This window comes from Phacochoerus africanus, chromosome 4, assembly GCF_016906955.1.
Source record: "Phacochoerus africanus isolate WHEZ1 chromosome 4, ROS_Pafr_v1, whole genome shotgun sequence".
Lineage (NCBI taxonomy): Eukaryota > Metazoa > Chordata > Mammalia > Artiodactyla > Suidae > Phacochoerus > Phacochoerus africanus.
Genome location: NC_062547.1, coordinates 73,024,190 through 73,096,278, shown reverse-complemented (window position 1 = coordinate 73,096,278; position 72,089 = coordinate 73,024,190). Strand labels below are relative to the sequence as shown.

General features: G+C 45.9%; 1 protein-coding gene across 1 annotated transcript; it reads left to right on the top strand.

The window, feature by feature from the left end:
* Window positions 1-23,398: 23,398 nt before the first annotated feature.
* On the top strand, window positions 23,399-51,107 carry ACSBG2 (acyl-CoA synthetase bubblegum family member 2). The gene is made up of 12 exons (XM_047774443.1): window positions 23,399-23,560; window positions 28,827-28,915; window positions 29,610-29,730; window positions 32,767-32,853; window positions 35,513-35,662; window positions 40,338-40,514; window positions 43,327-43,508; window positions 43,641-43,874; window positions 46,995-47,212; window positions 49,343-49,482; window positions 49,587-49,833; window positions 51,018-51,107. The coding sequence occupies exons 1-12, from the start codon at window positions 23,414-23,416 to the stop codon at window positions 51,089-51,091; spliced, it is 1,866 nt and encodes a 621-aa protein (XP_047630399.1). The 5' UTR covers window positions 23,399-23,413; the 3' UTR covers window positions 51,092-51,107.
* The last annotated feature ends 20,982 nt before the right edge of the window (window positions 51,108-72,089 follow it).

Here is a 72,089-nt window from a genome sequence, read left to right as displayed (position 1 = left end):
GTGCTTGGTATAAGCCAGGCAATTTCCCCATCATTTGCCAATATTAACTCATTTCATCATCAATTAGTCCCATTTTAATATGTGAGGGAGCTGAGTGTATTAGTTATCTCTGGTTGTGTAACAAACTGTCCCTGAATTTAGCAGCTTAAAACAACAAATATTCATTATCTCAGATAGTTTCTGGATGCAGCTTTGCTGAGTGCAGTTTTAGCTCAAGGTCTCTCATGAGTTTGAGGGCAAGCTGCTGGCTGGGGCTGCAGTCTTATTGGAAGGCTCAACGAGGAGAAGACTCTCTTTCTCTTTCTCTCTTTCTTTTGTTTTTGGCCAGGGATCGAACCTGAGCCACAGAGGTGACCCAGACCACTGCAGTGACAACACCAGATCTTAACCCACTGTATCACAAATGAACTCCTCTTTCTTTTTTCTTCCTTCCTTCCCTTCCTCCTTCCCTTTCTTCCTTTTTTTCTTTCCTTCCTCTCTCCCTTTTTTCCCTTTCTTTCTAAAATTGTGTAAAAACATTTAATGTGAGATGTACCCTGTTAACAAAATGTTAAGCATACAACACAGTATTGTTAACTACGGGAACAATGGTTTCAGGAGATCTCTAGGATTTATTCATCTTGAAACACTGAACCTTTACACCCATCAAACAACAACTCCTCCCAGGGAAGAACTCACCTCTACACTCGCTCACGTGGTTGTCAGGAAGCCTCAGCTCTTCCTGGCCTGTTTGGAGACTTCCATTCTTTGCCCGGTGGGCTTTTCAACAAGCTGCGTTTTGACATGGGGTGGGGACCTGGCAGCTGGCCTTCCCCAGGCACTCAAGACAGAAGCTGCTGTCTTTTTAGAACCTAATCTCAGTAGTGATGACATCTCATCAATTCTGATATACATTTTTTTAGAAGGGGGTTGGTAAGTCCAGCCCGCACTTGGGCGACAGGGTTACATAATGATGTGACTACAAGGAAGTGGATCGCTGGGGGCCTTCTGGTTGGGGGGCATCTTAGAGGCTGCCCACCACTTTGGGGGTTACAGATGGGTGCAGCCAAACGCACAGAGCCAGCTAGTAAACTGCAGAGCTGGGATATGAACCCAGGTGGTCTGGCTCTGACAGCCCATGGGCTTGACCTTGAAGTTCTATGATGTTTCCTCCATGCTCTTTTGCAGCATCCTTGTGTTTGTCGAGAATATGCCTGGAAAAACAAAAAATATAAATCTAAAATACACACACATAACGGAGGCTTAGCTCTTCACTGTAGATCCTTTTACATTATTGAGGCTGTCTGTCTGTCTTTCTGTGTATTTATGAAGTGCAAGTAATACTTTTCCAATCAATTATTTTTTGGGGTCAAAGAACCCAAGGCATAATAAAATGAAAGGATGTTTTCCGCTAAAATATAAAATAAGAATCAAACAAAAACAAAGTTAACCACGTGTTTATAGGAAAAGAATTAGCCAGTGAAACCACAAGGCCACTAAAAACAAGATGAGACCAAGGATGGCAGGAAAATACATCCTCCTGGGAGCTTTCCAAATCTCCTGGGGAGGATTTACCCTCTGCGGTTGTTAAAAACTTCCCCCCTCCCCTCCCAGACAGACTTCTTCCTAATTGACTGTTTTTATTTCATTAATGACTGCTAATGAACTGGCACTGTTAGAACATTACAGGCCATTTGAGCATTGGTGGGTGGTTTTAAGAGCCACAGATTTGGCGCAGACCTGAGTGCGAGCATATCATCCTTTCAAGGGAAGCATAAAAGGGCAATTTCCATAATGACAGGGCTTCTGAATGGTGGATTCTGTGTGCAAAGCACCTGTGTGCCGTGAGGATCTTTATTTTTCTCCTGGCTTTCTCACAATCACTGCCACATTTCACCAAGACATGGAGTTACTTCCACAGCAAACTGCCATGACCTCGAACAACCTTCAAAAGGGCACATCAAACATGTTTTGTTTTTTTTTTAATCCCCTATTTTTAGCCAACTGTATCACCCACTTCTAGGCAACTGGGAAGCAGAGCAAGAGCATGGCTGTACTTCTGTTCCATACTGACGGCCAGCAAATAGAAAAAGGAAAGGAAAGGGAAAGAAAGAGAAAAAGACGGAGATGAAAGATGAGAGGAATGAGAATGAAAGTTTAAAAAAACAAAAACAGGAGTTCTCCTGTGGCGTGGCAGGTTAAGGATCCAGCATTGTCACTGCAGTGGCTCTGGCCACTGCTGTGGCTCAGGTTCAATCACTGGCCCAGGGAACTTCCACATGCCATGGGCATGGCCAAACAATAAATAAACAAAAAAACCAACCAAACAAAAAAACAACCAGGAAGAGAAATGCTGATTTAGTGACAAAAGCCATCATGAATTCTCACTGCCCACTTTACAAAAGTGAAGCTAAGACTCAAACCTTCTTAGCTTGACTGCACGATTTGAAATGATAACATGCGTTGACTAGTCAGAACTCCATGAAAATCAGCGACTTTTAGGAAATTATATGAGGATCTGCCTAGCTTTTTTTTTTTTTTTTCTTTTTGGCTGTGGCGTGCAGCGGCTTGATATGAGATCTCCTTTCCCAGACCAGAGACTGAACCTGGGCTGCAGTGGCGAAAAGCACCGAGTCCTAACCACTGGGCCACCAGGGAACTCTCACATCTGCCTAATGTTTTGGCAAGACAACCCGATGCGGGGGGGGGGGGGGGGGGGGCATTTAGCAGCTCCTTGTCCTCTTCACAAAGGACACTGATTATCCACATTATGTGGGGAATTTCACCTTGTGAATGCTTTCCCATTCATCATTAATTGCAGGAAATCACAAATAGGAAAAGAATATGGAATAACATAAGCTATGCAAATGGGCAGTTCCCCAGTGGCCTGGTGGTTAAGGATCCAGCATTGTCACTAATGTGGCTCAGGTCACTGCTGTGGCGTGGGTTTAGTCCCTGGCCCAGGAACTTCTGCCTGCTGCTCCCCCTGCGTTTTCGAGTGGACGCCCCTGTGTTTTTTCCCAAACCACAAATATCCACTTTTCAGGCTCAGGGCAGTCTAGCCTGCCTAGGTGAAGCTAGGAAACACGAGTTCCCTCCCGTGGCTGCTGTGAACCCACAGACCCATTTTCAGGACTTTGAACACATGCACTGAGCTTTCAACACAGATGGACTAAAATTTCCGAAGTTTTTAAATTGATGGTGGATTCTGGTTTTATCCTAGATTTTCAGTTTCTGAAGGAGTCAAGTAGAGGGTGAAAAAGATGCTCTTCCAATCCAGGATGTATTTATTTTATGCTCTTATGAGGACAGGTCATAAAATTAATGTAAAGTTACAGATGAAAATATTCAGGGAACAAGGCCATAATAGCAAGTCAGAAGATAGTGTCTAGGAGTTCCCGTAGTGGCGCAGTGGTTACTGAATCCGACTAGGAACCATGAGGTTGTGGGTTTGATCCTCAGTGGGTTAAGGATCCGGCATTGCCATGAGCTGTGGTGTAGGTCGCAGATGTGGCTCGGATCCCGCATTGCTGTGGCTCTGGCATAGACTGGTAGCTACAGTTCCGATCAGACCCCTAGCCTGGGAACCTCCATATGCCGCAGGAGCGGCCCAAGAAAAGGCAAAAAGACAAAAAAAAAAAGATAATGTCTAGTGGAAGGGATAAATTAGGTTGAAATTAACATATACATAATACAATATATAAAACAGATAACCAACAAGGCCCTACTGTATAGCACAGGGAATTCTACTCAATACTATTTAATAACCTATGTGGGAAAAGAATCTGAAAAGGAATGGATATGTGTGTGTGTGCGGGTATATATATATATATATATATATATATATATATAATGGATTCGCTTTGCTGTATACCTGAAACTAACACATTGTAAGCCAACCATACTTCAATAATTTTTTTTTTTAAAAAAGGAGATAAAGTCTAAGACCTGACGAAACAGTCAGGGTGTTGATGATGGCTGCCTTCTAGGAGAGGGATATTTGTGGAATTTGAGGAGGCAGAGGTGGAACAGGACATTGTTGTTTTTTTGTTTGTTTGTTTTTGTCTTTTGAGGACCACACCTGCGGCATATGGAAGTTCCCAGGCTAGGGGACAAATCCGAGCTGCAGCTGCTGGCCTGCACCACAGAGACAGCAATGCTGGATCCAAGCCAAGTCTGAGCCCTACACCACAGCTTGTGGCAATGCCAAATCCTTAACCCCCTGAGCAAGGCCAGGGATGGAATTTGCCATGTGTCACCTTACATAGTTACAATTTTTTTCTTGTGAGAATTTGCATCCTCATGAATACTAGTCGGATTCATTTCCACTGCGCCACAATGGGAATTAAGGTATGTGAATGACCTTAATTGAAAAGTAAAAAGCCAACCCCCCCCCAAAAAAAAACCCCAGCAGGCATTCCCTGCTGACTCAGCAGGTTAAGGATTCAGCACTATCACACTGTGGCTCTGGTTACAGCTGTGGTGCAGGTTTGATCCCTGCCCAGGAAAACTTCCACATGCCATGGACATGACCAAAAAGAAAAAAATTTAAATTTAAAGCTCAGCAGATTAATAGCAGGGAGCTCCATCTCTATTGCCCATTGTAGGGACCCAGGTGCTGTGCTGTCTTCCCTGTGGGCTGGGTGGGAAGAGGTGGGAGCTTCCACCAGGGGGCACTGTGAGAAAACTTACAGTTTTCCTCTGGAAAAATGAAAAATGAGAATTACCCTGGGAAGTCTACAGTAAGAATCGCCCAACTACCAACCCTTGTATCAAATCCAGCCCTCTACCTGAATTTGTGGGTTTGTTGTTGTTGTTGTTGTTTTTTGCAATTTAAAAAATTTTTATTTTCAGGAGTTCCCGTCGTGGCTCAGTGGTTAACGAATCCGACTAGGAACCATGAGGTTGCAGGTTTGATCCCTGGCCTTGCTCGGTGGGTTAAGGATCCGGCGTTGCCGTGAGCTGTGGTGTAGGTTGCAGACGCGGTTTGGATCCCGCATTGCTGTGGCTCTGGCGTAGGCCAGCGGCTACAGCTCCAATTAGACCCCTAGCCTGCAAGGGAACGGCCCTAGAAAAGAAAAATATATATATTTTCATTGAGATATAATTGACATTAGTTTCAGGTGGACAACATAATGATTCCATTTTTTTTTTTTTAAAGGGTTGCACCTGCAGCATATGCGAGTTCCTGGGCTAGGAGTCAATGACAGCTGCAGCTGCCAGCTTATACCATAGCCACAGCAACGCCAGATCCGAGCCACATCCATGACCTATGCTGCAGCTTGCAGCAACACTGGATCCTTAACCCACTGAGCGAGGCCAGAGATCAAACTTGCATCCTCACCGCTACTATGTCGGGTTCTTAACCTGCTGAGTTCACAAGGGAAACCCCACGATTCCATATTTGTATATACTATGAAACGATCACAATAAATCTAGTTCACATCTGTCACCTTACATAGTTACAATTTTTTTCCTGTGAGAACTTTTAAGATCCACTCTCTTAGCAGCTTTCAAATATGCAAGACAGTGTTATTAATTCGTCATCATGATGTATATTACATCCCCAGAACTTATTTATTGCATAACTAGAAGTTTGTACATATTGACTATCTTTACTCATTTTCCTCATCCTCCACCCCACCCTCACCTCTGACAACATCAATCTATTCTCTGTATCTGTGAGTTCTGAGTTATTTGGTTTGTGTATATGTGTGTGTGTGTGTGTGGGGGGGTGTTGCCAAATCCATGGCATGCAGAAGTTCCCAGGCAAGGGATCAAACCCACACCACAGCAGTGACAGTGCAGGATCCTTAACTGCTAGGCCACCAGGGAATTCCTTTTAAAAGGAGATTCCACATGCATTAGTTGTCACTTCCCACTCCCACCTCACCCCAGCCCTTGACAACCTCTATTCTCCTTTCTGTCTCTATGAATTTATCTATTTTAGATTCTCCATATAAGTGGAGTCATACAGTGTATGACTTGTGCATGCCTCTTTCACCCAGCAAAATGTTTTTGAGGTTTATCCATGTTGCAGTATGTATCAGATCTTCATTCCTTTTAATGGTTGTGTAATATTCCCTTGGATGGATATACCATATTTTGTTTATCCATTCATCCACTGACAGACATTTGGTTTGGGGGCCACTGTGAATTGTGCTGTTATAAACATTCAAATACAAATTCTATTGTGGACATATGTTTTCATTTCTCGGGGTATACCACAGAGTAGGACTGCTGGGTCAGAATGATACCTCTATGCCTAGTCTTCTTGGGAACTGCAAGACTGTCTTCCAAAGTGGCTATACCAATTTTAATTCCTACTAGAAATGTATGAGAGAAACACTGGGATATGAGAGTGTTTCAATATTTGACTGGGTCATTGGAAAAAGTCATTTAAAGCAGGGATTCACTCATTTTTTAGTTTTCCCTCATCCTATAAATCTTCTGTGCACTCTCTTTTTTTTTATTATTCCTTTTATGGCTGCACCTGCAGCCTATGGAAGTTCCTGGGCTAGGGGTAGAATTGGAGCTGCAGCTGGCAGCCTACACCACAGCCATGCCAGATCTGAGCTGCATCAGATCTTTACCCATTTTCCTCATCCTCAACCACACTCTCTGTGGCAATGCCAGATCCTTAACCCACTGTTCAAGGCCAGGGATCAAACCCACATTCTCATGGACACTATGTCAGGTTCTTAACCCCCTGAGCCACAACGGGAAGTCCTTCTGTACCCTTTTGATGTATAGCTCCTAAGTCCTTCTCTTTAAAGATATATCTGCCCTCTAGAGATGTTTAGGTATCTTTTGCATAAACCAACATCTACTTTTCTGATTTCAGTTTCTTTAAAATGCAGTGAGTCACTTCGTAGGACTCTTCCTAGCCAGAAACTCCAAGCAGACATCTAAAGAGTTCTTGTTTGCTTGATCTTGAAGTTCATGGTGATTGTGGGTACTGGTGATCTGGCCACTGGGATAAAGGGATGCCAAGAAAAAATTGGATTTTCAGCAAAGGCTTGGAAACTGTCATGAGGAAGCCAGTATCGGGAGCTCTACAGCTGGTGTCTGAAGATACAGATTATCATCAAGAAAAGTGAATCTGCTTTCATAAATAGCAAAAGGGAGGTATTGAAATTCCTCATGTGACCAATCCACTAAATACGTGTATAAGCTTTCTCAACTTTTCAATAGTCAAATTACTATCCCATCTTGAATGTTCCTATCATGAAGTGCTTTTTTTTTTTTTTTTTTTGCTTTTTAGGTCTGCACCTGTGGCATATGGAAGTTCCCAGGCTTGGGGTCAAATCGGAGCAGTAGCTGCCGGCCTACATCACAGCAACTCGGGATCTGAGCCTTGTCTGCTACCTACATCACAGCTCAAGGCAATGCTGGATCCCCAACCCACTGAGCGAGGCCCGGGATTGAACCCAAGTCCTCATGGATACTAGTCAGGTTCATTTCCACTGCACCACAATGGGAACTCTTATAGTAAAGTACTTTTAATCACAAAAGTGTGGTAAGAACATAAAAATACTTGACACCCTCAGTATAGAACTGGCCTATTAGTCTAGCCTAGAACACGCTGGAGATGTCCTGCATCTGAGTTGTCCAGTATGGTGGCCACTAGCCATTGAGCCTTTGGAATATTGTGTGATTGAGAAACTAAGGTTTAAATTTAAGCTACTTTTTTTTCCTGGCCGTGCCTGCAGCATGTGGAAGTTCCTGGGCCAGGGATCAAATCCATGCCAGAGCAGTGACCCAAACCACTGCAATGATAATGCCGGATCCTTGATCTGCTGAGTCACCAGGGAACTACTGATTTATTTTTATTTTTATTTTCTTTTTATTTATTTATTTATTTTTAGGGCTGTACCTGCAGCATATGGAAGTTCCCAGGCTAGGGGCCGAATCAGAGCTACAGCTGCTGGCCTATGTCACAGCCACAGCAACGCCAGATCCAAGCCAAGTCTGCGACCTACACCACAGCTCACGGCAACGCCAGATCCTTAACCCACTGAGCGAGGCCAGGGATTGAACCCAAAACCTCATGGTTCCTAGTCGGATTCATTTCCTCTGCACCATGATGGGAACTCTTATTTTTATTTTTAATTGTGGTAAAACATGACAGTGAATCTACCATCTTAACCATTTTAAAGTATACAGCTCCAACTGTAATTCATTAAAATTTAAACCTATATCATACTAACTGAAGTCAAAAAGAGAAACACAAATACCATATGATGTCACTTACATGTGGGATCTAAAATATGACATGAGCTCCCATTGTGGCTCCGTGGGTTAAGGACCTACACTGTGAGAATGTGCGTTAGATCCCTGGCCTCGTTCAGTGGGTTAAGGATCTAGCATTGCCATAAGTTGTGGCATACGCCACAGCTATGGCTCCGATTTGACCCCTAGTGTGGGAACTTCGACATGCTGCAGGCATGGCTGTAAAAAGAAAAAAAGAAAAAAGAAAAAAACCCAACACAAATGAACTTATCTACAGAAGAGAAACAGGCTCACAGACACAGAGAACAGACACGGGGGAGGGAAAGGTAGGGGAGGGAGGGACTGGGAGTTTGGAATTAGCAGTTGCCAACTATTATATACAGGATGGATAAACAATAGGTCCTACAACTATATCCAATACCCTGTGATAAGCGGTAATGGAAAAGAATATGAATATATATATATATAGATATATAGATATAGATATAGATATCATAACTGAATCACTTTGCTGTACAGCAGAAACTACAACGATACTGTGAATCAACTATACTGCAATAAAAAATAAGAGAAAAAAATTAAATCTAAATATCTACATAGGGGAGCTCCTGTGGTGGTGCAACAGCATCAGCGGCATCTTGGGAGGGCTGGGACACAGGACTGCTACCCGGCCTGGCACAGTGGGTTAAAGACCCAGTGTTGCCACAGCTGTGGCTTAGGTTTCGACTGTGGCTTGGATCTGATCCCTGGCCCGGGAACTCCATATGCCTCGGGGTGGGCAGAAACAAGAAATACATGTAGGCAGTGGTTACCATATTGGACAAGGTAGATTTCCATTTTTTTCCCCCAAATTGATCATCTTGCTTATTAATTCATCAATCTTTTAAAAACCAGCTGTACTTTAGGACTTAGAAACAATGATCACTTTGCCCTTGGATTGCATTGATGGGTATAATAGTGAATGAAATCGTGTAACAAACACAATTAGTGTCAAGAGGTTTGGGAATAAACATCTCACCCGCAGTAAGCAGGCAGCTCATCCCTGTGGCAGCAGTTGCACATACACTTCAGAGGAACCCTATGAGGCTTCTGCATGAACCGGGGCCCTCTGCCTGCTTTGTGGGGGCCGGGGGGCAGAACCTGACTTAGTTGGGAGTTGATTAATTGGCAAAAATTGGAGGTTGGCTAAGCATGCCCCCTGTTCTCATCCTGTTAGGCAAGAAGCCTCTTGAGGGGAAGCGAGTCAGATCTTGAAGCCAGCCTGAAGGGCTTGGGGTCCCACTGACTCCCCCGGCCCGGGAAACCCCCACTGCCAGGTGCGTCACCCTTTCCTGATGTCCAGTGCAGGCACCTGGGGTCTTTTACAGAGTTGCCCTCGGCAGCCTCAGTTCCTTCTGCCCTTGGATTTGGGGGAGGGAGAGACTTCCATGGTCAGATGGGTTGGGGTAGATGAATTTTGCCACATCAGGGCTTCTCTTTCTGTAGCTGCTGCCTGCATGCAATCCTGTGTTCTGTTGTCCGAATTTTCTGGATGTAAATGTGCTCGATGGCCTGGAATAAAGCCTGTCCCTCTGCTTGGGGGAGGGGCTCCTCAACCCCCTGGAGAGCTGGTCACTGCTGATCGACGAGCCTCTGGGAGAGTGGCCACTGGGGAGGACTTGTGGGGAAAGAGCCCCTGCTGCTGTCTTACCTGGGGCTGCTAAGATAAAGGTAAGACAAGGTCAAATAAGAGATTTGAGGGAGAGACAGTTGGTGCTTTTGCTGAGAGTTGGGCTCACTGGGAAGCAGAGAAGAGGCATGAAGCTCAAGAAAGGTTTATTTAGGGAGCAGTCTGAGGACGGACACTGGTGGGAACAGAGGAAGCAGGACTGGGCTTGACAGAGAAGGTCACCTGTCCCCAGGGAAGCTCTGGAGCTGGACCTCTCAGAGTTGCCATGAGTTGGGGTGAAGGGCGGGGACCTGATGCCCTGAGAAGGGAGTGGGAACCAAGATGCAAGGGTGCTATTCAGTGGAGGCGGACCCCAAGGGACAGGCAGCTGAGACCTGCTTCAGGCAGCATTTCCGGAAGCTGGCTGCATGCCCTGCATCCCTGACCGAGATCAGCGCGAGCATCACTGGGCCTGCTGTGTCCTCGCTGAGCATCAGAGGAGATAAGTTTTTCTGAGTGGAGTGGACTTATTTTTCTGTGGTAGGAGACTTGTGAGTGCGTGTGTGTGTGTGTGTGTGTCTGTGACTGTGTATCTGTGTGCATGCACATACGCGTGAGCATCTGTGTGTGCAATCATGTGTCGAGGATGCCTGTGAATGTGAGGTTGTCGTGCAATTGTGTGTGAGCATATGTGTTTATAACCGTATTCTTTGGGTTTGTATGTGTATGAGGACCTATGTGTGAAAGTGTGTATGTAATTGTGTGTCTGTAAGATGGTGTGTGACTGTGAGTGTATATATGCAACTTTAGAAGGTGTGACTGAGGGGTGAGAGGGTGTGGCTATAGGAGCAAGTGTGCATGAGTGTGAGTGCAGATGAGTAAACATGCATGTGAGCATGTGCGTCTGATTGTGTGTCCACAGGAAGGTGTGTCTGAGTGTGTGTGTCTGAGTGAGAGTGTGCCTGGAACTCTATTTGTCCAGGACTAGCAAGGCGGCACCACAGTCATCAGGGACCCAGCTCCTTCCCCTTGTTGCTCTGCCTCCCTCACTGTCTGGCTTCCCTCTTGTCCAAGGTGGCTGCTCCAGATCCCAACATTCCACGAGGGAAAGGTGGTGCCATCACCTTTCCATTAAGGCCATGGCCCCAGCGTGACCCCCATCGCGTATGTCCACATCCCAGAAGTCAGGATTTAGCCCAGAAGGCCACATGTCACAACAAGGGGGCCAGGGGAACAGTCTTGAGGTGAAGGGTCTGGAGAAGAAGGGGCAGAATAGCTCCAGGTGGACACTGGCTCTCCAGCCACACCTGCCTCAGGTCCTGAAGGATGACGATGGCCAGCCATGGACGGGAACTACCAAAAGGTTCTTTTCTCTTGGCAGAGCAGAACATTTAACCAAATGTTACAATACATAATATAACCAGCTGAACACCTGCTGTGTGCCCTGCCAGGCACTGTTAGACACTGGGGAAGCAGCAGTGAGAAAAACAGGCCAAGAGGAGGGGCAAGGAGACTCAAGATGCATAATGCAGGGCAGTGTGGCAGAAAGGACTGAGGTGGAGGCTAACACCTGCCTGGCTTTTAGACCTCAGCTCAAGGAATTTCTCCCGACCTCCCTGGCTAGGTCAGCTCCCCCAACCAACCCTCTCCATGGACATGAGTAAGCTGGCATTTGTCTGCATGGCTCCAGGTTGCCCCGCTGTCTCCCTCAACAGACCTCACCTGGTTTTGCACATTTTCATGTTCCCAGCATCTAGCAAGGCAATGCTAGATCCATAAAAATTTCACAAACATGTGCAGCAGTGCAACCCGCAAACAAATGAATACAAGGAAAGAGAACAGCTACCCTCCTGCCCCAGAAGCAGTTGCAATTTCCTCCAGGAGTGGGGGTGGGGTGGGGAGGCAGGGACAGCCAGTGATGTCACAAGAGGTGGCTAGGAGGAAGGTTCTGGAAGGCTGGATGGGGTAGAGGGCCGTCAGGAAGGGAAACTGCCCACCTTCCTGCCTCTTGTCACCACTACCATCCTGGCTGGACCCAGACGGTGACAGGGGCTGGGAAGGGGCAGCCCACGTTCAGGTTTCCAGGAGGAGCGACTTGTCATCTTTGTGAAAAAAGAAAACACCACAACTGCCCAGATGTCTCAGCAACCAATGCCTTGCTGTGATGGCCAGAACCATACCTGGTGAAAAGCGGCAGGTGCCAGTGGTATGGGAGAGGGGCACGTGAGGGTCCTCTGAGAGTCAGGGTCTGACAGTCATACCTGACTTTCAATATATCAGTATGTCAATAAGACTTTCAGGCACATTTCACTAGGAGGTAAGACTCACCACAAACACACATACATGTTGGCCTTGACCTAGACCCTCAGTATCTTTTTCTACTGCATTTTCTTTTTCTTTCTTTCTTTCTTTCTTTCTTTTTTTTGTCTTTTTAGCTATTTCTTGGGCTGCTCCTTCAGCATATGGAGGTTCCCAGGCTAGGGGTCGAATCGGAGCTGTAGCCACCGGCCTACGCCAGAGCCACAGCAACTTGGGATCCGAGCCACATCTGCAACCTACACCACAGCTCACGGCAATGCCGGACTGTCAACCCACTGAGCAAGGGCAGGGATTGAACCTGCAACCTCATGGTTCCTAGTCGGATTCATTAACCACTGCGCCACGACGGGAACTCCTCTACTGCATTTTCTAACTGGTTGCTACTGGTGTGCAAGAAAGCTATTGGTTTTTGCATACTGATCTTCTATTTTGTCACCTTACAGAACTGTTATTTCTAAAAGCTTTCTGGCTGATTAACTAGTCTAGGGAGTCAATCACATTATTTGCACAATGGCAACGTTGTCTGTTTCCCACTTCTTCCTCTCACTTCTTTTTTCTTATTGCATTGGCTAAGGACTTCCAGATCAATGCTGACAAGGAGCAGTGACAGCTGATATCTTCGTCTTATTTCCAACTTCATGGAAACTCTTCTGGTGCTTTTGTTGTATTGTTAAGTATCATATTTATAGGTCTGGTAGACAGTCTTTATCAAGTTAAAGAAATGTCTTCCGGGAGTTCCCGTTGTGGCGCAGTGGTTAATGAATCCGACTAGGAACCATGAGGTTGTGGGTTCGATCCCTGGCCTTGCTCAGTGGGTTAAGGATCTGGCGTTGCTGTGAGCTGTGGTGCAGGTCACAGATGTGGCTCAGATCTGGTGTTGCTGTGGCTCTGGCGTAGGCTGGTGGCTACAGCTCCAATTGGACCCCTAGCCTGGGAACCTTCATATGCCACGGAGCGGCCCTAGAAAAGGCAAAAAGACAAAAAAAAATACAAAAAAAAGAAATGTCTTCTGTTTCTTATTTGATAAGGGATTTTCATTTTAAAATGGATATTTCATCAAACCCTAAAGGGATTTTCATTATTATTTTCCTTTTTAGGGCTGTGGGTATGGTATACAGAAATTCCCAGGCTCGGGGTCACATCAGAGCTGCAGCTGCCAGCCTATGCCAGAGCCACAGCAACACGGGATCCCAGCTGCATCTGTGCTACACAACAGCCCTCATGGCAATGCCTGATCCTTAACCCACTGAGCAAGGCCAGGGATCGAACCTGCGCCTTCACAGATACAAGTTAGGTTCATCACCACTGAACCACGATGGGAACGCCCTGGATTTTTTTTTTATAATGACTTTTATTTTTTTCCACTATAGCTGGTTTACAGTGTTCTGTCAATTTTCTACTGTACAGCAAGGTGACCCAGTCACACTGAAATACATTTAAATGGATATTTCATCAAATTATATCTTGAGGTGATTATGTAGTTTTTCACCTCTGTCCCTTAAATGCAGTAAGAATTTTGAATGTTGAGTAACATTTGCATTGCTATAATAAATCCTACATGGCCTTTTAAAATTGTGAACATATCTTGCATATAAAATGACAACCCATTTTAGTGTATAATGAATGTACAAATCATGTAAAATTTAATGACTAGCAATAAATGTCTGTGTATCCACTTCACTTTATGAACTAGAATATTACTAGTGACTTATAAGTCCTTTATGTCCTACCTTTTTCTCATGTTCCTCCCTCACGTGAATATGGTAACACTGTCCTAAACTGCCTGCAGAAATTTTCCTTAGTTTAACCACCTAAACAAGGACTCATTAACGTTGTCTCTTTGTGAACTTCATACAATAAAATCATACTGTCACCTGCTTCTTCATCAGCATCAAGGCTGGGAGATCCAGTCAAGTTTTTGCATCTGTCCCTCAATTTTCATTGCAGCATAGTATTCCATAATGGATGCATCCATCTTCCTGCTGTATATGTGGGCTGTTTCCAGTTGGGAGTCCTTATGAACATGGCCGCTGTCCACGTCTCCTGGGGGAGATGTGCAAGTGTTTCCCTTGGGTAGATCTGGAAGTGAAAATGCCGAGTCAGGGACATGCCGTTGTTCACTTTTAATCATTAACACTGCACTGCTTTCGCAAAAGGGTGTGCCATCTTTAGCTCTCCCCAGCAGTGGAGGAGAGCATCCCATTCTTCTCCCTCTCCAGCATTTGATGCCTGTCTGCACATCTACTGGGGGTGAAATACCTCACTATGGTTTTAATGTGCTTGTCCCTGATTACCAAGGAACCTGAACATCCTGTCCTGGGTTTAAGCCCGTTCACATTGCCTGTTCTGTGAGCTGTCTGGTCATAGTTTGCACTCATTTCCTATGGGGTTATCTTTTTAAAACAAAAGGCCTTTTCATATTCTGTGCATGAATTCTGCCTTGGGATATAAACATAACAAATGTTTTGTCTTGGCCAGTGACTTGACTCACTGCTTTCTGATGTCTTAATAAAATTCTTCATCTGATCCAGATTCTTTGCGTGCATGTGTGTGTGTGTGTTCTTTGTGTGCGCGTGTGTGTTTATTTGATATCTGTCAATGTATCTATCTACAAAGAAAACTAAAACTTCCCTAATTTTTCTAAGAAATCTTAGCTATAGGATTTTTTAGTGCATATATTATAGAAGCATGTTAAAGTTTCTTAGAAGATTCTATTTATTTAGCCATAGTCCTCATCTCCTTTCATGAACAATTTAAAGTTTTTTGGACCATAGATCTATCCCAAGAGATTGGACACAGTTCCCTGTGCTCTACAGCAGGACCTCATTGCTCATCCACTCTAAATGTAATAGTTTGCATCTACTAACCCCAAACTCCCAGTCCATCCCACCCCCTCTCCCTTCCCCCTTGGCAACCACAAGACTGTTTTTTATGTCTGAGAGTCTGTTTCTGTTTGTAGACAGGCTCATTTGTGCCATGTTTTAGATTCCGCATGTAAGTGATATCATACGGTGTTTGTCTTTCTCTTTCAGACTTCATTTTGTGTAAGAATCTCCCATGTTGCTGTAAGTGGCATAATTTTCTTTTTTATGGCCAAGTAGTAGTATATGTATGTATTTACCCATTCATCTGGGGCTTTTTGGCTTTTTTTTTTTTTTTTGCCATTTCTAGGGCCACTCCCTCGGCATATGGAGGTTCCCAGGCTAGGGGTCGAATCCACAGCAATGCAGGATCCAAGCCGTGTCTGCAACCTACACCACAGCTCACGGCAACGCTGGATCCTCAACCCACTGAGCAAGGCCAGGGATCGAACCTGCAACCTCACAGTTTCCAGTCGGATTCGTTAACCACTGCGCCACAACGGGAACTCCATCGATTGGTTTTTGTTGTTGTTGGTATTGAGTTGTATGAGTTGCTTACAGTTTGGAGATTAAGCCCTTGCCAGTTACATCGCTTCAACTATTTTCTCTCATTTCATAAACTGTCTTTTCATTTTGTTTATTGTTTCCTTTGCTGTGCAAAAAAGCTTGTAAGTTAGATTAGGTCCCATTGGTTTGTGTTTTTATTTCTGTTGCCTTGGGAAACTGACCTAAGAAAACATTTGTATGCTTTATGTCAGAGAATTTTTGCCTATGTTATTTTCTAGGAGTTTTATGGTGTTCTTGTCTTATGTTTAAGTCTTTAAGCCATTTTGAGCTTATTTTTGTGCATGGTGTGATGGTGTGTTCTAGCTTCATTGAGTTACATACGGCTGTCCAGTTTTCCCAGCACCATTTGCTAAAAAGACTTTCTTTTCCCCATTTTATATTCTTGCCTCCTTTGTCAAAGATTAACTGACCATAGGTTTCTGGGTTTATTTCTGGGCTATTACGTTCCATTGATCTGTATGTCTGTTTTTTTACCAACACCACACTGTCTTGATTAGTGTAGTTTTGTAATATTGTCTGGATTCTGGAAGTTATGCCTCCTGCTTGTTTTTTTTCCTCAGGATTGTTTGGCAATTCTGGGTTTTTTTATAATCAAGATTCTTTTAATGCACAGCTAGATTTGACCTTAGCTATGTAGAAGAAGCATACTACCCCAAATTTGTTTAGATATTCGTTCAGTTAATGTTGATGGAACGCCAGGTGCTATACTAGGTGTTAGAGATATAATGATCAAGGCTGTCATCGCTGTGGCTGTGGCCGTGGCTGTGGCCAGCAGCTACAGCTCTGATTCGACCCCTAGCCTGGGAACCCCCCTATAACACAGGTGCAGCCCTAAAAAGACAAAAGACAAGAAAAAAAGATTGTCACACACACTCATACACACACAATTACAAAGCTAGGTCGTGAAATGTAGGGGAAGGGTGTGGAATGAGAGGGTGTAGGGTCTGGTCCAGACTTGTATAACACAGGCTATTTCCCCGAAGAATGGACTCATAAACAGAGGTTGAGTTTGAGGAGGAAGCCGTAGATGAAGATTACTGAGATCAGTGTTTGGAGCAAAATGGACAACATGTGCAAAGGCCCTGAGGTATGAAGGAGCCTGGAGTGTTTAGGGGATGGAGAGAAGGTCTCAGCAGCAGGAGCTGAGGAGATGAGGGCATGCAGCACGAGGTGGGGCCATCTTTGTATTTATCACCATGTGCTCCTCGCTGCCTGGACACTGGCCATGCTGCATATTCCCCACCTGGCACACACCAAGCTGCTTCCCACCCCACGGCCTTTGCCTTTGCAGTTCCCTCTACCTGGAACCCCTCTCTGCAGTAGAACTCCACATCCTTTAGGTCCCATTTCAGATGTCACCTCCTCCAAAAGGCCCTCCTGACCACCCCAGTGCTACCACAGTACCCTGTTCCATCATCTCCATCCTAGTCATCACTAATGTGCTTTTTTCCTAATAATCAAAGGGAAACTCGCAGATCCCAAAATTCATTTTAGAGCGTGCAATTCAGTGGCATTCAGCACATCCACAACCATGTGCAAACACCACCATCTAGTTCCAAAATATTTTCAACACTCCAAGAGGAAATTGTATGCCCATAAGCAGTCACTTCCCATTCCCCTCCCCCAGCTCCCAGCCCCCAGCCAACCACAAACCCACTCTCTGTCTCTGTGGATTTGCCTGTTCTGGACATTTCCTATCAATGGGGTCACACACTGTGTGTCCTTTGGTATCTGGCTTCTTCCTCTCAGCCTGATGTTGTCGAGGCTCATCCTGTTACCATCCAAACTGATCTTTCTTTCCTGGCTGTTCCTCCCAACTAGAATGTCAGCTCCAGGAGGGGTTTCTGTCCATCTGGCTGCCCAGTGGCTAGAGCAAAGCCTGCAGCACAGCAGGTGCTCAGGAAGCAGAAGGGGAGGAGAGCGGCAGACCCCTGGGATGAAGCACCTCCTTCTCTGTCGCTGAGGGTGCAAGATGGGTTCTTGAAGCTGGAAGAGACCACCACAGCCCCCTGATGGCCACAGACGCCTGGGGACTTGGTGATCTGAGACTTCTGTCTCATCTTCCCATTAGCAGGGGTCAGCAGTCAAATTTGACGCCAGATAGCTGGCATTCTGCATTATGACCATCAAGGAGGAAATAACCTCTTGGTCCAGAAAACCCAAAACTTTTTTTCTTGAGCCATAAACATGTGTACTTACCCATTCATCTACACAGTCACCTTCTTTCTATGTTGTCCTGCATCTTGCTTTTCTGGTTTATGTCTTGGAGAAAGTTCCATTCAGGAACCATGAATCAACATTTTTTTTTCTTTTTTGGTCAACCTGTGGCATATGGAGTTCTTAGACCAGGGATCAGATCTGAGCCACAGTTTTGACCTAAGCTGAAGCTGTGGCAATGCCAAATCCTTAACTGACTGTGCTGGGCCAGGGCGCCAACCTTCGTCCCAGGGCTCCAGAGATGCTGCTGATCCCATTGTACCACAGTGGGAACTCCAACATTTCTGGTGTTTTTTAATTGAGACGAGATTCACATTAAGGTAAAATTAACCATTTTAAAGTAAACAGCTCAGTGGCACTTAGTACAATCCTATCTCTGTTTCGTTCCAAAACATTTTCATCAGCCCCAAAGGACAATGTACTCCTTAGTCAGTCCCCAGCCTCTGGCGACCACCAACCTACTCTCTGTCTCTAAGGACCTTTATATAAATGGAATCACACACCAGGTGGCCTTTGTATCTGGCTTCTCTCTTTGAGCATCGGGTCCTCAAGGTTTGTCCATGCTGTAGCAAGTGTCAGTGCTTCTCTCCTTTTGGGGGTTGAATAATGTTCTGTTCCATGAAAAGACATCTTGCTTATCCATTCATCCAGTTATGGGTGTTCGGACCATGTCCATTTTTGGCGGTTGGGAACTGTGCTGCTGTGAACATGGGTGTGCATTCCTGGGGTTTTCTTACACAGCTCTAGAACATTCCACCACATGGAGATTCTATAATGCATATTACCAGTCCTCTATTACCGGGTGTTTGGATTCCCCCCAGCCTTTCACGGTTCAAACAGTGCTGCACTGGCCATTCTTTGTATATAGTTTAAGTAACTGTCAGGTGAATGATTCTTTGAATTCTTTGGTGTTTCCAATTTACTTTGGTTTGTCCTCAAGTGGGAGTTCTGTTCCTGATTTTAATTTTTTCTGTGGAAACAGATACTTTTTGAAAGTCCTTTATGGTAACCCCAGATAGCTTGCCTGGTATGAGGTAGATCTTTTACTACATTTTTCAAATATTTTATCCAGGAGTTCCCTAGTGGCCTAGTCGTTAAGGACCTGCTGTTGTCACTGCTATGTCAAGGATTCGGTCCCTGGCACAGGAACTTCTGTGGGCATGGCCAAAAAAAATTCATTGTGAATTTCACTTTGGGGTAGCAGTATCTGATTTTGGTGTATAGTACACCTTTCCTTTTCCAGCCTGCCAAAGGAAACTTTTATTTATAAAACATTGATTGACTAGAAGAAATTTTTCTCTTTATGCTATCATCATCGAACATATTTAGAAAAGTGATGAAGACTTTTTTTTTTAGCTATGCCTGTGGCATGCGGAAGTTCTCAGGTGGGGATCGAACGCATGTCACAGCAGTGACAACACCAGATCCTTAACTGCTAGCCACCAGGAGCCCCCATTGAAAACTTTTTTTAACAATTAAAATGTAATTGACACATTATGGACAAGACTTAAGTATATATTGAAAATTTTGATTAAATTCACAAGTTCATCAAGCACCATTCTTTTTTTTTCTTTCTTTTTTTTTTTTCTTTTTAGGACTGAATCTGCAGCATAGGTAAATTCCCAGGCTAGGGGTCAAATCAGAGCTACAAGTGCCGGCCACAGCCACAGCCACAGCCACAGCAATGCCAGATTCAAGCCTCATCTGCAACCTACACCACAGCTCAGGGTACCAGACCCTTAACTCACTGAGCGAGGCCAGGGATCAAACCCACATCTTCATGGATACTAGTCGGGTTTGCTACTGATGAGCCATGACAGGAACTCTTAAGCACCATTCTTTTACATATTTATGTAACTATATTAGTCTCCCAGGGCTAATACAAGATACTGAGAAATGAGTGGCTTAATAGAAACTTGTTTTTGCTCAGTTGCGGGGGCTGGAAGTTCACAATCAAGGTGGCAGCAGGACTGGTTTCTGGTGAGAACTTTCTTCCAGATGGCAGCCTTATCACTGTGTCCTCACATGGGAGGAAGAGGGAGAGCTGGCAGTCTTTTCTCAGGACACCAATCCTATTTAAGCTTCCTCAAGTCTCCATCTCCAAATAAAATTACTTTGGGGGTCAGGGCTTCAACATACGACTATGGGGGAACATAGTTCAGCCCATGAAAATAACTACTGATTTGTTATGATGATGTGGAGAAGAACACTGTCTAACAGGTTTAAGCATTAACATGCTGAAAGTCAAACAAGGTCAAGGAGGGTGGTTATCAACCATCACACACAAAAGGCTTCAAATGGAGGTGTCCAGTTCATGAGTGTATAAGAACCATGGGCAGCCAGGAATCTGCACCTGTCCCCCACCAGCGGGATGACCAGGTGAACTTAGGTTTGACCACTGATAAATGTCCTTTAAATGGGCTGCATCAATTTGTACCGCAGTATATGCGAGCAAATGTTTCCCCACATCCTTGCTAATATAGGGTGTTTTACAACCTTTTTGGTCTTTACTTCATCTGACAAGAGAAAACTGCATCATATTTTCTATTGCATTTCTCTCTGGACTGAGATGGAGCGTGTTTTCCTGTTTTTAAAAGTCACTTAAAAATGTGTTTTCGAGAACTGTCTATTTAAGACTTCTGCCCATTTTGTCATTGGGTTACTGTTCTTTTTCTTAGTGATATATTGGAGTTCTTTACATGTTAAGAAATAAGGCCTTGGAGTTCCCGTCGTGGCGCAGTGGTTAACGAATCCGACTAGGAACCATGAGGTTGCGGGTTCGGTCCCTGCCCTTGCTCAGTGGGTTAACGATCCAGCGTTGCCGTGAGCTGTGGTGTAGGTTGCAGACGCGGCTCGGATCCCACATTGCTGTGGCTCTGGCGTGGGCCGGTGGCTGCAGCTCTGATTCGACCCCTAGCCTGGGAACCTCCATATGTCGTGGGAGCGGCCCAAGAAATAGCAACAACAACAACAAAAGACAAAAAAAAAAAAAAGAAAAGAAATCAGGCCTTTATTGATTAGATGTGTTGCCCACATTTTTTTCCATTTGCTGTAGGTTTTTTGTTTTTTGTTGTTTTTTTGTTGTTTTGTTTTGTATTGTTTTGTTTTTTATGGCTACGCCTGCAGTGTACGGAGGGCCCCAGGCTAGGAACTGAACCAGAGCTCCAGCTGCTGGCCTACACCACAGCCACAGCAACACAGGATCTGAGCCATGTCTTTGACCTACACCATAGCTCAAGTTAACGCCAGATCCTTCACCCACTAGGCGAGGCCAGGGATTGAACCTTTGTCATCATGGATACTAGTCAAGTTTGCTACCACTGAGCCACAACAGGAACTCCTGTTACTGATCTTCCATCTTTTTTTTTCTTGTCTTTTAGGGCTACAACCACAGTATATGGAGGTTCCCAGGCTAGGGGTACTATTGGAGCTGTACCACCGGCCTACACCACAGCCACAGCAACATGGGAACCGAGCTGCGTCTGCAACCTACACCACAGCTCACAGCAACACAGGATCTGAGCTGCATCTTAGACCTGCACCACAGCTCACGGCAACACCATATCCTTAACCCAATGAACAAGACCAGGACCGAACCCATGTCCTCACGGATGCTAGTAGGGTTTGCTAACTGCTGAGCCATGACGGGAACTCCATGTTGTTGCTCTTTTGATTCTGTTCATGGTATTCTTTCCTATGTGAAAAATTTTAAACTTTCTCTGTAGCAAAATTTACTGTTTGTCCTTTATGTCCTTTGAGTTTTCATGCTGTACTATCTGGCAACCAATCAGGGAAGAACTCTCCTGTGAGAGCTGCTTTCCTTCAGAAGACTTCAAGATGTTTTCCCATCCACAGGATCACATATAGACCTAGTTCCCATATCATAACTGTTTCAGAGACTCTTCTGGAAACTCATGGACTGAATACCCCCTGGACTTTACAACTGCTCCATGATATGGCATATAGGCCACTCTCCTCTCCTCCTAGGACCAGGGCAGGCATGACTAATCAATCCCAAGATCCTAGGCAGACACGACTAGGCAAACATGACAGTTAGCTTCAGACCTGCAATACCTTTGCCTGTCCTGTTAAATCCTTTGCTTTGTTTCTTGCAGCATTCTGAAGAATGGTCTCTGCAGACTTGGAAGGGCTGAAACCCTGACGACTCAAGAAGAGAAGGCCAAGGACCTTAAAGTAGACATGAGTCAAAGTCAAGAACAAGGTATGTTGTGTGAGAGAGAACGGTGCAATGACTCACCGTTGCTTTTCATGAAGGAGTCTGGGCCCAGAGTTGGGCACACCACTCCCTGCCCCAATTGCTGGCCCTGGCCAAGATGCCCGCACCTGGGGGGCCAAATATCAATAGGTGACAGGCAGCAGAGGTGGTGCAAGCAAGCAGTTGACAGCTGGGCCATGCAGTTCACAGCAGAGGTCTGCTAGCCAGGTGACAATGGGACAGTCCTTTGCTCTTTTGAAGCCTCACCTGTATATGGTACCAGTGGGGGGCATTGATAATAGATAACAGTAACTCCCTATTAAGATGGTGAGCTCGTGTGGGTAAAGCACACAAATACATAATACATAATACATATACTATGCTCTATGTTACATGGTATACATATTACATATTTACATGGCACAGGTTTAATTGTAAGTTTTTAGATATGTGGCAGACATATTATATAATGGTTTATAAAGTGCAGATGTAGTAATATATGTAGCAAAAATATAGTTACATATATAGTACAGATGTAATTATATACATACATAGTATAGATGTAATTATACATATGGTACTGATATAATTATATATATACTAGAGATGTAATTGTATTTATGTGGAGCAAATGTAATAATATACATATAGTATGGGTGTAATAATATATATAGTGAGAATATAATTATATATAGTAAAGATGTAATTATATACTAGACTGTAATTATACATATATCCAGTTATATATAGTACAGATGCAATTATATATGTATATATATAGTGCAGATGTAATAATATATTGATGCAGATATGTGTGTATACATACTATTTGTAAATAATATGGAATTCTAGTTAATGATTCAAATGCTAAATAAGTGACATCAAATGAGTCAAATGGTTAGAGTGAAATGGATGGATCCCTGCAGCTTACTTTGAAATGTATCAAAAAACAAGACAGCATGATAGATGGATAAACAGAGGGATGGCCGGATGGAGATGTGATAAGCAAAGAGAGCAAAATGCTGGCAGTTGTAGAATTTGGTGGTAAGAGGGTATTTGCTATACAATCAAATTTGTTGTACACTTGTGATTCTTCAAACTAAATTATTGAGGGAGTACGGAAGAAATAAATAGGAAAGAGGAAGCTTGAGCAGACCAGCAATGACCATGTGACTTCACTTGAGGTGTGGCATTAATTCAAGTTCAAAAAGACAGCCTCTCCTGTCTTTTTGTGTTACAAAATGAATAATTAAAAAAAAGTCTGCCACCCAACCCTGGTGACCGTTTGCAGTTACTCCTGGGCTGTGGACTACTCATCGAGATGGAGAAGTGCTTCTGAGGCTATCAAAACACGGGCCAGGCCATGAGACCCCCATGACCATCCCTGAATTTTTTCGGGAGTCAGTCAGCCGATTTGGGACTTACCCAGCCCTTGCATCGAAGAAGAATGAACAGTGGGAAGTTCTGAATTTCAACCAGTATTACGAGGCTTGTCGGAAGGCAGGGAAGGCCATGATGAAGGTAAGTGAGCTATTCGTTCTTTCATTTGTTCATCATGCACTAAATCGCTCATTCTATGTATACATACATATGGGACAAAATGCACAAGACATCCCAAGATACAAAGGTTAACTTGGTGAAAAATTTCCTTCCAACCTTTGACCCTTCTCTTATGGAGGCAGCCACCATTTGCAGTGTGTGTGTGTGTGTGTGTGTGTGTGTGTGTGTGTGTGTGTGTGTGTGTGTGTGTGTGTGTGTTCTGGGGAATAAATTACGTGTATGTAATTTGTTATATGCAGATTTTTACACACATGGTAGCATACTATACCCAAGGGTCTGCATCTTGTTTTTTCTCCCATTAGCACAGTAAATATATGTATTAGCCAGCTTCTGCTGCATAGCAATTTCCCCCTAAACTTAGTGACTCAAAATGACAAGCATTTATTATCTCTCTGTTTCTGTGGGTCAGGAATCCAGGAGTGATTTAATTGGATGTTTCAGGTTCAGGATCTCTCATGAGGTTATATTCAGCTGTTAGCCTGGGCTGCATCATCTGAAGGCTTGACTGGGGCGGGAGGGCCCACTGCTAAGCTTCTTTACATGGCTGACTCTTGGCAGGACTCTTGGCTGACTCTCAGTTCCTTCCTCTATGGCCTTCGCCATAGGACTGCTTGAGTGTCCTCACAACATGGCAGCCAGCTTCCCCCAGAATGAATGATCCAAGAAAGGGAGTGAACCAGATGGGAACCAAGGTATTTTTTTATAACCTAATCTCAGTAATGACACACTATCACTTCTTCCACATTCTACTGGTTACAAGGACCTCTATACAATATGGGTGGGAATTACACAAGAACACAAATGCCAAATGAGACTCATTGGGGACCATCTTGGAGGCTGGTTGCTGCATTCTGAGGTCCCCCCATGTTGATTTTTTTCATTTTTCACCACCCTGTGGCATATGAGTTCCCAGGCCAGGGATCCTATCCGTGCCGTAGTCGTGACCTAAGCCACAGCTGTGGAAATGCCGGGTCCTTAACCCACTGTGCTGGGCTGGGGATTGAACTGGCGACCCAGCACTCCCAAGATGCTGCCAATCCCATCACACCACAGCGGGAACTCCTCAATTTTATTATTTTTTTAAATCCATATTCTTTCCAACAACTGCAAATACATATGTAAGAGTGTTGCTTTAACCAGTCCCCTACTGGTGGGCATTAAGTTGTTTCCAGACTTTTGCTACCATACATGGTGCCCAGTGAACCTTCTTTGAACAATGAATTCCTACAAGAAGTGCCCTTTTATGTCCACTCACAGTGTATGAGAATCTGCTTATGTACACTCTTGCCAACACAATGTTGTCAAAAATATTCATCTGCAGAGTTCTCTGGTGGTTCAGCAGGTCAAGGATCCAGCATCGTCACTGCTGTGGCTTGGGTTGCTGTTGTGGCACAGGTTCAACCCCTGGCCTGGGAAGTTTCATGTGCTGTGGGATGGCCAAAAAATGTTCATCTGGGCCAATGTGATAGGCACGTCGGGTAGAATTCTTTTTTAAAAAATTATTGGTATAGTTGATTTATAGTGTTGTGCCACTTTCTGCTATACAGCATAGTGACTCAGTTGTACAGGTATGTACATTCTTTTTTCTCATATTATCTTCCATCATATTCCATCCCAAGAGATTGGACATAGTTCCCTGCGCTGTACATTAGGACCTCACTGCTCATCCATTCTAGATGTAATAGTTTGCATCTATTAACCCCAAACTCCCTGCCCATCCCACTTCCTCCCCCTCCCGCTTGGCAGGCAGAATTCTAAGATGACTCTTCCAAGATTCCCAAACTCTTGGTGGGCTTATGCTGTAAAATCTTCTCCCTGTGACTGTGGACAGGACTTGTGACCATGATGGGATTTCCTTCATGTGGTGGCAAAACTGAAGAGATTCTGCAGGTGTACCAAGGTCTCTAATCTGTTGACTCTGAGTTCATCAAAAAGGGCAGGCACACAGGGTGGGCCTGACCTAATCAGGTGAACCCTTAAACTAGAGATTCTCTTGCTCTCCTTGAAACAAACTGGCATGTTTGGAGAGGGTCATGTAGTGGGGATGGAAAACAGCCTCTAGGAGGTGAGAGCAGTCCTCAGTTGGCAGGCAGCAAGAGAACAGGATCTCTATCATTCAACTACAAGGAAATGAATTCTGCAAACAACCTGCAAGGGTGGGGAGGCCCCCAAGCTTCAGAGATCACAGTCCCCACTGATACCTTTGGTGGTAGCTTTGAGAGATCCTAGGCAGAGAACCCGGCAGCTACAGCTCCCAATCAACTCTTAGCCTGGAAACCTCCAGTTAGGCTGCTGCTCAAGTCCTGACCTGTGGACACTGGGGTAATGTGTGATGTTTGAAGCCGCCACATTTGTGGTGATGGGTCATGCAGCCAGATAATGGACATAACAGGCATCTCATATTGTAAAATGGCTATCTCCTGATGGTTTTGATTTACAGGAAATCTGATCACATTTTGACCTAGACCCAAGATCCTCTCTCCCCTCCACTGTTGCCCGTGAGTCTTCATCAAGAGACTGAGAGGTCAGGATTAGGAAGCATCTTCTGAGGCTGAGTTTCTTCTTGGCTGCCCCGTTCCAATACCATAGCACTGTGGTTAGCTGGTCCCAGAAGATGGTTTTCTTTAGTTATGCCCTTAGTTCTGGAGTTCGAGGACCTAAACCTAAACCTCAGGGACCCAATCAGAAATAAGACTGTTTATCTACACATTAATAGAGACATTCTGTCTACAGTGAAGACAGCCTTTGACTCACGAAGCAGAAATGCCTGGCATCATGTTTTGAAGCACCAGCAGGCAGATGCCCTCCAAAGGCTTAAGTTTTCCCTGAGAACAGCAGGTCATAGCCACTCTGGCTCCAAATGACTAGAAGTGCCAACAAAATTGGGAGTTTCCAGGACAAGAACGGGGGGGCTTCCCCCAAAACTGACTGCCCTCACATCTGGGTCTCCTGATTCATTTTTGAGCACATTCAGATCAAGGCTACACCTTCAGAAATGCAATTTATCAGCAAGATAGAGCATCACTCTTTGAGTATTGTTATGATGAAAAATAAAGATAAATTCACTACGATGGTTAATTAGGGGGAAAAAAAAAAAGCAACAGGAGTTCTCATCGTGGCTCAGCAGAAATGAATCTGACTAGGATCCATGAGGACACAGGTTTGATCCCTGGCCTCCTCAGTGGGTTAAGGATCTGGCGTTGCCATGAGCTGTGGTGTAGGTTGCAGATGCAGCTCGGATCCTGCATTGCTGTGGTTGTGGGCCAGCGGCTACAGCTCCCATTCAACCCCTAGCCTGAGAACCTCCATATGCCCCAGGTGCAGCCATAAAAAAACAAACAAACAAACAAAAAGAACATAAAATAACAAGTGTTGGTGAGGACATGGAGAGACTAGAGCCCCCATGCACCACCAGTAGGAATGTAAAAGGGGGCAGCCACCTTGGAAGACAGTCTGGTGGTTCCTCACAAAATTAAACTGCAGGCACTCCCATCATGGCTCTGTGGTTAATGAATCCGAATAGTATCCATGAAGACATGGGTTCGATCCCTGGCCTCACTCAGTGGGTTAAGGATCCAGCATTGCCATGAGCTGTGGTGTAGGTCGCAGACGAGGCTCGGATCTGGTGTTGCTGTGGCTGTGGTGTAGGCTGGCAGCTACAGCTCCAATTTGACCTGTAGCCTGGGAACCTCCATATGCTACAGGTACAGCCCTAAAATAAATAAATATATAAAATAACAACAAAAAAAAACAAAATGAAAAACTATGAATTGTCTTATATGATCCAGCAATTCTACTTCTGGGTACACGTCCAAAAGAATTGAAAAGAGGGACTCAAACAGATGTGTGGACACCCATGTTCACAGCAGCTTGATTCCCAATAGGCAAAAGGTGGAAGCAACTCAAGTGCCCATGGATAGATGGATAAACACAATGCTGTCTGTTCATACAATGCAGTGTTAGCTCTAAACTGGAGTGAAATTCTGACACCTGCTACAACATGCATGGATGAAGAGGGGAACATTAAACTAAGTGAAAGAAGCCAGACACAAAAAATGACAAATGATTCCTCTTATATAAGGTCCCCAGAGGAGTTAAATCCACAGAGATAGAATAGATGGTGGGGTCAGGGGCTGGGAGAGGGGATGGGAGTTAGTGTTTCATGGGAACAGAGTCTTGGTTTGGGAAGATGAGAAAGTTCCAGAGATGACAGTGGGATGGTTGCACAACAATGTGAATGTGCTTAATGCCGCTGAGCTGTGCGCTTAAAGGTGGCTAAAACAGTTATAAAATAAAATACGCAAAATTTAGAGGGGGTTCTCCTGTGGTCTGGTGGTTAGGATTCATTGCTTTTGCCCCTGAAGCCTGGGTTCGATTCCTGGTCTAGGAACTGAGATCCCACATCAATTCACTGCACGCTGGGGCCAAATTTTTAATTTAAAAAATTTAGGAGTTCCCGTCGTGGCGCAGTGATTAACGAATCCGACTAGGAACCATGAGGTTGCGGGTTCGGTCCCTGCCCTTGCTCAGTGGGTTAACGATCCGGCGTTGCCGTGAGCTGTGGTGTAGGTTGCAGACGCGGCTCGGATCCCACGTTGCTGTGGCTCTGGCTAGGCCGGTGGCTGCAGCTCCGATTCGACCCCTAGCCTGGGAACCTCCATATGCCGTGGGAGCGGCCCAAGAAATAGCAACAACAACAACAATAACAACAACAAAAGACAAAAAACAAAATTTAAATTAGAATAAACAGGAGTTCCCATCGTGGCTCAGCATTTAGCGAACCCAGCTAGCATCCATGAGGACGTGCGTTCCATCCCTGACCTCGGTCAATGGGTTAAGGATCCAGCGTTCCTGTGAGCTGTGGTGTAGGTTGCAGACGTGGCTCAGATCCCGTGTTGCTGTGGCTGTGGCACAGGCTAGCGGCTACAGCTCCGATTGGACTCCTAGCCTGGGAACCTCCATGTGCCATGGGTGGGGCCCTCAAAGACAGAAAGACCAAAAAAAAAAAAAATTAGAATAAACAAAGGGGGTATTATGTAGAGGGAGGTAAGCCAGCCTCCCAATGGCCCCCAAAACATCACACTCCATATTTTAGTCTCAATGCTGGTTTTCCCCCATGTGATTCCATGGGCCTGGAGGTCTGCTTTCACCTCCCAATGAGCAGATCCCACCAGCAAGCAAACCAACTCTGTTTCTGTTTTCTGTTTGTCTGCTTTTGCCTTCCCAGTTGGGCTTGGAGCCTTTCCACTCGGTCGGTATCCTGGGGTTTAACTCCGTCGAGTGGTTGATCGCTGCTCTTGGTGCCATCTTAGCAGGGTAAGACCCTGGGCTCCATTCCCTGGGACGGTTGGGACAGGGGGGCTGCTACTCCAGGTCTAGCAGCCCTGGGCTGCTTCCCCGAGATGGGAACAGGGTTGCAGATGCAGCCCAGACAGGCAGGCAAGACAAACACACACCCCAATCAGACAAAAGACTCGCAGCTCAAATACAGAGGGTGCCTTGACAACCCAGGAATACAAACACAACAAGATTTTAAATGGGCAAGAGACTTCAACAGAAACAGCACAAAGGGACACAGCCAATAAGCACTTGAGAAGATCCTTGCCCTCTTCAGCCAGCAGGGGAATGCAAACACAAACCAGGACAGAAGGGTGAAAAGCAAGAACAAAAGGTTGTGAATGAAGGGAACAGGTTGGGGGGGGGTGTGTTCAAACCCCACCTTTTATTTGCTAGAGGACTCTGAACAAGTGACTTCCCTGCCCTGAGCCCAGTTTCCTCATCCGTAAAATGGGATACAATGAGGGCTCCATGATCCATGTCATAATGACATCACAGGAGTCTATACTCTCAACATCACTGTCATTTTTGTCCTTTTCGTCACTGGCAAGTTGTGAGGCCAAGGCTGCAAACTCAGAACTCACCTGCAGAACCTTTCCCCTCCCCTCCCCTTCCAGGACACTGTTGACTTACGGTGCGTGTATACACCTGTGCGTGGGTCTTCTTTTCCCAGGGGCTTCTGCGTTGGTATTTACGCCACCAACTCCACGGATGCCTGTCAATACGTCATTACTCATGCCAAAGTGAACATCCTGATGGTGGAAAATGACATGCAGTTGCAGAAAATCCTTGCGGTAAACCCCCCACCCAGTGCCACCTGACACTGGGAAATGCGGGTGTTGGGGGCTGGAGTGGATGAGTTTAATTTCCAATTCACATTCAATTCCTACGCAGCTTTCATTTTTAAAATGTGTCTGTGTGTTCTTTCATGTAGAGGCCATTGTTTATTCATTTTCTTGTAGAAGTGTAGTTGTTTTCCTTCTTTCCTTCCTTCCTTCCAGCTTTTTAAGGCCGCATCTGTGGCATATGCAGGTTCACAGGCTACAGGTTGAATTGGAGCTGTAGCTGCTGTCCAACACCAGAGCCACATTAACGCCAGATCCAAGCCAAGTCTGCAACCTACACCACAGCTCACAGCAACACCGGATCCTTAATCCGCTGAGAGAAGCCACGGATCAAACCCACATCCTCACATATAATTGTCGGATTAGTTATCGCTGCACCACGACAGGAACTACCCCCCTTTTTTTTCCCTGTTTTTGCCTGTGCCCTCGATATGCAAAAGTTCCCAGGTCAGGGATCAAACCAGAATCACAGCAGTGATCTGAGCCACAGCAGTGACAACACTGGATCCTCAACCCAATGAGCCACCAGGGAACTGCAGAAATGTAGTTCTTTTGAGCCTTGTAATCCTTGCACTTTTCATCTCCTATAATCGTTCTCCTTTTTGAAATGCTTTTGTCTTTCTCTTAGGCTTCTCTTCGAAGTTTGATCCCTTCCTGTGTCTCTGCTCTCTGGTGCCTGGCTCTCCACTCAGGGCCTACATGTTTGTTTTGTATTCTTCCTTCCGAGATCCGATGACCTTGTTAGAGTTTACATTTTCTGTTGGAAGATTGGGTGGTGATTTCCCTTTGCTTTGTGGTGGCTTTCATTGTGCACAAGTGAAATCTGATCTTTCTTTTATTCTCTTAGTCCTTTTTTTTTTTCCCCTTGTGATATCTTTGTATGGATGTTGTAGAAACCTTTCCGAAGTCTTGTGTTTGAATGAGCTGTAGGTGCCTGAACCAGCTTTTGGCAGAACGGCCCTAAGGGGAGAGGAGTCCTTGGGGTGGGGGGGGGGAGCCTAGATGACCAGATTCATCCCTCACCTCAGTCCCAGAGCCTCTGTGACTATTTCTTTAATGCCACATGTCACCTTCTGAGTTGCACTTTTTAACACTTCTGGAGTTGAGATGTCCTGGATTTGATGGCATCCTCTGAACACCATGGGCCATATGTTTTCCCCACATTTTAACTTCTCTGAATTTAGGGTAGATTTCCAGACTCAGTGAAATCCAGCCAGACTCCGTGAAATAGGACATCTTGTACCACCAGGCCTCCTTCATTGCCTACATCTTGACCTGGTTCATGAGGATAGACTTTTTTTCTTTTTTCTTTTTTTTTTTTGGCCATGGCCTGCAGCTGATTGATGTGGATCTCAGTTCCCAGACCAAGGATTGAACCTAGGCTGCAGCAGTGAAAGTGCCAAGTCCTAACCATTAGACCCTCAGGGAACTCCTAGAGTTCTACTTTTTGAAACTGCTTTCTTCAGGCAGGATGCTCTGGTCCCCATACTCAGTCTGGCCCTGCCCGACCTGTTCATGGCAGAACACACCGTGGGGTGGGTGATGGGTAAGGACTGGCCAGTGGGGGGAGGGGTTGCTTTCTCCTTCCTTTTTTTTTTTTTTTTTGTCTTTTTGCCATTTCTTGGGCCGCTCCCACAGCATATGGAGGTTCCCAGGCTAGGGGTCGAATCGGAGCTATAGCTGCCCGCCTACACCAGAGCCACAGCAACACAGGATCTGAGCCGCGTCTGCAACCCACACCACAGCTCATGGCAACACCGGATCCTCAACCCACTGAGCAAGGCCAGGGATCGAACCCTCAACCTCATGGTTCCCAGTCGGATTCGTCAACCACTGCGCCATGACGGGAACTCCGCCTTCTCCTTCTTGCTGTGAATACTAGCTTATGATTTGGGTTTCTCCACTGTTAGAAAATGCCTCATGCTCCCTCCTTCCCCCTGTAGCCGCCTTACTATTCTGACTTCCCATCCTCCTTCTGGTATATTCAGCCTTACTTGCATAAAGCAGTATCTGAGTGCTTCCTGTCTCTTAGTTTCACCAAAGATGCAGTTGGGAAGAGATCTGTCATTCTGGTTGCTCTGTCTGAAAGACTCAAAGCCAGGCACCCGGTGCGCTCCTCCCAAAGTGGATACTCAGCTCTACCTGGAGGTCTGTGATGCTGGGTGATAACCACAGCTTGTAACTCCCCAGTGCTTTTCTTCTTCCTTTAGAACAAAATGCAGACTCCTCCAAAGTTCGGCCTCCCTCGCCCTCACATCCTTTCTTGCCTCCTCCCTTCGCCATCCCCCTTCCACCTCCATTCCAGACATCCTGGACTTTTCCTCTCTCTCACCCATCCCAGCTGCTGCCTGCTTCAGGCTTTCTGATGTCTGCTCCTTCTCTCTCTGAAAAACTCTTGTCCAGTGTTTACAAGCACTTCTGTCATCTCTTCCCTCTGTCCACGCCAGAGACTTGGGTCTAATGATAATCTGCGTACTGGATGCTGGAAGTGACCCCCTCGTTGGATTGGCTAGAAATGTCAGAGAGGTACACTCCTTCCTTTGCAAGCACAGGGGACAAGAATCCCACAGGCCTGGTCCCCTGAGCCTTATGGTCCTAGGTTTAGGTAGAGGGTTCTGAGCCCACCCAGGTCCTAGACACCTTCATGGAGGACTTCTGTGGCCTGACTCCAACCAGAAGGTGAGTGGGATCTTGGCTGCATGGTGAAGATGCCAGGAGAGGAAGAGCCAGGAGCGCTGACCTTCAATTCATCAACCAAAAGCCACAACTCTGAGCAGCAGAATTCAGGAGCTGTTGCCCTCATCTTCAAGGACCACAAAGAAGCCAGTGGTCCTAAGTCCAGGCTGCTTAGTGTCAGTCAAGGCAAAGAGCCATGTTTTCCCTTGGGCAGGGGAAGGGAAAGTGGCCGGGATCCCTGTGGGAGAGGTTGGGATGCACTCTCTTGGAGGTGGGCTGCCATGAGGTCCATGTATAACTTTCTTTCAGATTCCAAAGAGCAGGATGGAGACCCTAAAAGCAATCATCCAGTACAAAGTGCCAGTGAAGGAGAGCAAATCTAACAACCTGTATTCTGTAAGTGTGAGAGGGGGCACGGAGCAAAGAGGAGGGCACCACCTTGAAAGGGAAGTTCACCACTCTCAAGGGAAGTGGGTGATGAGCAAGGGAGAGGGTCGGGCCATACCAGAGGGAAGTGGGTGGGGACTGTCAGAGGAATTGGGTGGTGAGCGAGAGGGCAGAGCCATACCAGGAAAGGGGGTGAGGCTTTTGAGAGAATTTTTTTCTTGCCTGGAGGGTCTGATTTACTAGAGAGTGATTATTTACCACTGTGTAACAAATCACCCCAGAAACTGATGCCATAAGACAACACCAATCATCTTATTATTAGTTTTCTTCAGATCATTAGGGTAATTTGAAAAAATACTGCATCACTGAAGATTAGGTGTGTTAGAACCCACAGCATTGTTTAAATATTAAATGTATATTCAAACCAGAATTTATGATAAATTTACTTTCCAGGCTTTCATGGATGCAAAGTCATCAATATTTTGATTTAAACCCTTGGCCATTTTTAATACATACAGATATGTATACAGCGGCACATGCTTCTGCTATGGCTTGGACTAACAGCCTTGCTGGAGCTTGCCTTAATTAAAATGTTGATGTTTCTCATGCATCCCGGATTTGCTTTGCTTTGATAGTGACTTATAAAATATTGCATTAAAATATTATTTATCTTGATTACCAAGCTTTTTTTGGCATCTCCTAATATTTTGCACTCAAGGAGACGGCCTGGGTCCTCACTCTGGTCTTGACCCTGCAGCTAGGGCTCCTCCAGCACCCTTCTCTATCTCTGTGCTGTGTCTCCGTGTGACTTCTCCAGCATGATGATTTCAAGACCTCGAGACTTGTCTGGTGGCTCAAGTCTCCAGAGGGAATGTTTTGAGGGAGAGAAATATCCAGGTGGAAACTGTCATGCCTTCAAAAACCTATTCTTGGAAGTGACATACTGCCCATCAAGGTCAAGATTCAGACACAGGCTCTACCTCTTACTGAGGGAAGAGCAGAGCCTCTGAATAGCGTGTGACACCACAAATTTTGTCACTTTTTTTGGAAAAATTCACTCTGCCTAAGGGTCTTCTAGAGTCAGAAAATGCTGGGGTGCAAGCAACAGAGATCCAGTTATGATGCCTGGCATTAGATACAGAACCAATTCCAGATTTTCAAGAGGGAGGGCTAGATTGGACCAGACTGGGTCTGGTGTCTGCCCAATCCAGTCACTTGTAGCCATGGGAGGATGGAGCCAAGCACAAGCTGTGAGGGAATCACACTTTGGTGGGGAGGGCTTGGAGCATCTCTCAGGGAAAGGACAGGGTCCCTCAAAGGGCTGCTCCTCTCACCATCACCCTACCCCATTAGAGATGGACTGGGCAAAGCCCCCTGCCCTTTCTGATGGGGCCCACATTCCTCTAGGCAGGTGGCAGGCAATGCTGGCCATTTCTGGAGTGCTTCTACCTTGTAGGCAGGACATTTACCCTCATCCAGAGCCTTGCTGGGGGCTCAGGGGTAGAATTTTTGCAAGTCTCATGTGAAATTTGGTCCACAAAGCCCAAGAGTTCCTTCTGAGCCACCAAATTCTAAGGTAGTTAAGAGCACAGGCTCTGGAGTCAGACCGTCTTGGGTGAGAATGCTAGTTTCTCTGTCTACTTGCTTTGTGATCCTGGGCAAGTAACTAACCTACTTTGAGCTTTATAGCTCCTTCATCTGCCACAGGGAGATGATGTATCTATCATCAGCCAGGATATCTTTGGCTGCAGGTGACAAAAGCCTGACCTCAAACAGATCAAGCTTAAAAGATCATATGTTGGCTCATATAACTACAATCAGGTGTGGACTTCAGGCATGGCTGTAACCAGGGGCTCAAATTATGTGATCTAGGCTCCATTTTGCTCTCTTGATATCTGGGCTCCACTCTAGCCTTGCTTCCCCTCACAGTCCTGAGATGGTCCAGCAGCTTTTTTTGTTTTTCGTTTTTTTTTTTTTTGGCCGCACCTGCAGCATGCAGAAGTTCCTGGGCCAGGGATAGAATCTGCGTTGCAGTGGCAACCTGGGCGACAGCAGGGACAGTGCATCCTTAACCCACTGCACCAGCAGAGAACTCCAGCGCTACATCCCATTAATGCCTGGATGACTCATTCATGAAGCCCTGACCTTCACTGTGATTGGATCACCTGAGGTCATGTGGCCAGATCCAGTCCAACCACTGTGGCACTGGGCAAAGGGGACCCTCTGTCATAAACCAATCAGGGTCACCCTCAGCCACATCAATCTGGTAACTAAGAAGTTTGGGGTGCCAGTGGAATCTAGGAAGGCAGAGAACAAATAATTTCGAAGCCCACTGTTGTGAGCATTTTACATATATTAACACATTCACTGCTTAGAACCACCCACGGAGATGGGTCTTGATGTCATTCCCATTTTACCCATGAGGAAACTGAGGCACGGAGAACTTGAGCAGCCTGCCCAGGAAATGGAGGAACAGAAGCAAACATCTTAGGGCTTTTGTAAGAGATACCGGGGCTGGCACAGCCTAAGCCTTTTTTCCCACCGGGAATCATGCTTCAGAAGCAGCCAATGGGGCAAGATGTGACCAGGGAAGAGGAGCTCCTTGCTGGGGAGGTCCCCTCTCACACCCCTCGAGTCCCCACCCTCTGCTTACTTTTTCCTTCCACAGTGGGATGATTTTATGGAACTTGGGAGAAGCATCCCCGATGCCCAGCTGGACCAGATCATAAGGAACCAGAAGGCCAACCAGTGTGCTGTGATCATCTACACCTCTGGGACCGTAGGCAACCCCAAGGGGGTGATGCTCAGCCATGACAACGTAAGTGCCACCTCTGCCAACAGAGATGGACTCTGCAGTATCCAGGGTCCCTGCAGTCCAGGGCAGCAGCCTTCAGGCTACTTTTGTTCTTGATCCATGGGGGCACAGTGGCATTTACAGGCCCAGTACACAGTGGGTCACTAATCTGTGGGGCATAGAGACTTATGCAAATGCTTTGGAGAGGGGCAGCCCAGGGCAGGGGCTGAGATCAAGGACTTGGGAGCAGACCTGGCTCTGCGATCTTGGGCAGGACACCTGACATCTCCAAGCCTCAATTTCCTCATCTGTAAAACGGGTGTGATGTCACAGTCCTGGCCTCATGGGTTAATCTGGAGATTTAATAATTTTTTTTTCTTTTTAGGGCCACAGCTGTGGCATATGGAAGCTCCCAGACTAAGGGTGAATCAGAGCTGCAGGTGCCGGCCTACGCCATGGCTTGTGGCAAAGCTGGATCCTTAACCCACTAAGCGAGACCAGGGATTGAACTCACATCCTCATGGACACTGTGTTCGGTTCTTAACCTGCTGAGCCACAAAAGGAACTCCCTAAATGAGTTAACATTTGTAGAGAGCTCAGAACTGGGTTTGATAAAATAAGTACAGGCAAGAGCAGTAGACACACTGTGTTTTAGAGGTGAAGCAGAAGTTGATGTTTTAGTTGCTCGAGGAAGTCTGTGTGCTTTGAGAAACTCATGTACGTATGGATGGAGCCCAAAGCTGATGGGAATTTAGATCACTGTTAGGAAAGAATAACAGAAGTACATGCTAAAAGATCTCAACCCTAGAAAATGCTGACTTCTCTGCAGGGACCAAAAGCAGATCGGTAGCTGCCTAAGGAGGGCAAGGGGGCCTCAAAAGAGCGATGGAAATTGTCACCATCTGGATGGTGGTGATGGCATCACGGGTGTAGACCTATGGCCAATACCGAAGTGCCAAACTGTACACTTCAAATGTGGGCATCTCAATTACACCTTGATAAAGCTCTTGGTTTTTTTGTTTGTTGTTTGTTTGTTTGTTTTTAGGATTAAGAAAGACAGTGATACTTCATTTCTGCTGCACACTCACTACATGCCGGGGGCTGTTCTGAAGAGTTTTACATGTAGTAAATCCTCGCAGCGATTCTGCAGTTCTACCCGTTCTTTCAGGCAGATGCTGTTTCCACAGCTGGGAAAGCTGAAGCCCAGAGAGGTTAAGCTGTTTGGCCCAGGTCACACAGCAAGCAGTATGGCAGAGCCAGGATCTGAACCCAGACAGGCTGGCACCACAGTCCACATTTTCAACTACACTGTACATCTATGTGGCTAAGGTGTAAAGATATCCAAAGGTGTGATCAATGCAAACGTGTTGAAAAACAGTAAGCAGAACACAAGGCTGCTTTTGTTAAATACCGAAAAATGGCAGCGAGTGATGTGCACATGTATAAATTTTAAAAGCAGGGAAGTGTCTCGCAGGACATGTACCAAACACACTCTTTTCTGTGAGTCAGAATAAAATTGCTAGTTTTTATTGGTTTTGTTTTTTGTCTTTTTAGGGCTGCACTTGCGGCATATGGAAGCTCTCAGGCTAGGGGTGGAATTGGAGCTGTAGTCCCTGTCCAAACCACAGCCACAGCAACACCAGATCCAAGCTGCATTCTCGATGCATGCCACAACTTGTGGCAACACCAGATCCTCAACCCACTGAGCAAGGCCAGGCAATGAACCCGGATCCCCACTGAGATAACACTGGGTCTCCAACCCACCAAGCCACAACGGGAACTCTGAAATTCCTAGTTTTAAATGGAAGCGTTTCTGCTTTATAAGCACTTTCCCCACCAGCCTAGCTTAATAGTTGGCAGCACACATTAGCCTTTGCACTGAGACCCACGTGGCTCATTCCTTCACCTTTCCCGAGTCCCTGTTCAAATGTCACCACCTCCATGAAGCCCTCTCTGACATCCATGTTTAAAATTGCAAACAAAATAACAACCCCCCCACCCCATTAGCCCCCCAATCCCTCTTTGGTTACTGTTCTTCTTACATTGACATATTAGACAGTCACTTATCATGAATATCAGCTCCCTGCGGACAGGGGTTGTCTGTCTTGCTCACTGCTGTGTCTTTAGTGCTCGGTGTATGGCAGGACTCAATCCACTGTGTGGAATGAATGAATGGAAAGAGTCTGATTAGTTTAGTCCCCCACCCCACCCTGGCCAGCGTCCACGTTCCCAGTGGCTTTGTGTCTGGTGAGACCATCTCCTTGCAGAGGGCTGACAAAAGCTGAGTCCCTGGCTCTCCCACCTGCTATCTGCGTCACCTGAGAAGACTTCCTTGACTTCTCTGGGCTGCAGTTTCCCCATCTGTAAAATGGGGTCAAGAATGGCTGCTACCTCGTAGAGCTGCTATGAAGATGAAATTATTTCCTGTATGTGTCAGTTAGCTATGGCTGTGTAACAAACCATCCTAGAACGTAGTGACTTAAAACACCAACAATATATTATTGCTGGGTCTGAAATTTGGGCAGGGCTTGGTGGAGTGTCTTTTCAGCCCCACAGAGTGTCAGCTGGGGTTACTCCACTGGTGGCCAGGCTGGGCTGGAAGGGCTTCACTCACATGTCTCGTAGCCTTGGGCTTCTTCACAGCATGGAGGCTTCGAGGGTATTGAACTTCTCAGCATGGCACTGGCTCCCCCGAGAGCACACACACCCTGACCCAAAGGCCAGTCTAATGGGGCTGAGTGTCACAAGTTACACGGTGTTCCCATCTGTTACTCAAAACAAGTCACTAGACCAGCCCTGTGAAGGAAAAGGAAGACAGATTCCAGCTCTGAATGGCAGGGGTGGCAGAGCATCTGCAGGTGTCTCTAACCAACCACAGAGACATAAAATGCTCAGGACACTGCCTGGCATGCAGTGAGCCACACTGATGTCAGCAATGATTATTTTTAAAATTATCATCATCTTTAGAGCGAGAAGTTAAGAACTAGTCCCATATTCTCAACCTATGTGGACAGTTTCTTCTATTTATAGGGTTCTGTGCCACGTGGAGATACACCCTTAACCCCTCACAGAAGCCCAAGGTAAAGCTGTGTCCTTGACCCCTTTTACAGATGGGGAAACTGAGGCTTGGAGAAGGGAAATGACTTGCTCAGGGTCAGGGAGCAAAGAAAGGCCTCAGCCAGGATCTGAACCCAGGAGTGTCTAAACCAGTGTAAATCATGGTCTACACACACGTAGCCCCTTTTCTCAATCAGCTGGGTTCCTTGGTCCACTGTGAGTGACAGAGCTTATCAGGGCAGAGGTGAAATCCTTCCATTCTGAGGCCCAGAGAAAGAAGAGGGGACGAATCTTGAGGGCCTACTGTGGGCCAAGTGCTTAGTATACACTTCATTGCATTTAAATGTCCTATTTCCTCATTCATTCATTCAACACAAATTTACTGGGCACCTACTATGTGCTGGGAAAACAGCTTTGAACCAAGTAGACCCAGTCACATCCCTGGGGAAGACAGACAGGGAATGCACAAATAAAACTCACCAGGCCATGGTGAGTAGTACCGAGGGGATTAGATAGATGCTGGAAACTTCAGTGTGGGCAAGGTGAGACAGCCCCTCTAAGGAGGCGACATTTAAGCAGAAGCTCAGCATCTAAGGAGTCAGTTGTGGAGAAGGTTGCAGGAAGAACATCCCAGGCAGCGGGAACAGCCAGTGCAAAGGCCCTGAGGCAGGACCTTGCCTGAAGTGTTGGAGGAACAGTGTAGAGGTCTGTGTGGCTGGATTAACAAGGTGACTGTTTGCCAGAGATTTATGACACCAGTAAGAAATGTAGATTAAAAAATTATAGGTTTGCTAAAATTTACATCAAGGTATGTGTTGGAGAAAGTAAAACAGTAGCACACATTGTTGGAGAGTTTATGCAAAGGGATTATGGATGGCCTTTTTGGGTGGATTATGAGTGTTTGTGGGTAGTATTGGTTTCACAGCTTTATACTGGGCACAAGGAGCCTCTGTGCCCATTTTACAGATGAGAAAATAGAGGCTGCAAGGGATTTTAAGCAAACGGCCAGGGTCAGTCAACCAGTAAACTGTGGAGTCAGGATTTGATCCTGGAACACTCATTGAATCCTTCAGATTTCTGATTCTCCGGATAGACATTCTGACTCTAAGGGTCTATAGTTGGGCCCTTGAGTGTCTGGTAATTACCCCCCAACCCCCACTGCCTGCTGAATCTGACAGCTCCTCCTAGCCTCAGGCAAGCTGGTTAACTACTCTGCGCTTCTGGTTCCCCATCTGTCAAATGGGGAGAAATGATCAATCTCCATGTGTTAAGATGATGATTAAATGACTCAATGTTTGTAAAGTATGAGAGCAGTGCCTACCACATAGAAGGTGCTATTTGCTAAGTAACTGCTTTTTTTTTTTTTTTTTTTTTGGTCATTTTAGGGCCGTGCCTGTGGCACATGTAAATTCCTAGGCTAGGGGTCTAATCAGAGCTGCAGCTGCCAGCCTACATCAGCTGACAGCAACACCAGATCCTTAACCCACTGAACAAGGCCAGGGATCAAACCTGCATCCTCACGGATACTAGTTGGCTTCGTTACCACAGAGCCATAACAGGAACTCCGCTAAATAACTGCATTTAAATGGCCCTCAGGCAAGGATGGAGGCGCAGTGGGTTGCAAGCTCAGTTTGTGTTGCAGATCACGTGGATGGCGGGAGCTGCAGCGAGGGAATACAATCTGGCTTACGCCTGCGAAAGGCAGGAGGTGGTGGTCAGCTACCTTCCTCTCAGCCATATTGCAGCTCAGATGATGGATGTGTGGATACCCATGAAGGTTGGGGCTTTCATCTACTTTGCTCAACCAAATGCACTCAAGGTACTAAGGCTGAGGGTGGTCGAGCCAAGTGGGTAGCTCCCCCAAGCCCCGGATCTGGGGGGGGTTCCTTCTCTATCACCTTATGCTCCCAGGTAGCAGCCTGTGAAACAGTGGACCACCTTCTAGTTTTTATCTTTATTCGAGTCATGGTGTTTGTATATGGTTGTGCAGACTGTACACGGTACAACCTAAGACTAAGATGTGAATGATGTTGAAGGTGGAGCGTGTGTATGTGTGTAGTTTGGAGTTTCTTTTAAAGCCAGTATTCCCAACTCCAAAAAGCTCCCCAGGCCAAATATTTGGAGCAGTAAAATCTGAGCTGAACTGACGTGAAGCTATTTTATCCCACTTATTGGGAATATGGGTATCTGCAAAAATGTTAAAGTGATGGATTTCAGCTGGCTTGTCCAGACATCACTGTGGGATTCATTTAACAAATGAAGTACACACCATACTACCTTTCTGAAGGCCAGAGAACACTAAATCCCAAACATCTGGCCCCAAGAGTTTGAGATAAGGGATTCTGGAGAATAGCAGGGTCCTAATCACCCTCTAAAGGCAATTTTCAAGAGATTTCTGGGAGTTCCTGTCATGGCTCAGTGGTTAACGAATCCGACTAGGAACCATGAGGTTGAGGGTTCGGTCCCTGCCCTTGCTCAGTGGGTTGACGATCCGGCATTGCCGTGAGCTGTGGTGTAGGTTGCAGACATGGCTTGGATCCAGCGTTGCTGTGGCTCTGGCGTAGGCCAGTGGCTACAGCTCCGATTTGACCCCTAGCCTGGGAACCTCCATATGCCTTGGGAGCAGCCCAAGAAATAGCAAAAAGACAGAAAAAAAAAAGAGAGAGAGATTTCTTTTGCCATTTACCTCCAGCTTTTTAAAAATACATAATTTTTTCTTGATTTTTATACTTTTTTTTTTTTGCTTTTTGCTTTTTAGGTCCGCACCTGAAGTACAGGGAATTTCCCAGGGTAGGGGGGTCTAATAGGAACTGCAGCTGCTGGCCACAGCCACAGCCACAGCCACAGCCATGCCAGATCTGAGCTGCATCTGCAACCTGCACCACAGCTCATGGCAACACTGGATGCCTTAACCCACTGATCGGGGCCAGGGATAGAAACTGTCCTAATGGATACTAGTTGGGTTCGCTACCACTGAGCAACAACAGGAACTCTGATTTATGTACTTTTAAATATTATCTATTACCTTTCTATTGCAGTAGGTGAGGATTTAACTCCCTCATGCTCCCACCTTCACTCACTTTCCCTTTTCCCATCCTCTCAATGAAAATAACTCCTGGTTAATGGAGCCAAGGAGTTTACTACATGATTACATTTCTTGTCTGGTATGACCTTGTGTTTTTCCCAGAGTTAGCAGTTGCCTCTCTCTTCCAATTTGGTGGAAGTTTTCTGTATACCTGTCCAGTAGCTCCGTCTCAACTGTCACATGCTTATCAGTATTTCCCAAATGTTCAAATATCTATTGCATTATTTTCTCCTCCATCCTTCTGCCCTAAGAAGGACTGCTTGTTGTCTTGGGCTGGGCCCCCAAAAAGCAGAACCTGACATGGGGTGGGGATTTTTGTAATGAATTGAACAGGAGCTCTCAGGTGAAAACTGTAAGGGAGGGAGGGGACCGGGATAAGGCAGGGGAATACGTTCTTGTTGGAGCATAAGTGGAATTGCCCTTATTCAGACTGATGCCACGGGAAGCTCTGAAGCATGAATGGCACCACAGGAGTACTACTTTGAGGCAAGGCACCTGGGCTTTTGTACCCCCATCTCAGATTGCAATGGCTATAGGTGCGTGTGCTGATGGGGGTGCAAGACTTCCCAGGCATTTCTGAGTAAAGGCAATTCTCTGAAGAAGGAGGTGGCTGTGGACTGGCAGAGATCTGAACCAGACATCAAGAGTGCCTTCTACAGGCTGTCACGCAGGGACATCCCTTCCTCCCGCACCTGTGTTGAATCCTCCATTCTAGGTCATTCTAGGTCATCTGCATTTGCATTTAATCTTAAAATCAGCTTGTCCCTTTATAAGAAATAGCTTGGCTATTTTTGATAGGGATTGTATTGAACCTATAGATTAATTTGGGGGAGAATCTTGCATTTCTGCTTATAGGTGCACAACACTCCACTGCATGCTTGGGCCACCATTTCTTTTTTCTTTCTTTCTTTTTTTTTTTTTTTTTGTCTCTTTGCCTTTTCTAGGGCCACTCCCGTGGCATATGGAGGTTCCCAGGCTAGGGGTCAAATCGGAGCTGTAGCCACCAGCCTACGCCAGAGCCACAGCAATGTGGGATCCGAGCCGTGTCTGCAAACTACACTGCAGCTCACGGCAATGCCGGATCGTCAACCCACTGAGCAAGGGCAGGGACCAAACCCGCAACCTCGTGGTTCTTAGTCAGATTCGTTAACCACTGCACCACGACGGGAACTCCTTGGGCCACAGTTCTTTAGCTAATCCTCCAAAATGATGCACAACACATGTGCTTCTCTGGGTACCTGAGTCTTTTATTCAGCTGAATTCTGTCACCCACAGAAGTGATGTTGCCACGCTGCATTTAAAATGTTGATAGTACTGTCACGTTGCCTTCCCAAAATAGTTTACTAGTCTGTGCTCTCTACCAAATTCCCAGAGAAAGCATGAAAATCTGACTGGCTACTGGCCAGCCATTGGGTTGGCTCCCTTGCGTCAGGAGCTCCCCCTGGTCTGATAAGCCAAGAGAAGGTTCTCCTGGGCTGAGCTGAGTGGCTGAGCAGAGATGGCCATCTGTGGTGCAGGTGTGGCTAACCCAGCTCTGCCCCTGGAGGGCACCTTGGTCAACACTTTGCAGGAGGTAAAGCCTACCGCCTTCCTGGGCGTGCCCCGAATTTGGGAGAAGATGCACGAGAAGATAAAGGAAGCTATTGACAAATCTTCAAGCTTGAGGAAAAAGGTGTTTTCATGGGCAAGAACTACTGGCTTCAAGGTCAACACAAAAAGGATGATGGGGTAAGTGATAGGTCCAGTGAGGCCAGGCAGGGAGGGCAGTGAGTAAGGGGGCTTAGCCTTCTCCAGCTGGGTCCCATCAGCCCCCTTGGGCCCCCATGGCTCTAAAACCCTCCTTGGCATTCTTGTTCACAGGAGACATGACACTCCCGTGAGCTACCGCATGGCAAAGGCCCTCGTGTTCAGCAAAGTCAAGAGCTCCGTTGGCCTGGATCACTGCCACATTTTCATCAGTGGGGCCGCACCCCTCAATCAAGAGACTGCTGAATTCTTTCTGAGCCTGGACATACGTATTGGCGAGGCATATGGCATGACCGAAAGCTCAGGACCCCACACCCTGTCCAACCACGAGAACTACAAGATCCTAAGGTACAAGCCTCCTGGGCAGACTCCCAGTCCTCTAGGAACACGGGGTCAAAGAGATGAAGATGGGAGGGTCGGCAAGCCTCTGGGCTAAGATGCATCCTGACTTGGTGTCTCCAGAATGACCCCTGTTCTCCAAGCCCCAAACCTTCATGACCGTGGGAAGCTCCCATCTGAGCATCCATGGAGAAGGGCAAGGGTTCACAAACGTTCTATGGACTCTCCCTATGTGTCACTTGCAAGCTCTGCCTCCAGAGGGCCCATCCCAGGCTCGCCCACCCCAGGTTCATTTCCTTTGGCCATGGGACCCTTCATCTCCCAAGCTCAGCTCACCTCAGGCTGCAGGATGGAGTCCATTGATACCGAACACCAAAGAAAGTTCGCTTTGAGTCTGAGGGCCGTGTTCCTTCACAGGACCTTCTGGTGGTGTCCCTGCCTGACCCCCGCCCGGCTGCCATATTGCAAGTATGGCTCTCTTCTCAGTTCCCAGCTGCCTTTGAACTTAGCAAAAACTAAGTTCCATCTTCCCAATGTGGCAAAACCACCTGCTGCCTCTTATTTTACCTTGAAAGCCAGTATTTCCCCCTCGCCACTCCACAGTCCTACATGGATCAGTTTTCAGAATCCAAATGTCCATTAGGGTTTTTTTCCCCAACCAAAGAATGGTCCTACCTTAAAAAGAAGTGAAACTGTCCCAATCCTGAAGGAAAGGTACACATTCCAACCTTTAGCATTAAAAAAAAAAAAAAAAGAAATGCTTTCAAAAAAAAAAAAAAAAAGGTGAAAGGCTCCTTCTCTCCCACCTTAAAACTCCAGTTCATTTATTTGTTGTTGTTGTTTTGTATTTTTGCCTTTTCTAGGGCCATTCCCGCAGCACGTGGAGATTCCCAGGCTAGGTGTCTAATCAGAGCTATAGCCGCCAGCCCACACCAGAGCCACCGAAACTCGGGATCCGAGCCACATCTGCGACCTCTACCACAGTTCAAGGCAACACCGGATTGTTAACCCACCGAGCAAGGCCAGGGATCGAACCCGCAACCTCATGGTTCCTAGTTGGATTCATTAACCACTGAGCCACGACAGGAACTCCCTCCAGTTCATTTTTTATGAGTTCATGAGGGCTACTGTTAACAAAGTTCCACAAAGTTAAACAACTAAAATTTATTTTCTTTCAATTCTGGAGACTAGGAATCTGAGATCAAGGAGTCCGCAGGACCGGTGCTTTCTGAAGCCTGTCAGGGAGAATCCATTCCATGCCTCTCTCCCAGCTTCTTTCTGGTGGTTTGCTGGCAATCGTGGACATTCCTTGGCTTAGTAGGAACACTGCCCCAATCTCTGCCTTCAGCTTCACATGGCACTGTGTGTGTCTGTGTCCAAACATCCTCTTTTTATAAGGACACCAGTCATACTGGATTTAAGGCTGCCCTACTCCATCCAGTACGACCTCATCTTGGTTTAACTAATTACATCTGCAACAGATTCTGTTGCCAATAAGGTCACATTCGGAGGTACTGGGGGTAAGGACTTCAACATGTGAACTGGGCAGCAGGTGGGAGAATGGGAGGAGTAGACACAGTCCAACCCATAACCCTCCCTGGGGCAAAACCACCACACCATGCAGTGTAGTGTTTTATATATGTGTGCGCGCGCACGCACACACACACGCACCTATCCCAAATGGGAGCATTTTCCATGTAAAAATGGACATAAATTTTCCCTTTCTGAACTATTACTTGCCAACTGGAACTCAGGAAACAAATCTACCCAGATAACATAGTGTCCCTTACTATTTGTATTCGTAACACAAACTTCCAATGAGTCTTAACTCATGCCACCCAGGCTCAGGAACCAAATGGAACTGGCTACTAAGGGATTCTTATCTTGTAGAGAATGTTCCATGTCTTAAGAGCCGCATGGTATTCCATTGGATGGATGTACCATGATTTATTTAACTAGTCTCCTTATTGGCGGATGTTCAGGGCTTTTTTCCCAATCAGTTGTCACTGCAAATGAAGCAAAAGTGAATGCTTTGAATATGCACCACATATTTTGCTAAAGCAACTGGTGAAAAATGGTATCTTGACACAACTTTCATTTACATTCCTTATATTATGAGGGAAGTTGAAAAAAATCATCTCATACACTCAAAAGACATTTGTATACCCTGTTCTCTGAACTATGTCCATATCATACACCTAATTTAAACACTGGATTGTTGATCCCTTTATTATTGGTTTGTTGGCACTCTTTACATATTAGGAAAATCAGCCCTTTGTCTTTGATATGAATTGCAAATATTTTATCCCTAGGTTTGTCAAAATCCCTAGGTATTTTGGTTTTCGTTAAGGTGGGTTTTTTTTTTTTTCTTTCTTTTTTTGCTGTGAAGATTTTTTTGTATCTTTACCTGGTTGAATTTATCAAACTTTCATAGCTTCTGAGTTTTTCCACATTCCTAGAAAAGCTTTTAATAGGGAAGTTGTAAGAAAGCTCTTTGTAAATTTTAAGCTTCTTCAAATTTTCCCTTTTATCTCTTGCTAACTAAGGAAATTCCCACACTTAACCCTAAGACCCCTGGCCCTTCTAACTGCCAGTAGAAGAGATCTAAGCAAGGCAATAAGAAAATACTTCCTTTTCTGCATCCTAAAACCACCCTCCCAAATGTTATCACTAGCAAGAGAAATTTCAGGAGAATCCGGATTTCAGTTCCATCTTGTGGAAGTAACTTTAGGCTCTAAAGAGATTCTGGTTGGTTGTTTTACTTGAAATCAGCCCCTGTTCATTGTGTATAGGTTGCCTGTTTTTCAAAGATGAGGGGGTTCTGTTGCTCTTCTGGAGCAGTTTGTCCTCCTCCCATTTACGTGAAGATTAAAAACAATCTACAACTCTGCTGGGTTTCCCAGCTCACAAAGCATTTGGGAATTTGACTCCCTTGATTGAACAGCTGTCCCTCCTTCATATGGAGGACACCTCCTTATGCCCACCAGGTCCTGGAAATGGTGAAGCAGCAGATCCAGCACAGGCCAGCTGAGCAGAGTGTTAGGAGCCTGGCCCACAGACCCAGGATGAGTTGGATGGGTGGCTTTGTCTCTCTGAGCCTCAGTTTCCTCCAACCCCATCTCCTGGCAGCTCTGGAAAAGTCATCCCTGGGTGTAAGAACATGTTGTACCAGCAGACCAAGGATGGTGTTGGGGAAATCTGTCTCTGGGGCCGTCACATCTTCATGGGCTACCTGGAGAGGGAGGATGCGACCATGGAGGCCATCGATGAGGAAGGCTGGCTCCACTCGGGGGACCTGGGCCGCATGGACAACCAGGGTTTCCTCTTCATCACAGGCCGCATCAAAGGTACAGGGGCAGGGCTCTGCAAGGGCCTCCTGCAGGCAGGCCAACCCTGAACATTCAGGGCTCCCAGCCCTCACCTTTCACAGGAGGCCCCACACAGATGTGCAGGGACTCCCCAGTCCATACCCCCCAGCTCTGTCCTTGGGCCCTCAGCAGGATGGACCTGGAAAAGCAGCCCATACTGGCCCTGAAACCTGTTCCCTCCCCTATCATTTGAGGATAACAATAACTACAGAGTTCTACCAATTAAATGAGAATTAAGTGAAATCATGTCAAAGAGAGATCAGCCAACTTTTCCCATAAAGGGCCCGATCATAAATACTTTTGGATTTGCAGGACACAGGGTCTCTGTCGTAGCTGCTCCACTCAGCTGTCGTGGTACAAAAGCAGCTACAGATGATACACAGACCAATGGATGTGGCTGAGTACCAATACCAATGTCATGATTTTCATATGTCACAAATATCTTTCTTCTTTGGATTTCCTTCCAATCATCTTAAAATAGAAAGACCTTTTTAGCTTATGGCCATTAAAAAAAAAAAAAAAAAAAAAACAGGCAGAAGGCTGGATTTAGCCCATAGGCTGTAGTTTACCAACCTCTGATATAGAACATTTGGCACTGAGCCTGATGTGGGCAGTAAATATTCAATACAAGATCTATGTCAGCATTATTTCCACAATAGGCAACAGAAGGCCCTTCTTAAACAGGTTTTGGTGAAAAAGTGAAGCTGTTGGCTCAAAACAAGAAAAGTCCAAAGGTCTTGCTTCAGGCATGGCTGGATCCAGGTGCCAAAATGACATCACAAGGAATTTCTTTTTCTTTTTTTTTTTGTCTTTTTGTCTTTGTTGTTGTTGTTGTTGCTATTTCTTGGGCCGCTCCAGCGACATATGGAGGTTCCCAGGCTAGGGGTTGAATCGGAGCTGTAGCCACCGGCCTATGCCAGAGCCACAGCAACACGGGATCCGAGCCGCGTCTGCAACCTACACCACAGCTCACAGCAACGCCGGATCGTTAACCCACTGAGCAAGGGCAGGGACCGAACCCGCAACCTCATGGTTCCTAGTCGGATTCGTTAACCACTGCGCCACGACGGGAACTCCCACAAGGAATTTCTATTACCAAACTCTCTTCTGTGTTGATGCCATTCTTGAAGAGGACTTTTCCAATTTGGTGACAAGATGGCTGCCAACAGTCTAGGCTCATCCTAACTCCCAAGGTATAAGAAAGAGTGGATCATTCCCAATAGTTTCAACAAGTTTAAGGGCTGATTCTCATTGGATTTTCTTGGGTCTGTATCCCACCTCAGAATGAATCACCCTAGGGGATGGAATATGCTGACTGATCAGACATGTCACATGCTCAGCCCTGAAGTCCATCTCACCCAAACCACAGAAAGATAGAGGGTAGTTCCCTAGAGAAGCCTGGAGGAGTCACTTGGTAGAAACACCAGAGATGTCCATTAAGGGATCAAACTGATTATTACTAGTGCTGTAATGCCCTCGGTGAGGGCAGCGGCAAGATCATGGAATGGGATGGGGAGAGTCTGTGTGGGTGGGACAGGAAGCAGCCAGCATCCCAGAGTGAAAAAAAAACAAGTAAAGGATGTGTCTGGGGCAGGAGGAGGTCTTTAAGAATTTTAGAGGTGGGGGAGAAAGTGATGCGATTCTCTTAGAACTTGCCAAATTAGGGATGCTACACACCCTGCCAGGGTAAACATGACTTAGGTTCTTTGGTGAGGCTGGGAGAGTGGCCAACTGATGGAAGCAGCAGGCGAGAGAGATGGGGCGTAGCCAGAAGCAGCTGACTATCTCCCAAGCAAGATCCTGGAGAGTGTGGAACAGGGTATGGGGAACCAAGAAAAAGTCAAGGAGTTCAGAAGCAGCTGTCCAGGTGGAATGCCCAGGACTTGAACTCCTAATGAAAACGTGAAGATGGGAGAGGAGGGGTTGAGAGACTTTGGGTCAATGGCTTGGAAGAGGACAGGGTGCAGGTCCTGGCCACACGCAGGGGGTGGTCCTCTGCTTCTGGGGTGAGTGATCATTGGTGCCCACAGCTGTCTCCTCTGATCCTCGAAGGGGCAGGGCTCTTGTACTGTCTGGGTTGAACCCACCACCAGCCATGCTTTGTTTCAGAAATTATCATCACTGCTGGCGGCGAGAACGTGGCCCCCATTCCCATCGAGAATTTGGTGAAGGAGAAGATCCCCATCGTCAGTAATGCCATGCTTGTGGGAGATAAGGCCAAGTTTTTGAGCATCCTGTTGACACTGAAGGTAATGTGGATGATCTGGCGGGAGGGACCCGTTTCTCAGGCCTCAGGGCTGGCCAGGGAGTGTGTGTGGATGCCGGGTGTTGAGACCAGGGTGTCTCGGGGCAGTGTGAGTTCGACAAGATGACCGGAGAGCCACTGGACAAACTCACCTGGGAGGCCATCAAGTTCTGCCGGGATGTGGGCAGCCAGGCGTCCACTGTGACTGAGATCTTGGAGCTGCAAGACCCCCTGGTCTACACGGCCATCCAGAAAGGCATAAATGCTGTGAATCAGCAGGCCATCTCCAACGCTCAGAAGATTCAGAAGTGGGCAATCTTGGAGAAGGACTTTTCCATCAGTGGCGGAGAGCTAGGTGAGCAGCCTGGAGAGCTGGGGGCCTTGGCACTTGGAGGCTGGCCCCTTGCTGGAAATCAGAGTCTGTGGGGCCAGCCATGGACCAGGAGGGGGATGCTGCCACTTCTACCACCCTACACACACACACACACACACACACAGAGTCCCTCCTCCCCAGAATAGCACACCCCTCATTCTGGAAATAAAAGTCTGAACTCCTCTCCTTCACACTTCCCCACCCCAAGTGCACAGGCCTCCTCATGGTTTCCACAACTCTCCAGGCACTGTCCTGCCTCAGGGCCTTTGCACCTGCTGCTCCCTCTTCCCCCTCAATTATTTGCCTGAATGGCTCCTTCCCATTATCCAGGCCTTATCCTAAAGGTTACCTCCTCAGAGCAGCCTTCCCTGACCACCCTGGCTATGGCAGCTTGCCATCACCCCTAACCTACCAAGCCTGTAACCCACCATTGCATCTACTATACTGCCCTGTCTCCTTGCCTCTTTAACACTTCAAGACTGAAATTACCCTACACATTAGCTTATTTTTGCAGGCCACCCCCACGAGGGGAGAAGTCAGGGTGGGGGTACTGTGCTCCCTGGGGCTTACCCTCCACACTCAGCTGTGATCCAGCAGCGTGGACTACAGGGAGGTGGAGTGTGGCAAGCACACAGCCTTGAACAACCTGGGTTCAAATCCTGTGCCCGCTGGAGACAGTTCATGAAGTGACCTGTCCCTCCAAGCCTCGTTTTTTGTTTTTGTTTTTAATCTGCAACTTGGAAATGCGATCCTCGGGCAATTGTCCAGGACACCCGGAGGGAAGTCCAAACCCCTTGGTGACCAGAGGCTGCAGAGCATCCCAGGCTGTGGATGAGCCAACTCCTGAGCTGGGGAGTTCACCCCGCCATGCACTTGCTGGGTGACCTCAGAGCACTGGCCCTCTCCGAGCCTCATCTATAAAATTGGGAGATGGTGTCCCTCCTGGGTTGGGCACAGGGTCCCTAGCAGGCAGGGAGCGCAGTGTGCTCTCCACCCACCCACTTGTGGAATTCTCACCCTGGCCCAGGGACAGGAAGGGGGCTCCCTGATCCCCACTGACAGCAGAAGTGACCCCCAGCCCAGCCCTAGCCTGTTGCCCAGTCAGGCCTAGGGCACATGGACTCTTACTTCATCCCCCCACCTGAACAGCTTCCTTCTCTCACCAGGTCCAACGACAAAGATTAAAAGGCACTTCATAATCCAGAAGTACAAAAAGCAAATTGACAACTTCTACCTCTGATTTCTCTGGCGGAGCTGTCCCTGGCTGCCCCAATGGTGAGGCTGGCTTTGCTGGGCTGTGCCTCAGGCGAGTCCAACAGACACAGGTCTGTGAGCAGATCTGCCAAGGCCATGCGTGCACACAGACACGCTCAGCTGCCCTGGGTTCTGGGCAGTGTCTGCCCTCCACGCCTGCTCTCTGGGGTCCTGGCAGGGCATCCAAACGCTGTCCTGATTGGCTTCCCACCTTGCTAGCTGGTCTTCCTGCCTTTTTCCTTCAGTCTTACCATCTAGGAACAGAGTGTTTGGGGAAATGCCCAGATGTTTCATTGTGGCTTATCTGGAGAAGCCCTTTGCTCAGAAACTTTGGTAGGGTCAGTTCTACTTGCTGGGAACCCTAGGGCCAAGGTCTGTCTGCCCAGAGTGAGGGGCAAGAGGTGGAAACTTGGGCTCCTCCCATCCACCTCCCTCTCCTTTCCCCCAAGTCCCTTTCACAGGGAGCCCCCACGATGCCAGGAGTTACTGTTAGGATTTTTGAAACCCAGCCAGATGTATCGGTGGGCAGAGAGGAGGACACATCCCCAAGGGCCACTTGCAGCCTTCTCACGGTCTTATCATTCCCTTCTGATGCCCCCAGCTAATGCACCTGTATTAGTTTACTAGGAGCCACAGAACAAAGTTCCACAGGCTGGGTGGTGTGAACAACAGGAATTTATTTTCTCAAGTTTTCACAGGATGCAAGTCTCCAAGATCAAGGGGTTGGCTAGGGTGGTGCCTTTTGAAGCCCCTCTCCTTGGTTTGTAGACAGCTGTTCTCTATGTCCAAATTCCACCATCCGCCCCGCTTTTTTTTGGCAGTGCCCACGGTCCTCAAAGTTCCCAGGCCACAGCAGCGACAATGTAGGATCCATACCTGCTGGGGCACCAGGGAACTCCCTAGTTTCCCCTTGTTATAAAGACACTTGTTAACTGGGATCGTTTTAACATGGTGATCTCTGTAAAGACCTCAGCTCCAAATACACTCGCATTCTGAAGTCTTGAGTGTGAAGATTTCAACATACAAATTTGCAGAAGGGAATATAATCCAGCCCCTAACAGCATCATACCTTTTTTCTTTCCTTCATCATTAACTGATTGAAGGCCTCCACATCTTCATTTGTCAAACTGAAGGTCAATTTGTCAAATCTTGTTGGTGAGCCCACCGGTTAAACACATCACATTCATCATCCCGCATCTTTTGTGAGATTTTTTTCAATTCCGCTTTGTAGTTGAGTGAGAGACCAATTGACATTGACGGGGGGAGGAGGGGGAGATGGACCTTTTCTACCTGTGCTGCCCAGTGTGGTAGCCACTGGCCACGATGGCCCATCTAAATTGAGATGTGCTGTGAGTGTAAAACCCACACTGGGCTTCAAAGTCTAGGTACAAAATACAGAATATAAAACATTCATGTTCTAAAATATGGATTGAATGTTGGAATGCTACTCTTTCGGACATACTTGGTCACATTAACTGTGGTACCCAGGGGGTTCCTGTCATGGCTCAGTGGTTAACGAACCCGTCTAGGAACCATGAGGTTGCGGGTTCGATCCCTGGCGTGGCTCAGTGGGTTGAGGATCTGGCGTTGCCATGAGCTGTGGTATGGGTCGTAGATGCAGCTCAGATCCTGAGTTGCTGTGACTGTGGTGTAGGCCGGTGGCTACAGCTTCAACTGGACCCCTAGTCTGGGAACCTCCATATGCCGCGGGTGTGGCCCTAGAAAAGACAAAATCAAAAAACAAACAAACAAAAAACAACAACAACAAAAAACCGTGGTACCTAAGTCAAGTTCACCAGTTCTTCTTGTGTGTGGTTACCAGAAAACATTACATTCTGTGGGTAGCTCAAGTGATATTCCCCTTGGGCAGTGTCACTTGAAAGTTCAGTGGAGAGGGACTCCCCCCGCCACTTCTAAGCAGATCTGTTCATTCTGGAATGTTTTCATCTTGTTGTACCTTATGGGGCCCCAGGGAATTAACGTGCATATATTAGGATCCCCACGGGATAACCTCTCTTTTTCTTCTCTCCAGCCCCCAAGAGGAGGACCCCGTAGCCACGTGGTCTGCTGCTTTGGTTGGGGACTCGAGTCTCATTTTTAAGACACCGATTCCCTCTGGGTCAGTTTCTTCCTTATTCACTCCTTGAAGAGGTGCCCCCACAAGGACCTGCCATAGCTTATGAAGTGACAGGACCATCACAGATCTCTGAATGCCTGTGAAACCTCAGGGCGTGATGCTGGAGGAACTTGTGGGGAGGTCTCTAAAGAACTGCCTGTTTATAAGAAAGATGTGACCCTGTCGGTTCCAACTAGATTTTTTTTTTCTCCCCAGAGGACTGACTGAGACATCAGAAAAGAAAAGCATTCACACATCTGAAGAGGAAGTGGGTCCCCAAACCTACTCGCCTTCCTGAAAGCAATCTGGAAACCCTTCCAATAAGTTCTGACAATAAAGGACTTCAGCATCCCGTGTCCTGATTTTTGGCCAAGATGGGAACATTCTGTCCTTTGCCGAGAAGCTTCGCCTCTGAAATCAGTTCTGGGTTCAAATTCTGACTGGCTGTGAGTTCAATCTTCTGAATCTTGGTAGGGGTGGGAGGTGTGGGAGAGTTCTCTGTAAAAACAGACTCCCAGCTCATAGGGTGGCCGAGGAGATGCATCGAGGTGGCAAACAGGGAGCAGTGGCTGACTCCCCAAAGCCCTTGACATGTGGTATCATTGGAGCACCATGTCCATCCTGGTCAACAGCTGTGATTATTTTTATATTATTTTATTTTTATTATAGTTGATTTACAATATTCTGTCAACTTCTGCTAGATAGCAAAGTGACCCAGTCATATATACATACACACTGTTCTTCTCATGTGATCTTCCATCATCTTCTATCACAAGCGACTGGCTATAATTAATTCTCTGTGCTGTACAGTAGGACCTCATTGCTTGTCCATTCTAAAAGTAATAGTTTGCATCTACTAACCCCAAACTCCCAGTCCATCCCACTTCCGCCTCCTCCCTCTTGGCAACCACAAGTCTGCTCCCATATAAGAGCTGTGATTCTTTTTTTTAAAAAAATTTTTAATTGTTATTTCCCCAACACAATTTTTTTCTACCAGTTACATATACATGTACACATTCTATTATTACACATTATCATGCTCCATCATAAGTGACTAGACATAGTTCTCAGTGCTACACAGTAGGATCTCGTTGCTAATCCATTCCGAAGGCAAGAGTTTGCATCTATTAACCCCAAACTCCCGATCCATCCCACTCCCTCCCCCTCAGCAACCACGAGTCTATTCTCCAAGCCCATGATTTTCTTTTCTGTGGAAGAGCTGTGATTCTTGATGAACTCATCTTTCAGGAAAGACGAGTCTGCTGCTATTCTAAGGTATGAGAGAACAGCAGCTTGAAGGAAGACAGAAAGTTATTCCTCTCTTGTCCAACAGTCCATGAGGAGACAGACCAAAGCTGACTTGGCATATCCACAGTCCCGATCCTTGCAAGAGTACTGGGATGGGGGCAGGGGAGGGGACACCTCCCAATCCAGAGGGGCAGGAGAAAGAAAGTTTCCAATGTCCCTTAAGCTTCTAGATACCCAAAGGCACCCCTTTTCTTTTAGTTTCCTTCATTTAAATATACAATTAAAAGTAGATCAGAAATGTGTAAAGATGTTCTCCTCCCAAAAAAGTATCTGACATGGATACGGCTAAAGCCACGTGTGTTGGCCCTCCTCATGGAGTCTGTAAGCTTTCGCATTTTTCTTTTGTCTTTTTTTTTCTTTTCTTTTCTTTTTTTTCTAGGGCCACACCTGCAGCATATGGAGGTTTCCAGGCTAGGGGTTGAATTGGAGCTGCAGCTGCTGGCCTACACCACAGCCACAGCGCTGCTGGCCTACGCCACAGCCACAGCAATGCGGGATCCAAGTCACGTCTGGGACCTACATCACAGCTCACGGCAATGCCAGATCCTTAACCTGCTGGGAGAGGCCAGGCATCCTCATGGTTCCTAGTCGGATTCGTTTCCACTGCACCACAACGGGAACTCCAGCTTTTACATTTTTCAGTGTGTAAGCAGAGCCAATCCTCATTTGCAGAAGCCATGTTTACAAGACTGTCTGCTCCTTAAAATTCTGCAACAAATGCTTCCGGTGCTTTTGCCGTCACCTCTGGAAATGCATGGAACCTGCCCAACGTGCACGTTCCCAGCTGAAGGTCGAACAAGGTGACACTCTGCCTCATCGCTTCAGGTCAGACCATGGATGCATGTCTTCTGAGGGGCCTATTTAGGGCTTTGTTTTTTCTGTTTCTGTTGGTGATTTTCACTCTTGGAAATGGCCCCCAAGTGTAGTGCTAAAGGACTGGCCAGGGTTCCTGAGAACAAGAAGGCCGTGATGGGCCTTGTGGAGAAACAAACGTGTGTTAAACGAGCTCTGCTCAGGCATGAATGATGTGCTGCTGGCCCTGAGGTTGATGCCAGGGAGTCATCGATGTATATTAACTACAGTGTCCCCGAACAGACACACACATGATACAAGGTATGTGCTGATCACTGGATAAAAATGCTGTGACTGGGGATCAAGATGGTGGAGCAGGAGTTCCCGTCGTGGCGCAGTGGTTAACGAATCCGACTAGGAACCATGAGGTTGCGGGTTCGGTCCCTGCCCTTGCTCAGTGGGTTAATGATCCGGCGTTGCCGTGAGCTGTGGTGTAGGTTGCAGATGTGGCTCGGATCTTGCGTTGCTGTGGCTCTGGCGTAGGCCGGCGGCTACAGCTCCGATTCGACCCCTAGCCTGGGAACCTCCATATGCCGCTGGAGCGGCCCAAGAAATGGCAAAAAAGACAAAAAAAAAAAAAAAAAGATGGTGGAGCAGGAGGACATGGACTTCACACCCCCCCCACGCAAATACATGAGAAATACATCCACGTGTGGAACAAGTATCACAGGGAACCACCTGGAAAATGGCAAGTGAACTCCTACAAAACCTTTGCTGCAGAAAAGATCTCTACATAACCAGGGGAGAACAGGATGGGCGCCCGGGGAGGGATGTGTAGGGGAGAGAAGACCCTCGCCCTGGGGAGCGCCCTGGCTGGCTGGGAAACCCGCTGGGACAAGAGGGGCTGGAGAAGCCCAGCCTCCACTCGTGAGGCGCACATGTAAGCCGGCTGGCTGGCTGGCTAACCATCGGGGCAGAGAGAGCATAGTGCTGGTGGCCACTGCCTCGCTGCACTTCCCAACCCAAAGGGCCCAACGCCTTGGCCCCATAGGCTCCACACCAGAACCTGGTGCAGGACAAGGGGAGAGATTAGGTCCAGCAGCACAGAGATCAAGGCAGAACTGCAGAGACTGCTGTAAGCACACACAGGAGCTGCGGATCCAATGAGGCAGAAATTGCCAGCGCATGTACCAGGCAGGGCCACAAACATTCCCAGCAGCTGAGTGATGAGTCTCAGGTAGAATGGTCCTAGAAGGGGACTCGATCAAGCCCCTACAGAGACAAACCGGGGGGGGGGGCTGGAGTGTGGTCCAGGGGAACTATGAAGCCCACTGTCGGCACAGCACAGCTGGTCCTTGCCACCTCAGACACTGTCCATAGAAACTGAATGGTACCACAGAAACACTTGGCGGCTGGCCACAGAGTCCATGGCAGAAAGGCCCTGGGCAGCAACACCAGTGATTCATTTTCTGTGGGAGCACCCCACCCCACCCCCACTACACAGCAGCTTGGAGCTGGATCTGGGGTGGGTGGGTCCACAGCCACCTCGATTCCTGGAGCCACAGCACCCTGTCCCCAGCCCACTTCATATCATAGCCTAGCACTAGGTCTGAGACAGACACAGTGGAGAAAGGGATGTGACCTTGGGCTGCTTCTGAGTAGAACCACGGACACCGGCATGGTTTGCACAGCACATAGATTCGGTGTTACCACAAAGACTTCACCTGCTTCAGCAGTTACCTCCTTTGGGGCAGGGCAGGCACTTGAGGGCAATGGGGCCTAATCGAACCTGACCCTTAGGGCTTCTCCCCCAACCAAGTGGGGAGCAGACCCCACCCCTGGCATGGCTGTGACAGCCACAGAGTAAAGAGGAGGCCCTGCCCAACATCACATGCAGGCTCTGGACACCATACATAATCCCAACAACACCCCTATCACAGGGATAACGATCGGCACACTCTGAGCAAAGACGTGGCAGGCATCCACACCAAAACCAGCCCTCGCACCAAAAACACCAGACACACACAGTTTTCACAGGATCGCTCCCACATAAAAACATCTCTTCAGGACCACAGTAAATAACTGCTTCTCCTAAATTCATAGATTCAGAGAAAGCTAAGTAAAATGAAAAAGCAGAGGAACTACTACAACTGTAGAAACAAGAGAAATCCTCTGAAAGAACAAATAATGAAGCAGATCTCAGCAGTTCACTTACCAGACTCCAAGTCCAAAAAGGAGATAACAAAAACGCTACAGAAATTAAGAAAGATTATAAATAGAAATGCAGATCACTGTAACAAGAACACAGAAACTATAAAAATGAACCAATCAAAATGAGACAATTCAACCGGCAAGATAAAAACCAATCTAGAAGCAATGATTAGCAAACTAAATGACACGGAACCAATAAGTGATCTGGAAGACAGCAAAATGAAAATGAAAATCACCCAATCAGAACAGGAGACAAATGGGAAAAAAAAAGAAAGAAAGCAATGAAAAAGTAGTATGGAATATATAAAGCATACCAACTTATAAATAAAGGGGTTCCAGAAGGAGAAGAGAGAGAGAGAAAGGAATCAAAAACGTATTTGAGGAAATTTTTTTTTTTTCCTTTTTAGAGCCACACCCATGGCATATGGAGGTTCCCAGGCTAGGGGTCGAATGGGAGCTGTTGCTCGCAGGCTACACCACAGCCACAGCAACGTGGAATCTGAGCCACGTCTGTGACCTATACCACAGCTCACGGCAACATTGGATCCTTAATGCACTGAGCAAGGCCAGGGATCGAACCTGCAATCTCGTGGTTCCTAGTCAGATTCATTTCCACTGAGCCATGATGGGAACTCCAATATTTGAGAAAATTATGACTGAAAACTCCCCAAACCTAAAGAAGGAAACACATCCAGGGATAGGAAGCACAGAGGGTCCTAAACAAGATGAACTCAAACAGACCCACACCAAGGCATGTTACATTTGAAATGGCAAAAGTCAAAGAAAGGATTCTAGGAGTTCCCATTGTGGTTCAGCAGGTTAAAAAACCCAACTAGTGTCCATGAGGATGTAGGTTCGATCCCTGGCCTTGCTCAGTGGGTTAAGGATCCTGAGTTGCCATAAGCTGTGGTACAGGTTGCAGACACAGCTTGGATCTGGTGTTGCTGCGGCTGTGGTGTAGGCCACCAGCTGCAGCTCTGATTCAAACCCTAGCCTGGGAACTTCCATATGCTGCAGGTGCAGCCTAAAAAGAAAAAAGTAATAATAAAATAAAATAGAGGAAGAGATAAAGGATTTCTCAGATAAGCAAAAGCTAAAAGCATTCAACAATACTAAACTTTACTTTAAATGCCAATGGACTAAATGCACTGATCAAAAGACACAGAGTAGCAGACTGGATAATAAAACAAGAACATACAATATGCTGCCTACAAGAGACCCACTTAAGGGTGAAAGACACACACAGATTGAAAGTAAGGGAATGGAGGGAGTTCCTGTTGTGACCTAGCCAGTTAAGAACCCAACATAGTATCCATAAGGATGTGAGTTCAATCCCTGGCCTCACTCAATGGGTTAAGGATTTTGCACTGCCACAAGCTGTGTCACAGATGCAGCTCAGATGTGGTGTTGCTGTGGCTGCAGCATAGGCTGGCAGCTCCAGCTCCGATTCGACCCCAACCCAGGAACTTCCATATGCCACAGGTTCAGCCATAAAACAGAAAAAAAAAAAAAGTAAGTAAGTAAGGGAATGGAAAAAAAAAACATTTCATGCAAATGGAAACAGTGAGAAAACAGGTATAGCAATACTCATATCAAACAAAATAGACATTAAGCAAAGTCCATACAGAATGACAATGAAGGATGTTATATAATGATAAAGGGACCAATACAAGAAGAGGATATTACACTAATTAACATATACGCAGCCAACACAGGAGCACCTAAATATATAAAACAAATACTAACAGACATAAAGGGAGAAAATGACAGGAACACAATAATAGCAGAAGACTTTAACACCACAGAGACATCAATAGATAGGTCTTCCAGACAGAAAATCAATAAGGCAACAGAATTCCTAAATGACACAAGAGGCCAGCTGAGTTAATTGACATTCTCAGGACACTAAATGAAAAAAAAAACAAAAAACAAAAAACAAACAAACAAAAAAAACAGAATAAACATTCTTTTCAAGTGTGCACTGAACGTTCTCTAGGGGACCACACAGCCTCAAAAAACTTAAGAGGATAGAAATTATTTACGACCACAGTGGTATGAAACTGGAAATCAACCACAGGGGGAAAAAATGAGAAAAGAACAATCACATGGAGACTAAACGACATGCTCCTAAAAAATAAATGGGTCAACAATGAAATCAAAGAATTCAGAAAACACCCAGAGAGAAATGAAAATGCAATCATACAAAATATATGGGATGCAGCAAAAGCAATTCTAAGAGGGAAGTTCACAATACAGGTCTTCCTCAAGAAATAAGAAAAATCTCAGAAAAAAAACAACAACCTAACCTACCACCTAAAAGAATTAGATGAACAAACAGAACCTAAAGTCAGCAGAAGGAAGGAAATAATACAGATCAGAGAGGAAATAAATTAAAGCTCCAAAAAACAACAGAAAAGATCAATAAAACCCAAGGCTGTTTTTAAAAGATAAGCAAAATGACAAACCTCTAGCCAGGCTCACCCAGAAGAAAACAGAAAGGACACAAACAAATAAATTAAGGAATGAAAGAGGAAAAATAACAACTGATATCACAGAAATAAAAAAAATTTAAAGGAAATGCTATGAGCAGTTATACGTCAACAAATCTGACAACCAAGAAAAAATGGACAAGTTTCTAGAAATACACAGCCTGCCAAAACTGAGTTAGGAAGAAACATAATTTGAACAGACTGATTATTAGGAGTTAAATAGAATCTGTACTTTAAATAACTCCCCGCAAACAAAAGTCCAGGACTGGGAGTTCCCTGGTGGCTCAGCAGGTCAAGGATCTGGCATTGTCACTGCTGTGGCTCCAGTTACTGCTTCTGCGTGATTCAATCCTTGGCCCTGGAACTTCCACATGCTGCAGGATCAGCTCCCCCCCCCCCCCAAAAAAAACCTCCAGGACCACACAGCTTCACTGCAGAATTCTACCAACTGTACAAAGAAGAACTTACACCTATCCTTCCCAAACTATTCCAAAAAATTGAAGAGGATGGAACACTCCCAAATTCATTCTATGAAGCCACCATCACCCTGATACCAAAACCAAAGACATTACCAAAAAAAAAAAAAAAAAAGGGAAAATTACAGGCCAACATCTTTGATAAACAGATGCAAAAATCCTCAACAAAATATTAGCAAAATGAATCCAACAGCACACAACAAAGATCACATGCCATGTTCAAGTTGGCTTCATTCCAGTGTCCATCCTAAGGATGGTTCAACATATACAAACCAATCATTGTGATACACCACATTAACACAAGGAAAGAGGAGTTCCTGTCATGGTGCAATGGTTAACGAATCCGACTAGGAACCATGAGGTTGCGGCTTTGATCCCTGGCCTTGCTCAGTGGGTTGAGGAGCTGGCATTGCCATGAGCTGTGGTATAGGTTGCAGACACAGCTCAGATCCCGCATTGCTGTGGCTCTGGCGTAGGCTGGTGGCTATGGCTCCAATTAGACCCCTAGCCTGGGAATCTCCGTATGCTGTGGGAGCAGTCCTAGGAAAAGGCAAAAAAAAAAGTAAAGACAAAAATCACATGATCATCTCTATAGATGCAGAAAAAGCATCTGATGAAATTCAACATCCATTCATGATAAAAATTCTCACCCAAGTGGGTATAGAGGGAATATATCTTAACATAATAAAAGCCACTTACAACAAACCCACAGCCACCATAATACTCAACGACCAAAAGCTGAAAGCCTCCTGTTAAATTCAGAAACAAGACAAGGATGCCCACTCTCACCACTTCTTCTATTCAAGACAGAACTGGCAGTCCTAGTCACAGCCATCAAACAGGAAGAAGAAATAAAAAGCATCCAGGAGTTCCTGATATAATGCAATGGGATTAGCAGCATTTCTGCAGCACCAGGACACAGGTTCAATCCCCAGCCTGGCACAGTGGGTTAAGGATCTGGCATTGCATCTGCACTCACAACTGCAGCTCAGATCTAATCCCAGGCCCAGGAATTCCATATGCCATGGGGTGGCCAAAAAAGAAAAAAGAAAAAAAAAAGATATCTAAAATGGAAGAGAAGTAAAACCGTCACTATTCACAGATGTCATGATACTATACATAGAGAACCCTAAAATTTCCACACAAAATTATGAGAAGAAATGAATTAAACAAGGCCGCAGGATACAAGACCAATATACAGAAATCTGTTTTATTTCTTTACACAACCGAGCAATTATCACAAAGAGAAAATTCAGTCTCACTTAAAACTGTGTCCCAAAAAATATCTAGGAATGAACTTAACCAAAGAGGTAAAGGAACTATACAATGAAAACTATAAAACACTGATAAAGGAAGCTGAAGATGATTCAAAGAAATGGAAAGACATCCACGTTCTTGGGTTGGAAAAATTAATATTGTTAAAATGGCCATGCTACCCAAACCAAGCTACAGATTTAATGCAATCTCTATCAAAATACCCATGACATTTTTCACAGAACTAGAATAAATAACACTAAAATTTATATAGAATCATAAAAGACCCAGAATTGCCAAAGCAACAAAGCTGAAAAAGAACAAAGCTGAAAGCATAACCCTTCCAGACTTCAGGCTATACTACAAAGCTACAGCAATCAAAATAGCATGGTACTGGCACAAAAACATACATATGGATCAATGGAATAGAAAAGAGCCCAGAAATAAACCCACACACCTATAGGCAATTAATCAGTGACAAAGGAGGCAAGAACATACAAGGAAGAAAAGACGGTCTCTTTAACGAGTGCTGTTGGGAAAGCTGGACAGCTGCATGTAAATCAAGTTAGAGCACATCTTCACACCAAACAAAAAGTAAACTCAAAATAATTTAAAGACCTGAATATAAGCCATGACACCATAAAATTCCTAGAAGAGAACACAAGGCAAAACATTTTTGGACATAAATTGTAGCAATATTTTCTTGGCTCAATCTCCCAAGGCAATAGAAGTAAAAGTAAAAATAAATAAACATGACCTAATCAAATTTAAAAGCTTTTGCACAACAAAGGAAACTATCAACAAAATGAAAAGACAACCTATGGAATAGGAGAAAATATTTGCAAACAATACGACTGACAAGGGGTTGATATTTAAAATATACAAACAGCTCATACAATAACAAAAAACACAGCCCAATCAAAAAATGGGCAAAAGACCTAAACAGATATTTCTCCAAAGAAGACGTATGGATGGCCAGTAGGCAAATGAAGAAATGCTCGACATCAATAATTATTAGAGAAATGCAAATCAAAACTACCATGAGGTACCACCTCACACCAGTGCACACCATGGCCATCATTAATAAGACCACAAATAACAAATGCTGGAGAGGGTGTGGAGAAAAGGGAACCCTCCTGCACTGTTGGTGGGGATGTATGTTGGTGCAGCCAATATGGAAAACACTATGGAGGTTCCTTAAAAAAAACTAAAAATAGAGCTACCACATGATCTAGCAATTCCTCTCCTGGGTACATATTTGGAAAAAGCACAAACTTTAATTCAAAAAGATACACACACCTCAGTGTTCAATACCAGCACTATAACAGCCAAGACATGGAAATAACCCAAATGTCCATCAACAGACAACTGGCTTAAAAAGATGTCATGTTATATACACACATACACACGTGCACATGCATATATATATATATATGCGAATATTACTCAGACATAAAAAATAATGAAATATTGCTATTTGCAGCAACATGGATGGATTTAGAGAATATTACACTTAGTGAAGTAATTCACACAGAGAAAGACAATATATCATTTATACATAGGATCTAAAAAATAATACAAATAAATCTATATACAAATCAGAAACAGACTCACAGACACAGAAAACAATTTTTGGTCACCAAAAGGGAAAGGGAGAGGGGAGGATAAATTAGGAGCACGAGATTAACAGATACAAACTACATAAAATAGATAAGCAACAAGGATTTACCATATAGCACAGGGAACTATGTTCAACATCTTGTAATAACCTGTAATGAAAAATAATCTGAAAAAGAATGTGTGTTTGTGTGTGTGTGTGTAACTCAATCACTTTGCTGCACAACTAAACTAACACAATATTGTAAATCAACTATAATTCAATTGTAAAAAAGTTTTCAAGACAAGTTCAATACCTGCTTTTTCATCAAACAATGCTGGATAATATGCAAATAAATAACTTAGAGAACTTAGATTTTTACTTCACATCATATACAAAAAAATTAAATCAAAATGTATCATACATCCAAAATGTTAAAGCCAAAATGATAAAACTGTTGGGGGAAAGAAAACAAAGGAGAAAATCTTTATGTCCTTGCTTAGATAACATGACATCAAAGTACAAACCATAAATGAAAGAAATGACAAAACTGGACTTCATCAAAACTTAAATTTTTTGCCCTTCAAAAGATACTGTCCATCAAGTGCCAACTTTGAAAAGGAAGACAAGTATTTAAGAATCATGTATCTGCTAAAGAACTTGTAGCCAGAATATATAAAGAACACTTGGAGTTCCCGTCGTGGCCCAGTGGTTAACGAATCCAACTAGGAACCATGAGGTTGCGGGTTCGGTCCCTGCCCTTGCTCAGTGGGTTAACGATCCAGCGTTGCCGTGAGCTGTGGTGTAGGTTGCAGACGCGGCTCGGATCCCACATTGCTGTGGCTCTGGCGTAGGCCGGTGGCTGCAGCTCCGATTAGACCCCTAGCCTGGGAACCTCCTGGGGAGCGGCCCAAGAAATAGCAACAACAACAACAAAAAAAAGACAAAAAAAACACTTAACAATTCAACAATAAAAAGACAAATGATTCAACTTGGAAGTGAGCAAAGGATGTGAACGATCATTTCTCTAAAGGTATACAAATGACCAAAAAGCACATGAAGAGATGCTCAACATCATTAGCCACCAGGGAAATGCAAATCAAAGCCACAAGATACCACTTTACACCCACTAGAACAGCTAATGTTAAAAAATCTAATAATGCCACATGTTGCCAAGGATGTGGAGAGACTGAAAGCCTCACTACCACTGGTGAGAATGTAAAATGGAATAACTATTTTGGAAAACAGTTTAGAAGTTTCTGAAAATGTTAAACGTTGAGTTACCATACGACCCAGCAATTCAGCTCCTAGGTCTATATATGTCCAAGAGAAGTGAAAGTATCTTCATACACAGAAACCTGTACACGAATGTTTGCAGCAGCATTATTCACAGCCACCAAATACTGGGGAAAAGACCAAATGCCCACCAAGTGACAAACTCAATAAACATGGTACATCCAAATAATGCAATACTGCTCAACCATAATAATGAACAAACTTACACTAAGTGGAAAAAGCCAGACACAAAAGACTACACATATTATCCCCTTTAAGTGAAATTTCCAGCAAAGACAAAACAATGTTGACAGCAGACCAGTGGTTCCCTGAGGCTGAGAGTAAGAGCACAAAGGAAATTTTCTGGGTGATGGAAGTGTCCCCATACTAGCTTATGGTGATGGTTTCATGCCATATGAATTTATTAAAAATCATTGTACTGGAGTTCCTGTCGTGGCGCAGTGGTTAACAAATCTGACTAGGAACCATGAGGTTGCGGGTTCGGTCCCTGCCCTTGCTCAGTGGGTTAACGATCCGGCGTTGCCATGAGCTGTGGTGTAGGTTGTAGACTCGGCTCGGATCCCGCGTTGCTGTGGCTCTGGCGTAGGCTGGTGGCTACAGCTCTGATTCAACCCCTAGCCTGGGAACCTCCATATGCCGTGGGAGCGGCCCAAGAAATAGCAACAACAACAACAACAGCAACAACAAAAAAGACGAAAGACAAAAAAAAAAAAAAATCATTGTACTGTCACGAGAGGTGAATTTTAAGGTTTGTAAATCATAGCTCAAAAAATCAGGGGGAGGGAGTTCATCGTGGCTCAGCAGAAACGAATCTGACTAATAACCACGAGGATGCAGATTGGATCCCTGGCCTAGCTCAGTGGGTTAAGGATCTGGCATTGCCATGAGCTGTGTATAGGATGCAGATGTGGCTCGGATCTGGTGTTGCTATGGCTGTGGTGTAGGCCAATGGCTACAGCTCCAACTTGACCCCTAGCCTGGGAACCTCCATATGCTACAGGTGCAGTCCTAAAAAAAGACCAAAAAAAAAAAATAGGTGGAAAAAACCACTGGCAGGGCTGGAAGAGTATGCACCAAAAACAACCCCTAGTTGACCTCCAGAAGGCTCCTCTTCAGCAGCTGACAGTGGAATCACTCCGCCTCTGATGTGACCCGGAAAACTGCTTGTGCCCAAGAGGCCACTGAGTCAGGAAACTGCCAGCCAAGATAGAAAGCTGATGCCACTGCCACTGGCCCCAATACCACCTCGTTTCTGCCAGAAGCCAGCCTGGCTCTCCCCCTCACATGTGTCACTTACAAATCCATCACGGTTAGTGGAACCCAAGTTATGTCTAAAACCTTCCCCGTGTGGGATTCTGGGGAATACAGTTTTTAGCTTTCTAGCTTCCATTTGTTAAAATGGGGTTGAGACCCATCATCCGCCAGGCCAGTAGTGGCTGCTCTACCAGCTTCTTCCACGTGGCATGAATTCATCTGAGCATGTCATTGGTTATCTTTTCTGACTGAGTGGTATTCCATTAACTGGCTGTGCCATGCATACCCATACACATATCTTCTTTAGAGAAATGTCCATTCAAATTCTTTGCCTTTTTTTTTTTTTTTTTTTTTTGCCTCTTTGCCATTTCTAGGGCCGCTCCCGCGGCATATGGAGGTTCCCAGGCTAGGGGTCGAATCGGAGTGTCACCTCCGGCCTACGCCAGAGCCACAGCAACACGGGATCCAAGCCTCGTCTGCAACCTACACCACAGCTCACAGCAACGCCAGATCGTTAACCCACTGAGCAAGGGCAGGGACCGAACCCGCAACCTCATGGTTCCTAGTCGGATTCATTAACCACTGTGCCACGACGGGAACTCCTCTTTGCCCATTTTGAACTGAGTTCTCTGTCTTTTTATGGTTGAGTTACAGGACTTCTTCACACTTTCTGGTTACAAGTCCTTCATGCTGTTTTAATGACTATAGCTTTATAAGATTTTTTTTTTTTTTTTGGTCTTTTTGCTATTTCTTTGGGCCACTTCCGAGGCATATGGAGGTTCCCAGGCTAGGGGTCCAATAGGAGCCGTAGCCACCGGCCTACGCCAGAGCCACAGCAACGCGGGATCCGAGCCGCATCTGCAACCTACACTACAGCTCATGGCAACGCCGGATCCTTAACCCACTGGGCAAGGCCAGGGATCGCACCCACAACCTCATGGTTCCTAGTCGGATTCGTTAACCACTGCGCCACGACGGGAACTCCTATAAGATGTTTTAATGTGGACAGAACAAGGCTTCCTTTGTTATTTTTTTTCCTGTACTTTACTATTTTTGTAAACTTCTCCTTCTCCTTCACTTCCATGCCCACAGCATGCACAAGTTCCCAGACTAGGGCATGAACCTGAGGCACAGCAGTGACAATGCCGAATCCTTCAACATTATGCCACCAGGGAATTCCTATCTTTGTAAACTTTAAAATAAACCTGAGTTCCACAAAAATTCCTGTTGGGGATTTTCACTGAAATTGCATTTATACTGATCTGTGAAAGAATAACATCTACTTTTTTATTGATAGAGCCTTCTCAATCATTAATATGATGTCTTTTTCAATTTATTTGTATCTTTTTCTAGTAAGCCTTAATAATTTTACCCACAACTATCACATACAATTTTTGCTGAATTTAATTTTGGTTTACAGTTTGTGTTTCCACTGTGAATGTGATTTTTCCCCTTTTTCTAAGGATCAAAAGCAATATATGGGAACATTGTTTTTGTTTTTTGTATGTTAGTATTTATATCAGATACTTCACTACTATTTCTCAAAAAGTATAGACTTTTTACATAGATTATTAAATCTTCAGCAATATTTTTTCACTTTCTTCTCGGTATTTATCCCTCATTGAGGAAATACATATAGCTGATTATACTGTCCCCCCAAAAATGCTCAAACAGCAGAGAAATACATGTATTTTCTCAATGGTTTTCTTCCTGGCCTCACTGTTCTTTTAATAGCTGTTCTTTGAGAAGTGGAAAGAAGCTACTTTCAGAAAGACTTTTTCTTTTCTGCTTTTTTTTTTTTTTTTTTTTTTTTTTAAGGGCTGCATTTATGGCATATAGAAGTTTCCAGGTCAGGAGTCAAAACAGAGCTGCAGCTGCAGGTCTTCGTCACATCCACAGCAATGCCATATCCTTAATCCACTAAGCAAAGCCAGGTATCAAACCTGTATCCTCATGGATACTAGTCAGGTTATTAACCCACTGAGCCACAATGGGAACGCCCATAAAGACTTTTTTTACATTTATTTTTTCAAATTGTGGTAAATGCAAAATTTACTATTTTATGTTAATTCACCATATTAACCATTTTTTTCTTTTTTTTTTTTTTCTTTTTTCTTTTTTGCTTCCTAGGGCCACACCCGTGGCATATGGAGGTTCCCAGGCTAGGGGTCGAATCAGAGCTATAGCCACTGCAACCTCGTCTGCAGCCTACACCACAGCTCACAGCAACGCCAGATCCTTAAGCCAATGAGCCAGGCCAGGGATAAAACCCACAACCTCACGGTTCCTAGCCGGGTTTGTTTCTGCTGTGCCACAAAAAGAATGCCCATTGTAACCATTTTTAAATGTGGTTAAATCCACACTAAAGACATTACACTGTTGTGCATGCTATAAAATTGAAACTCTGTATACATGAAACAAACCCCGATACCTCCCCTTCCCTGACAACCACCACACTACTTTCTGTCTCTAAGAATCTGACTAATTTAAATACTTAATATGAGTGGAATATTTATCTGTTTGACATTGGCTTATTTCACTGAGCATAATATCCCCAAGGTTCATCCATGTCATAGCATGTATCAGAATTTCTCTCCTTTTGAAGGCTAAATAACATTCCATTGGATCACATTTTATCCATTCATCCATCCATGTGTAAGAGAAAATGTCCTGATAAAAAGGTAGAGAGACCCGGGACATGATGACTAAGCAAAGTCCCCCAACCACCCCTCCCTCACACATCTACTTCTGTAAACTTGTTTCCGCATCGATTACTTTGCCACTTCTCACTCTGGTCCGCCAAGCACGGACCCAGAAGAACTAGCCCATAAAAGGCTTATGAAACCCCTCTTCGGGGCTCAGACTCCAGAGAGCGATCTCCTCTGAACCTGCAGGCATAATAAACCTGAGTTCTCCAACTCTCCGAGGGCTCGCTTGGTTTCTCGCCGGGTAAAAGAGCTGATAACACTGCAGCCACAGAGCTGCTGGAGCTAGTACACTACAGCCACAGGGCTGTCGCCAGAGCTGATACGCTGCGGCGCAGGGCTGCGGGGCAGCTGCCGTAACGTTTCCACAATGAGTTGCTTCCTTTTGGCTATAGTGAATAATGCTGCTGTGAACATGGGTGTGAAAATCTCCCAGTCCTGCTTTCAATTCTCTTGGATATAAACACCCAGAAATGAGATTATTGGGTCATATGGTAACTCTATGTTTAACTTTCTGAGGAACCAGAGAGGCTTTTAAATGATTTCTTAGCTTATCAATCTCAACAACACTCAACAGTATTTGGAAATGAAGCTGGGACACACACAGGAGACTATTCTATCTACAGATCAGGCCTGGTGCCCAAATGAATTCACAAACCCCCAGGCATAGCAACTCAAAGTCCTTGACCGATTGGGAGCCCTGGGTTCTGCTGACCCTGCCTTGCTTTTGAAATCCTCTGCATCCTCGGCCTCCGTGAGGTCCCACCTTCCAAGTCTGCCTCTGGCATCTCACTGCTCTTTTTCAGGCTCCCTTGTGAACTCTTTCTCTGAAAGCCCACCATGAACGCTGAGCAGTGACTCTGGAATCCTGCCACTGCCAGACTTGAACCCAAGACTTTGCCACCCGCTCCTCCCTGGGGACTGTCACCTTGGGAACCACGGGCTGTAGAGGCACAGGGTGAAGGGCCTGCTCCAGTCTTGGGAACCATGGGCTATAAGGGGCACGGGGTGCAGGGCCTGCCTCTAAGACTGTCCTCTGCAAAGCCTCTCTCCTTGTGGCTAGAAAGGAGCATGGGGGTGAGGTAACCAAAAGGAATGAAAAGAAACTGGAGACAGGAGTAGGTATCACTTTCCCAACAACAGAAAGGGGTGAAAATGTGTTGTGGGTGGAAAGCAGGGGTTGGGTCCCCAAATATTTCAGCTTCTACCATATGAATCTCTGCACCTGGGTGGGGGATGGGCACAGAAAGTACCAGCAGACAATTCTTTACTAACAGGGCCAGGAGGACCCCATGGGATCTGTCTTTACCACCTGCCTTGTCTCATGTCCTTCCACACGACCCCCCCGCCCCCCGCAGTTTTCTTTATCCTCCAGCCCCAACAGCCTACATCACATTACTCTCTTCTCAGATGTTTCCCCCTCCCCTCTTTGGTCAACTCCTGCCACTGTTCAGAGACGCCCTCCCTGATTACCTCCATGACAAGGTGGGAGCCCTGTGCCTTTCTGTCACTGGACACTCCCCACCCTCCACGCCACTGGAACTGTTTGTATGAATATCTGTCTGACCAGTCCCAGGAGACCAAGGGCCCTGCAGACAAGTAGGCACAGAGATGAAAGTACCCTGGACGCTAAGTCCTCACCCAAGACACTGAGGTCAAGGAAGGAAAGACCTCATGCACCAGACACGAAAGTCAGAGATTGGGGGCTCCTTGGGCCCTCACTGTGGTTGGTGGGGTCCCTCGGGAGATGATCCAGCAGGGATCATCCCTGAGGTCCAGTCAGGACTTTCGGGGGGGGGGGGGGCAGCGCAGGGTCCTCTGCCTGGATGTGGGGCTGGGAGTACGTATGTGTGCAGGTGGTCACTCTTTGTCAGAAGCACCTGGTCCTGAGGGGGAGGGTCCAGAGGAGGGACAGTGGGACTGAGTAGCCTGCTTGCTGGCGGGTCTGCTACTGTCTTCTACTCTCAGGACCAGTGCACCTGTCCGTCCTTCTGTCCGTGCGTCCTTTTTCCGTCGGCAAGCCCCTTTCTTGCTCTATCCTTCACGCCTCTCCCCTAACTCTCCACCAACTTTCTCTGCCACATCAATGCCCGCCCCCCACCGCCTCGGTGCCCCTGCTCCCCGTCTTTCTTGCTTACCTGGGGTGTCTCGGCCTGCCTGCGGACCGCTTCTACTGGACCACGAAGCGCCATGGTGAGGTGTGCCTGCGGCATGAGGCCTCCTTCGCCAGAGAGGCACCCATCATAAGAGTCTTGGGCAGGGCCATTAAGTATGCCAACCGCACAGCTCCAAGCACAGATACTGCTACACTTGCTCATCTGCACAGAGAAGAGCCATCATGGGCCCAGGACTAACTCAAAGTACCATGTGCCCTCCTGCGCTTGCGTATACCCCCTCCTGGGCCTGCGCACCACACCCTCTCGCGCCGCTCCTTCCCTACTGCGCCTGTGTGCTGCGTCTTCACGCCTGCGCCTGCATACTGTGTCTTCCCTCCAGCAAAGCGCCTACATTCCATTTGCATTTTTAGCGGGGTTCTTTGAGGCAGCGTGTGTTCAGAGGTTTGACTCTCAGCTCTGCCATTAACTGAGTGTTCTTGCCCAGATTACTTAGACTCACTCATCAAGATGTATACATAAATGCGTATGATTTTTTTGTTGTTAAAAAAACTACTTAGCCTCACCGTGCCTCAGTTTCCCCATCTGTAAAATGGGGCATTATAGATAGCTAAATATAGTATTATAAATCTTAAACGTATATATGAACATATCCATTTCATAGTTTATTTTATATTAAGTTTTTTGGGGTTTTTTTTGGCTGCACCTGCAGCATGCGGAAGTACCTGGACCACGAATTGAACTCGTACCACTGCTGTGACCCAAGGCATAGCAGTGACAAGGCCAGGCCCTTAACCTGCTGCACCACCAGGGAACTCCTTGTTTTACATTGTTTCAAGATATTTTTATATTGGCATCTTGATATAAATTTATAAAATAATATATAATAGCACTTACCACAAAGATCTGCTGCAAGGATTCAGTGAGTTTACGCTTACCAAGTGGCTCCTGGCATACCAAGCATTGCATCAGCATTAGTTATTAGTCTTAAGGTCACTGTTATTGTGTCTCCTCTGCAGTGAGTCCCATTCCTTAACAAGCTCAGTCTCAATCACCCTGACTAGCACCCAGCCCCACCCTGTATCACACACCCTTTTAAAATGTTCTACCCAGGGGTTACTGTCGTGGCTCAGCAGGTTACAAACCCGACTAGTATCCATGAAGACTCGGGTTTGATTCCTGGTCTTGCTCAGTGGGCTAAGGATCTGGCGTTGCTGTGGCACAGGCCAGCCATTACAGCTCCAATTGGACCCCTAGCCTGGGAACTTCCATATCCCGCACATGCAGCCCTAAAAAGAAAAAATAAATAAAAAATAAAGTATGCAGTAAGTAGACAATGATCAGGAAACAACTGAATCAGGGAAGGGGGTGG

Coding starts and splice junctions, on each gene's coding strand:
- ACSBG2 (XM_047774443.1), top strand. CDS start 23,414: ATGACCATCCCTGAATTTTTTCGGGAGTCAGTCAGCCGATTTGGGACT. Junction 23,561..28,826: donor CAGGGAAGGCCATGATGAAG/GTAAGTGAGCTA, acceptor TTGCCTTCCCAG/TTGGGCTTGGAGCCTTTCCA. Junction 43,875..46,994: donor GAGAACTACAAGATCCTAAG/GTACAAGCCTCC, acceptor ATCTCCTGGCAG/CTCTGGAAAAGTCATCCCTG.